The following is a 70,342-nucleotide window of genomic DNA, read 5'->3' as shown; positions in this document are numbered from 1 at the left end:
GAGACAATAATTTAATTCGTGGAAGATCCTATGTAAATACTTTGCATTTTATATATGATATTGAGCAAAGGACCAGGCTTAAATAATGATCAACAGGCAGAATGAAAGATCATCCCACAACATGGGACATCTAGCATTCTCTATACTTCTTGCTAAATGTCAGTAGGAGCTCCCTTTTCCAATAATTATGATGATAAAAGATACCCTATAAATTTCTAGACTGCTCTAGGAATAAGCACCATGATGTGGGCTTTATGAAACAAAGGAAGGAGTTTGGATTTTATTCCAAATTCCATGGAAAATCACAGAAAGATTTTCTTTTGGAAATAACAAACTATTTTGCATTTTTAATTTTGCCATGTACAAATTTATTGTAGTAGTGTTGAGTATGGTGGCAGGGACATTGCAAGCAGCTACATTGATCCCTACACAGCAAAAGAGACTTCCAAAGAGTTAGAACAATAAGGTCACTCACTCTACCTCCCACATACACATCCACAGATATCAATTGGATCATCTAAGCCAAATGTGTATTGCTAATTATGCACATCTTTACATTTTGTACAGTGGTTAATATTCCATTGACAATATTATATATATATAATATATCCATATATATATGATATATCCATATCATATATATATATATATATATATATATATATATATATAATACATGATGAAACACTGGTTCACAAAGCGTTATAGCAATATCTTGTGAAATATGAAGGAACATCAGTTGAGTCTAAGGACATCTGTTTGAAGTAGTGCTTAAGTGGGAAGCATCTATAAATATTCTGTGATACACCAGAAAATTATTTCTGAAAGCATCAGAAATATTTTAATGTAGGTGATCAGTCTAAATCAGAAGAGCTTTTTTGAGGAGTCATGGGGAAAATATTTATAAAAACAGCAAACAAAAATACAAACAATTCAAATTCTATTAAAAACTCCAGTTTTTGTGTATGAGAAAAAAATTTGGAACTAATTATACTCATTTATCAAAGCATTAACATGTACTTCTTTATGAGTTTAGAATAATTTCCCATTGCAGAATAAAGATATAATAATCTTACAATGCAAATGTAGTAATTAATGTTTGGATTAAGAGCAGACTACATAAGGGAGTTCTTGGGCTCATGTTCTCAATAAAAATGATAGATCATTTCATTAATCAATTTTTATTGGTCACCTACAGCATAGGCACTTATATTTTTGTTTAGAAATTATTTTCATGTTTTCTAAGGTAATTTGATAGAATTTATTTTTTAAATTAAAAAATCAGGCTTACTGAAGGATATTTTTTAGACTCTACATCTTCTAATATTTTTAAATTTGAAGGGGTTTAGACTCTACATCTTCTAATATTTTTAAATTTGAAGGGGTTTACAGTGAATTTTCAAATATATATATACATACATATATGTATATGTAAGGACTCAAATTGTCCAGGGAGAAGGTACAGGAGGTAGGATTTGAACATAGGTCCCTTAGACCCAAAGCTGTTTCTCTCTCCCTAAATCGAGTGTTTCAAGTGATAGAAACTGACATCTAGAATAAATGTGGAATGCTTCCACCATTCTAAAGCTAGATCCATGTCACAACTCATCAGTATTAGAGTCTTGCTAATGCAAGCATTACAATGTTTATTGTCATATGAGGATGGGCTTCAAAGAAATATCTTAGTGGTGTTACATTTATTGCCTTATGCTTAAGTAGAATCACACATATTACAAATGTTAAATTGGCTTATCTTGTCTCCTTCCTCTGAAAAGGACCTGTGCTAATTTAAGTTTCTAAATATATTTAGGCAAGTGAGGGAATAGGGTAGGAAAATTGCTAGGGAAGTGAGTTAATGGATTTTATTTGATATCAGTGATTTATTAAAACATGGTGACTATGGGGGGCAGAATGTTCTGTGTATTTAGACAGAGGCCCAGGGCAAAGTGGCTGCCAGTTCACCCAGTTACAGAAGCATGCACTTCCAGAAGTAGCATAGACTTCCACATCCTGACCAACTGAGATTAAAGAACACCTCACAAATAAATCCTTGCCTACAAAGGAATAAACAGGAATGTGGGATGGGGAATGACACAGAAAGGGAAGGATGTGGGATGGTGAAGGATATCCTGGCTGCAAATTTCCAGTGGGTTGACAGGATTACCTGCATTCAGCAGATGATATGGAAAGTGGGTGACAGAACTGAAGAGCAGCTTGAATCCTGGGAGTTGTGGGTGTGAGACCAGGTGTGGCATTCAAGGTAGAACAACCCAGGACCAAACCAGGAATAAAGAAATGACTTTAGGGTTTTCTTTGTCTTTCTTTGTGTGTGTTTATGGAGCCAGGGGTGGAACTCTGGGCCTTGTACATGCCAGGAAACTGCCACATCACTGAGGTCCACCCTGAACCAAGAAATGATTTTAATATTGGAAACTACAAAGGTAAGAGATGTCCTAACAAGCCACTGGTCTATAAGTTAGGGGTGCTGTAGGATGTAGTGTAAATAAAAATCAGTGTTTATTAGTACCCTGAAAGTATACTTATTTAACAAAGAACTGCCTGTTCCCTCCCTCCACAATAACACTTTTTACTACTGTTGCAATTTAGAAAGTTCTATTGGGGGTGTTTAGGGAGCTGTATTCCATGTCCCACAGATACTGAGAACCCAGCACCTCCCTGTACTGAGTGCTCACTAGGCATCTAGGTCATTGTCACCACTGCAGCCAAACCAATATTGAGCGCACATCATGTGGCTCAGGACCAGGTATTTGATGTGCCTAACACCAGTCTAGTAGCACAATGGCCTATGGGAGGGTGACTATTATTTTTCCATTTTACAGATGAGGCTGAAACACAGGCATTAATTCATTTGCCTGAGATGGTGCAGTTAGAAAGGGATAGTACTGGCATTAAAAAGCTAGTGTGTGTAATTGAAGTTCCTGCTGTGAATCATCACATCTACAACATAATTATAAATTTGTGGGCTGGGGTGGAAGCCCGGTATAAACACATATTCTTCAGTCTCTATCTGACCCAAGACCAAGGGAAAGATTAAATATCCTCATCATGGATAGCTCTAGAATGACAAGAAGCTTCAATGTAACTTCTTTTTTTTCTTTTTGATTCCCTTCCTTTTCCATTTTTGAAACTTAGTCTATGGGAATAAAGAGAGTGATGGCGCTTTATCTTTTGGATCAAGATTTTTTTTTTTTGTACTGGGCATTGAACTCAGTGGTACTCCACTGCTGAGCCACATCCCCAGCCCTTTTTTGTATTTTATCTAGAGACAGGGTCTCACTGAGTTGCTTAGCTCCTTATCTCTGGTGAGGCTGACTTTGAACTTGAGATCCTCCTGCCTCAGCCTCCTGAGCCACTCAGGATCACAGGCATGCACCACCACATCCAGTAAGGTTTTTTTCTTTTGCTTTTCCTTTCTTTTTTTCCTTTCCCCACTCTATTTTTATCTCTACCTCTCTTTCTTTCTTTCTTTCTTTTTGATTTTTACTGATTGTCAGCTTTTCACAAAGTATTCCTTAAAAGCATCACTTCCAAGCCTTTAAACGTAACAGGCCCCTGTCTTTTAATTATCATATGACACCTAGGCAGAATGGATTATGGTCATTTGTATTCTGTTGTTAACACTGAGCTTTCAGATCTCCAAAGATATTCTTCAGTTTCAGGGCTTGGAAACTGTAGGTCACAGTTTTCCTTTTGGCAACAGCAGCCTTCAAAGTGACTCAAGAATTACAAAACTGTACCTGATACACATTTATCAGATTCAGTAAAAATAATCTTTACAGAAAAATGCCTACAGTTTATACAATCCCAGTTGTCCCAGAAGAAAAAGAGGTGGAAATGCAACAAAGATCATTGCCTCTATGGTGGGCAGCCCTTCCTCTGTGCTCTGTGACAGGGTGTTGTAATGTGACCCTAATGTAGTAAATTTGCAAGGCACTTGGCAAATTACTTGTTTACTAAGTCCTGCTATTAAAATAAAATGCAGGTAATAAATTAAATAGTATTTTAGGAAATATCTATAGTTCTAAGGGACTCTACTGTGTTATACCACCCAAGAAACACCAAATATTTCAAGTCCATGGTCCCTGGAACTGGCAATGCTTTTCAGAGATCTAAGGTTCTTTCAACTGCTGCTAGAAACCCAGTGAGTTTTGGAGGATCAGGGGTCTGTCCTTGCACCCCGGAGCTATCGAGCCAAAGAACTCTTGTCTGTTCTCATCGTCTGTCTCTCCTGCTATTTTCCTGGAAGCTGTTACTGTCTCCCATTCATCTTTCTTGCTCAGTGTGTCTTTATTTGGGGTATTATTATGGACATGCTAATATATCTGGAGAAGCAACTAAGGAGGGCTTTTGGTTTGCTTTGTTGTGAGGTGCTGGGAGGAAACACAGGGCCTCACGTGAGTGTTCTACCACTGAGCTACATTCTTTGCTTCAGTCTGAACAGCATGGAATTCTTTTTTTTTTTTTTTTTTATCATAAATGGACACAATACCTTTTATTTTTTATTTATTTTTATGTGTTGCTTAGGATTGAACCCAGTGCTTTACACATGCCAGGTGAGTGCTCCACCACTGAATCCCAACCCCAGCCCCACCCTGGAAATTCTTCATCAGGGTGCTTCATACAACTCATTTTCTGTCCCTCCACCTGCTTCCTTTCTCTTGACTTCCTTTCATTTAACAGTATTACAGCCTCACTTAATTGAAATAGAATTTCTTCCTAAATCATTCCAAATCCTAAGGTATAGAGAATTTTTAAAAGACACAGATGATAGAAGATCAATGAAGAAATTTCCATTGCCCTCTGTCCAATCCCAGGGTGAATTGATGACTGTTACTGGTTCTCCCTGACTTTCTTTACCATTCATCTTCTTTTTCAGACCCAAGTTCTTCTGGATTATTGGGTGGTTTAATTTTTGTCTCTTCACTACTGTGGTGCTGTCCCTCCCTTACCTCAATTCTTCCAAAACCTTTGCAATTTCTTCTATATTGACCTAAATGGCTTCAGTGTCCATTAGGCTACACCAGATCATTCATTCATTCTGCACCAAGTTCCTGGCACCATTGAGAGGTGCAGAGATGAACATCAACACTTTACCCCTCCCAGCTGTCCTCTTGGTTCCTTGAGTTTTCTCTCCTCCAGTGACTTTCACAACTCTGCTACATATCAGCAGCCCTTGTGAAGGTTTGGCATGCAGTCAATTATCTTCAAGGTTCTTGCATCCCAGATATCTCTGAGGGAAAATTGCAGTGGATGGCTGTGGCTGCTCACAGTGAATGTGTCCTTTGCTCTCATCCTTTCTGCCTTGGAGACCCTACTTTGACTCTTAGCCTGGACAATGGGCAACCATTGAAATTATGGGCATTTGTCTGACTGTTTCCCTAGGAATACCTTTTCCATCCTTAACCCTAGGGACTGATCACATTTTCCTCTTGTCTGATCCCCAGTTCCAACCTATATAACTCTGGGGAATGGATCCAATTCAATGCCCATCACCCGATCTCAGCTGCATTCACAGATACTGGGCTTTGCTTTGACTTGTTACCAGCAGGCTACAGGGGTATTCACAGCTCCTGATTCTAACACAGTTTTCCTTCTACACACATCTCTTCAAGTCACCATGGAGCATCCTCCATCTCTTTCTCACCAATAAACTTCTATACCAAATCACTGTACTTCCATTTCTTTCAGTCCAGACTTTCAAACCCTTGCCATTTGCCTTTGGAAAATCCATAAAAATTTTTAAAAGTCCTTAAAATATTCCTAGTTACTAAGTTGAAACCTTTTCTAGATTCTCATTCTTCTCTATCCTGTGCTGGTCATGCTGCTGATGAAAACTTCTATTTGAAACTATTCCCTTGGCTTCTGCTATGACTCTTTCTTGCTCTGTCAGATCCTTCCTGCTTCTTCTGTGATGGCTTCACCACAGGTTCTCCTGGGCCCTAGCTGGTTTAGTCTCAACCATCTAGGAGCTAAAATCATATGGGAAAATAAAAAATTACATTCCTTAGTATAACATACCTGAGATCCCCAATGACCTGGCTTCATCCCCACTGCCCTCCACTCCAGCTACACTCATTACTCAACTGTACCCAGGTCTCCTGGTTGGGCCTTTGCATTTTCTGCCTGGTAGACATTTCTCCCACATGTCCTTGGCCTGCATGATACCCAGTGAGCTCTTTAGCCAGTTGCTCTTCTCGACTGGGTTGTGCACCCTCTGTGGTCCTGGTTATTATGGCATTGTGACATCATTCTCTTGCCTGTTTCCCATCAGAGTGCAGACTGCCTGACTGCACGATGGAGGAAGTGTTCCCTTTTATCTCCTTTTACCATGGAGGCTTACAGGATCGGTACTTAATGAAGGGAGCAATCACCATCTCTGTGCTAATGAGATGATAGGAACTTGTACACCTGCATTTCCCACAACACAGGCAACTTTTAGTGCTTTCTTTTTGTTAATCTGGTACTTCAAAAAATTTTAGGGAACAAGTATTGGTTTAGTTAAAAGAAAATGATCTATTTAAAAGAATCTATTTTGAAAAAAAGTCAAATATTTTCATACTTCATTACTTAAAACTCATTTGCTTACAGATATAAAAAACCTAAATCAAATTGCATTAAGGAAGATGGGATTCTCAATAAAGATTCTGGTGTGTATGCATAGTGAAAACAGACACATGGGAATGCCCTTTTGAATCCTAGACCTAGGAACCTGGTTACCCTAAAACTCCTGTCTCTTCTTCCTTCTGCCCAGGCATAAAAAGAGGTGGCAGGGGACACTTCCCACATTTTATTTTATCATCAGTCATGCAGAGACAAAACTTCCTCCCTCCTTTTCAATCCCAATTTCCAAAGAGTCAGCTCCTTCTTTGACCACCCAAAAAAGGGACATCATATTACATGGTAAGATAAATTTCAGATTGGAGACCTGTTTTTAGAAATATGGGTGGAGATACTGAGATGTAACAGACAATAACAAACAAAACACTTTCTGAGAAAAAGCAAACACTTTTATTCAGATCCATCTCCTGCCCAGAAATTACTCCCATTATCAAAATGTTTCCTATCCTTCAAAGCTTAGCCATATGACTCTTTCTCTGTAAAACTTACTGATCTCCACTTACCCAAGTCAAGACTATTTCTTCTTTGTTCTTTATTCTGTCTTATTTTGTAATTTTTATGGCTGCACATTAATAAAAGTAGGATATATAATTAACCCTGGATTTAAAAGTCAAATTCTACAGATATTCTCATTCCCACATGATAAGTTTGGACAAATTATTCACCTTCTGAGTTGGTTTTATAAAAAAAAAATAGGCTTGGTTACAGTTTGGACCATAACTGTCCCCTGAAGTTCTATTGTGATGAAAGATGTGATCCCCAGGTGAAGCTTTCATGGGGGGTGGGATCTTAGAGGTGGGACCTCATGAATGTATGTCACTGGTGGTGGTGTGCACTGGAAGGGAACAGTGGGATACCTATCACTGCTGCCTGACCATAAATTGAGTGGTTTTCCTGCACCACACTCATATGTTCTTCCATGATGCATGCCCTTCCCCTCACCGGGGACCCCCAAAGCAGAGAGTCTGCCTGATCTTGGATTGCAACCTCCATAATTGTGAGCCAAAAGGCATGTTTCCTCTTTATAAACTGATCATCTCAGTATTTGTTGCAGTAATATAAAGTTGATTAATAGGAAAGGCGTCAGAGTAGTATCTCATGGGCTCCTATGAGCGTGAGAGATAGAGCTTGCCAACCCCTTGTCCTGCCTGCAGCCCAGCAGGCATTCAGCAATACCTTGTTTACTTCCTTTCATAAGCTTCTGGGGGCCAAGATTTCCCACTGTATTCATCAAATACTTTAAAGGGGCCTTCATAAAATGTCTATTGAACCAAAGTCCTTTGTGTTCTTTCCAGCCAGATATTTTTATTTTTTAAATATTTCTTTAGATGTTGATGGGCCTTTTTTATTCATTTATGTGGTGCTGATAATCAAACCCAGTGCTTCACACATGCTAGGCAAGTGCTCTACCATGGAGCCACAACCCCAGTTGCCCCAGCCAGATTTAATGAGCTGTACACTAATTTGCTGAGGGGTTCTAATTGTTTTTCATTGATGAATGCAATCTCCATTACATAGGCTTTTTGCTTCCTTTGCACAACTGAGGAAACAGGTGCAGAAAGATTGAGTAACTTGCTGGAGATCAAATTCTATTAAAAAAAAACAGATTGAGACTGTAGTTGTAGGGCCCTCCAATTATTATTATTTCTTTTGGTGCCAGGGAATTGAACCCAGTGGTGTTTAGCCACTGAGTTACATCACCAACCCTTTTAACTTAATTTTATTTTCAGACAGGATCTCACTAAGTTGCCCAAGCTGTCCTTGAAATTTTGATCCTCCTGCCTCAGTCTCCCAAGATACTGGGATTACAGGTGTGTAACCACTATGCCTGCCTGACAGTTATATTTCTAAGATGCTTTTATACATATTTTTATCTAAATGATCCTCACCTCAATTTTGTGATAAGGACATGACTACATTATCTCTGCTTAATGAGTGATGAAAAACTCCATAGATGTGCCTAGGCAAAGATGGGCATGAGTTTGTTGAAACCCAGGTCTTCAGGCCAGGGCTTCCTCCCACTGTACTGTGATGATTTGGGAGGCAAAAGTAAGTACAAACTTTTGTTTGGTCACAGTGGGATTTTGCATTTTCAGGGATGGGGAAGGTGCATTTTTTTTTTCTTTTAAGCTGACTTTAAAATGGAAAGTGAAAGAACACTTACAATTTTAGATCTGGTACATCTCCAGGAAAGAAAGAAAATTTGAAGAAGAAAGAGTGGCATCTACCTGGCCAGGAAGGAGTGTAAGAGTCTCAAATCTGTGTCCCTCATGGACAAAATAATTCTCTTTTTCCTTTGGGAGGGAGTTGAAATCATCCCAAACACAGGAGAATGCAAAAGTGGTAGTTTCCTCTTGTTGCTGTGAGTTATCAGCACCTTTCCCCACCCCACCCTCCATAACAGCCTAATCACCCTTAGCTTCATCTGAGGTTGGAAACAGGTTCCTTCTATTGATCAAATGGCACCAACCAATAACTGTCCCTTCTGGCTTTCTGCACATTGAGAGATGTGTACATTTAGATTCTGCTAGTTTTCTCTCAATTTTTTGAGTTCTACCTGTCTTGTCTTTTCTGACTTCAAGGATCTTTGCTCTTTACACAATTCCTCTTTATTAGTAATTTAGTTGATTTGTTTTAATTAGCAGAGAATATCTGAGAAAAAAATAACCTTTCAAAAGAATAGAAAACCTTACCCTAAAATCTAATATGTAAAGAATGGAAATCACCATTTTTTTAATCAAACAAAGCAATAATGACAGGTTTATTTAAAATTTCCATTAGAGAAAAACCCACTAGTTTTGGAATAAATGTACTCAATGTATGAAATCATAAGTGAATAAAAAATATAACAGAAGAAAACAAAACCATAGTACAAAAAAATTTAAAAAGTTTGAAATGGATTTAAACAGGGATGTTCTTTAAAATCCTCCAAATATTTAACAGTTACTAGGTTTGACAATTTGTTTGAAAATGAAAGCCTATTTCTGTACTGTAAACTCCATAAAACTGCCTGCTAAATTCAAACACTCAACAACTGGTATTGAAATACATAGGCTGTCAATTTCAGAGTATCAGGAATTACTCATTTGCTCTCACAGATATATGGATTAATCAGCTGCATTATGCTTTTCGGGGAGATGATGGAATGCATAAAGAAATAAAAAGCATAAAATCTCTAAAAAATCAAAACAGTCAAACATAGACATCAGTTTTTCTAAGGCAATAAACTGAATTTTACAGTATATGCTAGATTTACCATTGTCATTTCCCTTTTCCTCCCCACCTCAAATACTCCTGAACTCACTAGTATAATCAACTCTTCACTTTCAAATATTCTGTACAAATATATTTAGCAAAGAGTATATACCTAACATCATTCTGACAGCAGTGTGGTAAGCATACAATTTTAGAAAGATTGCTACATATATCATAAAGATTTATCTTTACTTAAAAACAAACAAAACCCATAACCAAACAAATAGATTTAAATTTATGAAAATCCATGAAAGAAGATTCAACATGGACTCTAACCCTGATAAAAACACACTTCAGAAAGACCAACCGTTAATGTTAAATTTCTGCCAAATGATGACCCTAAAGTGCCAAACACAAAACAAACTCTTAGGACCACTCTTTTCTGATAATCTGTCCCTCACTTGGCCATGTCATCTTTATACACAGAGTCCTACTAAAAGTCTGCATTTTAGTTATTTTACAAGAGAATGTTACAATATAAAGTGGACAGGTTCTTGATATCAACAGCACGTCATCAAGGGTTTTTGAATTTTTTAATCCAACAGTTTGTCACAGAGATCAAGTATTATTGAGGCTCCTTTGTCAGCTCTCCATCGGGTCTGACTCATCCATCCTTCAAGGACATGCAAAGCTCAATGGTTTGCAGAGGTAGAAGCCTTGGGTCACTTAAGACACTGATGAAATAGGACTATTAGGTGAACCCATCTGGGTTAGAACTTGATCCAGCCAATGTAGGGGACCATGCAAATGTATCTCAATCCAGCAGGGTGTGCTAGTGACATCCCAGTGCTGGTATTCTTCTCCCAAGTCCTGAAAAAAACACAGCAGGGTCATTTAGCTTGATTTACTCAGTGTTCAACTTATGAACTAAAAGGAGTTCACCTAATCAGGGACTGACTGAAGTGACAAACCATTCCCACAAGAATAATGCACAAATGCACACATCATCTGGCAGGTGAACTGTGGTAAATGGTGCTGGTCAACTGAAGTCCATCCATGAACTCCAGATTAAGAATCACTTGTCTTGGGGAATGAAAGTTTTAAAAGACATTATAAAAGCCCAAGAAAAAGAAGAACACAACCACCAAAAGTAAAGAAAGAAAAAGAAGAAAAAGAACATACCACCAAAAATAGAAGACAGGAAATAATTAAAAGACATTATAAAGTTGTCTTAATAATGATACTTTCTAACTTTCATTTTCATTTCCCTTCCATTCTGATAGTAAGGTAATAGCATTTTGGGGAGTGGGTGGTACTGGGGATTGAACTGAGGGGCACCCAACCATGGAGCCACATCCCCAGCCTTATTATGTATTTTATTTAGAGAAAGTGTCTCACTGAGTTGCTTAGCACCTCACTTTTGCTGAGGCTGGCTTTGAACTCTCAATCTTCCTGCCTTGACTTCCCAAGTCTCTAGGGTTACAGGGATTCATCACTGCACCCAGCAACCAAGGCTATTATTAAATTCTCACTTTATCATCAATAAAATAAGGAAAAGCCTTCCTCACACAATGACACAATTTCTTCCCTGTTCGATCACTTAAGGTTCACCTATCAACACAGACTTATTGATCTTTCAATCTCTAAGCAAATGGGCAGGAATGCTTGTAAGTATCCCCAAAGTTGTGACTGACACCTAGCCACTAAACAAAATTATTCATTTGTATAAGAAGGCAGCTTGCCAGACAGCTTCAAAATCACTGAATCAGGGCCCTAAAGTTCATAGAAGTTAAAGAGAAAAGTAATACTGCCACTTTAGAGCTCAAAAACATGTTGGCATTTGTGGACAATAGGGTTTGAAGTTCTGATAGACCCCTGTTTCCTTCAGGTTATCAGAGGAGACTGGGTTCTCCTCTGCTACCTGCCTACTTCTCTAGTTTTATGAAGTACTGCTGAGTGTGAGGACTTTTGGGAGCAGTGATAAAATGTGAACTCTATCTGCTATGTGTACACAGACACATGAACTTGAACCTACATGAAAATACACTAAAATGAAATGTGTTGGTTTGTTTTCATCAGACAGTAACTTCTGAGAGGGCAGAGACAGTATCCACCACAGTCAGTGGCAATGCAGAAGCTCTATAAATTCACACTCAACTGAATGGATCTGGATTTTTCAGATATGGGAGAGTTTAAGGTGAAAATAATTTACAAAATATATGCTTTATATTACCATCCTAAAATGGTCAACTTAAAAATGGTGCAAGACTGGCAATTAATGTTGATTATATTAATGTCCAGAGCATTTCTTCAAGATGCTAAGTGGAAGAGGGTGAAGTATCCAGTTACTGTGATAATAAGGAACAATCACAATAAAATGATGCTGTGAAAACAATCTGCAGTGTTTTTGTTGCAATATTGAGGATCCCTTGCAATTTCAGGAAGAGCTTTCAGTAAGAAAACTCAACTCTCTAAATCCAGCTTTTGAGCTATGTCCATCTCATGGTGTAAGCCCTTTGGTTCTAGTGCACAGTGCATGTTGTTTTAATAAAATGTGTGAGCCCACAGGCATCCTGAAGGTAGAGACTATAAGTTGTTTTCATCTGTGTATTCCTTCTATGGAATAATGCAAGAATTTTGGCTGAAAGAATAAAATCTGACAAGTTTAGAATATATATCTGTGCATTATCAGTAAATTCTATTAGTGTAAAAGGTTTTTTCTTGTGTAAAAGTACATTATTAAAATTGTAAAAATGAAATAGTTAAAACTGATTGAGTGATTAATATGAAATGAATCAGAAGATGCAACTAATTGGAGTATTAGATTTGTAAATTCTTCCAGAGTGTTCCTTCAATAATAATAGACTCTTGAGGGATCTGTAGAATAATTACCACAGTCCTGGATCCATCCACCCTCATTTTACATATAAGGAAAATGAGGCCCAGAGAAGAGTTCCTGCACCTTTCCCACACAGTTAAAATGGCAGCTAGAGGGTGGCACACAACTGTAATCCCATGACTTGGGAGGCTGAGGCAGGAGGATCACAGGTTTATAGCCAGCCTTGGCAACTTAGTGAGATCCTATCTCAAAAATTTTTAAAAAGCAAAGACAGTGAGAAGGAGAACCTATATCTCTTCACTTGAATGCTGTTCTTTGCTCCAAAGTAATAAAAAGAAGCAAACCAAAAACACTTAAGGCAAGTCATTGTCCTTATTCTAAAAATCACCTGACCCAAAACACCAAGTCAAAAATTAAACACTGAGCATGAAAAATGAATGAAAAAGGTCTTTGTAGTCTCATATGTACATGGCAAATAGGTCATTCTCTGAAAGGGGCAAAACAAAACAAAACAAAACTTTCCTTTATTGTTAAAGAGGTATCAGACTCAGTTGCAAAGAACCACTGAACTGTATTTTGAGGAAAGAAAGAGTAAGAAAGCATATTGAAAATATGCTAAGATGACTCAAAATAGGAAAAAATGGTATTTGGGCAAAAACATGTTTGATCTAAAGGATGATGAACAAAGTAAGTTTCCAGAATCATCTGCAGTGATAAGTACATTACAAAACTGGTTTAACAACTATCTAGGTGAGGTTCTGAAGAGAGAACTCTGAGGGTGACTGCTTCACCCCAATCTGCAATTAGTTTTGTTTCTAAGAAGCACATGGGATGGAAATTTATCTTTGAGAATTCAGAGGTAAGTCAGTTTCTAGAATAACCCATGGACTCATGAAACTCAATCAGAAATTAATTTTTTTAACATTTAAATGGCATTGTAAAAACTTTCATTTCTTAGAGGCAGAAGAAGAGACAGCAGAGCAACCAGTTACTACAAGCATGTCTTTAAACTTCTCCTCAAACTTACAATACACACTTACAGCTAAGATACCTATCTTTGAGCAAGGGCCTTAATAAATTTTGAACTATATGAAAAGTACAAGATATATTAGAACCACTACAACAACAAAAACCTGACTTATCAAAAATAATTTCCACTGTGATGAACCCTTATTTTTACAAAAAGATCATGCAGTTATCATTGAACCAAAAGTAACAAGTGTTACAAGCAAAAAAGTACTAGAATAATCATAAAAAGTAATAAAAAGAAAAGAGTGGATATATTTACTCAAATGCTCTTATAGTATAAACATTTAAATCATATGATTAAATACATAATATATTCTAATGGTATTACAATAGCTAAAATAGTGCTATCTGCCTAAGGAAGAGGCTATTGAAGGTTACTACTATTGACATTTAACACAAGTACTCCTATGTTCCAATAAAATTTTCTTAGAAATTTACATTCTGGTTAAGGTTTAAAAATTCCTAGATCAGTAAGTCTGCTATTACAGACACGTAAAAAAGAGGGAGGACATAGACATCATGATGTACTCTAACAAGGCACACCAAAATGCACTAAATCCAACCTAGTCATTTGCAGCTCACTCACCTTCACAAAGCTCATGCATATAAGACATACTTTTGTGAGCTCATAGACAGTCTTAAAACCATGGTCCACAGACTGTGCCAATAACTGAGCAAATTCTTCTTTGTTAGAAATTTTCAAGCTGTACACACTAGAGATCTTGCAGACAGTTGTGGGGTGAAATCTGTGATGGTAGTTGCAGTTCTGAGTGCATGAATATACTACTGTCACTGAGGCATTTAGTATACACCTCCCCTCCAACATAGTAAAGATGCACTCCTGTGGGAAGACAGAACACTTAGTTACTGCCATCTTTTTACAGCTGAAAGGCACCTGTGAAACTTGAACATAAAATATACTTTTATATGGATTTCAACTTTGTCAGCATAGGTAGATTTTCTCTAAGTCCTGCAAAACTGATAAAATCTTTGTTAATATAATATCCACATGTCAATAAGAACAGTGAAGAGGTTTCTATAATGTAAAAGAACAAGTATAAAAACATAACAAAGTATATAATTCCATTTTGAGTTTTTTTGGGGGTACTGGGGGTTGAACCCAAGTATGCCTTATCATTGAGCCACATCCTCTGCCCCTCAACTTTTCAAATTTTGAGACAGGGTCTTGGTAAGTGGCATAGGGCCTTGCTAAGTTGCTGAAGCTGGCCTTGAACTTGCAGCCTTTGTGCTTCAGTCACTGAAGCAAGTCACTCCCAAGTCACTGGGGTAATAGGCAGGTGACTCTGAACACAGTTTATTTTGATAAGTCATTAATGACCTACTTAGCCATAGCTGAACATGTATTCTCACTCTAAAAATATTGTACAATAACACTTGGACTTTGTGGTAATAACTTCTATGTACTCAAAATATGTCTCTTGCATTTTTTTTTGCAGCAGAATATAGAGAAGGGAGACCAAAAAAAGTAGAACTAGAAAACTAGAGGTAGAAGAAACACTGCTGAGAACTGATATAGAAGGGCTAGTAAAATTTTTTTAAACTAAAAAGTGGCATGCTGTTTAAAATGATAGCTCACCAAACTACCACCTACTGCAAACTTCTTCCTCTGAGACCCAGAGTACTACAAGTGTAGGAAATTGACACAATGCAGATTTAAAAGAAGAAAGAGGGGGAAAAGCTCCCCCCCCCAACAAAGTCTCATGCCACTTAGAGAGATTACACATGCCCCCAGCAGTCACAGCTTGTGTGGCTTTAAACAAATCATCTTTCAGGTAGCTGCATGGCTTAGACACTGTACTGTGACTGTCCCATCTGAAATACTAAGTGTTGTGTTTACATGTACACTCAAGGCAGAAGACGTCTGTAACAAACAACTGCTGAGGTAGAAACTCATCTATTACCTGATGTAGTAGAAACATAAGAGAAAGACATTCAGTCCCAATAAGAAAAATGATAAATTTCATCTTATAAAATTTAGAAGGTAATCAAAAATATAAATAAGCAGAAAATGTTACTCCATTAGTGACATGGAGAAAATGATTTTTAATAGTCTAAAACACCATATTCAGTTTTGGGTATCATTTGGGTATTTATGCATGGATATGGATCTTACTATTTATTTTACAGTTCTCCCATGAGCAGACTATTGTGTTCATGCTGATTTTCTGCTGCTATAACAATGTCATGATAAATGTCTCTGGACAATTTGTAATAACATCCTTACTAGAGAATCCTGGATGTTAAAGCACTAAATCAAAGGCTTTGAATAACTTTGCCAAATGACTTTCCAGAATGATTGGATCAATTTTCACCCTCACCAACAGTGTGTAAGTGCCTTCCTTGTTTGACCCAGGCAGGAACTGAATCTGAGCTTCAACAAAAGTCAAAGTTTTCTAATGGACTGCTGAAACATTGTGTAACTGTTTTAATCTGTAGGAGGTTGCATATATGGACTTCTGCACTTCTCCCCTAAACTCACTGTCCATGTTCTTACCTATTTATCCTACCATGGCTCTAGCTTTCTTATTATTTTTTAAAGAGCTGTGCAAATAGAAGTAGAAAATTAATAATTTATATCTTTTTTCCATGTTAATTTTTTGTATTTTAATTTGGTTTATATTATATTTTTTACCCTGAGGAAGTTTGAAATACTTTTCAAATATACTATGCTGCTTCTTTATGCTTAGAAAAAAATTTTTACCTCTTTGATCAAATACATTTTCTTCTTGCCTTTTAATTGTTTGCCTTTGAAAAATACTCAGTAACCATTTGCATATATGGTACAGGGTCAGGATCCTCCAGTTTCCAACAGCTGACTGTGTTACTGAGAACTGTCAGAAGACTCTTGATTTGATATGCTTCTCAACAACCTTAAATTTTTTATGCAGTCTGAGTTTATTCTGTTTTGCTTATGATTTACTCATTATTTTGTAACATTTTACTAACCCTGGTGTCAACAATTTCTTTATATTCCATTAAATCTTTTAGCTACCTACCCTCATTTTTTATTCTTCCAGGTAATACTCAAAACATATTATTCAAATCTCAGAAAACATCACATTGTTGTTTAATTTGCTTTAAACTACAAATTAATTTATGAAAAGCAAATACCCTAAAATGCTTTCACAATATTAAGCCTTTCCTTTAAGAAACACAGACTGCCTGTTTATTTGAATTTTCTTTCTCTCTTGGTAAAGCTTTACTATCTTTATATAATATGAAGTACAGTTTACATTATTTTCAAGAAATTTATTTTTTTCTCTTGCTAGCAGGACTGGGACTTTACCCTCGCTTATACATTTTAATTAGATATTGCCAGATTAAGGGAATCTAACAATTAAAAAAAATAGGTTCTCCATGGGCTTCTAGGTAAACAGTTTCCTGTGAAAAGGCACAGTGCTCATTCATGATATGGGCACAGGTGAAAAAGAAGACTGGTGTGCTTTTGGCAGGACTTTGAATTATTACAGGCTTTCTGGAAATCATTTGACAAAACATATCAAGAGCTTTTGGCCTACTAATTTCACTTCCAGTATGTATCTCATGAAATTATTTAAATCAATCATATCATCTGCAAGTCATGATAATCTTGGATGACTTCCAGCATCTGAAATTCTGAGCACATTATTCAGGTCTTCTGGAACAACTTTAAGTAATGGCATTCCCAGATTTCTTATTTTCTTCCTAATTTTCTAAGAGGAAATTGTACTATGGCTTTTTACTACTTTGGGGGGATAGTCACCTTAGAATTTAATGAAAAGTAAGTCCTTCCATCCCAAATACAGAATGTGTTTAAAAATAATCATAAGGTTGACAGACCATACAAAGTTAACTATACATGTTATAAACCTAACTTCTAGCATTTCATAATTAAAAGTGTTTGGGGATTTTTCCCCCATTTTAGTCATCTTATGGAAATATATATCAGTTCCTATTTAAGGATTGCTTGGTTCCCCTGCCTCTAGAAAGTCTCAAATGCCTTTTAAATATCCATTAAATAATCTTTCTATCTGGTCCACTGTTTTATATTTCACAGATTATTCTTTGTAAACATTTAGCTCTGAAAACAATTTTAAATTTATAGAAATGTCTGAAAAATATCAAAGAAAAAAATAAAGCAACTGTATAACCATCACCCAGAGTAATCCATTGTGACACTCTGCTCCCTTTTCTTTATTGTTGGCACTTCCCTCCCCACCACACACTGACACAGAATTACTTCAGCTACAGATGGAGAGATGGCAGGTATCCTCATATGTGCATATTGTCTTTCTGAAATATTGTGTCATGGTCCTTTACACTTAAGTACTTAAATACATACTTCCCAACCAATACAGCTTCACATAATTGTTAGCAATGCCAGTGAATTTGACATTGATATGATACTTTCACGTACCCTTCTTATTTCAGTTTTGTCTGCTGCTTTAAATACTGTCATTTTAAACAATTTCCCACTGTTTAGCACAGGATGTCTACTAACAAATATTATATACAGCTGTCATGTCTTTTAAGTACTTTTAATTTGGAACATTTCTACAAATTTCTTGTTGTTATTTTTCCACAAATATTTTGGGAGAATAAGACTTTATTCTCCTTACTACTTTAAATATAGAGTGCGCATCACTGTGGGTTTCCCTGATGTTCCTGCAGAATGGGCCCATGTTTGCATTATCAGCTGGCCTTGCCTACTGCTATGGCCTTGTCAGGGAATCAAATCTAGAGGTATATGGTATTTCTTGTCTTTACTGCTGATGACAATTTTGATCCCCCAGCCAAGACGGGTGATTGATTATGTTATTACAAATACAAATTACTATTTTTCCACTGTGCGATCACTGCCTTCTACTGTCTTTGAGACTAGTAGGAAGTTTGTGGGGAGACACTTGGAAGACCATGCAAATATCCTATTTCTCATAAAAATTTCCCTTTATATTTAGACTTCATTGAGGATTCTTGCTTGACTCACAATAGGATGCTTGTCAACTGCTGTTTCTCCAACTCTAGTTCTCACTCTACACCAACCAGCCTTCTAAGTCACTAGCTCATCTATTTATTATTGGCAAGGACATATGTCAGTATTGTTTTTGAGTGGTTTAAAATTCACTTGTGCATCTCATTATATTTGCCCTAGGTATCTGTAGGTTCTGAATTCACAGATAGAAATAAAAAAAAAACTGCCTATACTGAACATATACAGACTTTCCTTTCTTGTCACGATTTCTTGAGCAGCCCAGCATACTATCTACTTACACAGCATTAAGCTGCATTTGATTGAAAGTATACAGGAGGACAGTGCATGTTATTAACAAACACTACACCAAGAGAATTGAGTGTCCATGGGTTTTAGTACATTTGAGGATCCTGAACAAGATATGACAAGGGATGACCAGGTTTTGTGCTCACACCGAGAGTTGTGTGGTAGAAGCCTCTTCAAGTTGACTACTGTGACTTGTCCCACAAGTGTTCTTTAGTTTCTGCTATAATCAAGATGTTTCAGGCTGGAAGCTGGCCATTTCTACAAGGAGCCCCAGTTCTTTGGGGAATGGCACTGGAGGTTACAGTTGGGGTCAGAGATGCACGGTTGCTACTTGATGTCTGTTTCTTGGCCATTCCAGCCTCATACATCAGAAACCACATGTGTGTAGACACATATCTATAGATTTCCATATGAATTAGAACATAAACACATGTGTGCATTTCCATGTATGTATTATTAAGGCTATGAAACATACTGATGCCACCACCTAGTTCATGAGTTTTCTCTTGCCCTCCTTCATGTTTCTGTGTGTTTCCCTCATTCCACAGTAAAAACCAGGCCCCCATAACAGCTGCACACTCAGTCACTCACTTAATCTTATCATATGTGTAAAAGTTACAGAACTGTCTCACTCATATCACCACTAAATAATTTAATATATTAAAAAGACATCTTATTCTTTAGCAAAACAAGAGAGCATAGTACCCTGAAGTGGCAAGTCATGGTTCTGGCTAATTCATATCAACAGAATGGCAGTCAGGAGACCACATACTCTTTAAATGGAAGAACTTCCAGATCATACAAATTTTAGGAATATTTTCAAAATGCAGCAACTGAATATGATCTGGTGTTTGATACCTCAAAAAATGACCAAGTCTCCTCTGGGAGAACTGTGATATGAAAGGTACACATCTGAAGGGTTCAAGCGAAGACTGACCTTTTCCAATGTGCCACCTCATCTTTTCAATAGTGGAATTCTGTTTAACACTGGAGAACTGCCCAAGGCAGAAATGGTTCTCACTGTGGGGAGGATCAGTGAAACCATCCACCAACACACTTGTTGAGGAGGCATAGAATGCTTCACCCACATGATGTTGAGCTCATAGTAGACAATGGAACACCAGTGTTTTGGTTCCTCATAAGCCACTGCCTGAACATCTGTAAAATAGAAAAGTTTCCATCAACCAAAGTTTGTGCCTCGGGCTCTCAAATACTGAAACTGCATCAGAAAACTGGCTCGGGATCATGGAAAAGCGACTGTGCTCATAGGTAAGTAGGTTTTCTCTGAGGTTTAAAGCAGCTACTTCTTACTAAATGAGACATCCTCCTTTGAAAGGAAAACAAATTTCCTCCAATAGCCACCAGAAAGAAAGAGTAGCAACAGCATTTGCTGAATACTAACAATAAGCTACTTCCTTTTTAGCATGCAGTAAAGTTTTATTTACAAATAGGAGCAGATTCAATGGGATGTGGGCAAAAGTCTGCTGACTTATGCTCTAGGAAACCCACCAAAGAGGCCAACAAGAAAAGACAAATATCCCTTACTTGTGAAAATATTAGCTGATTGTAGCCTTCCTCCATTGAGGAAAAATTTTAAAGTTTAAAATTCTTAAAGGAACATTCTTAAATCTGTGTCTACTTCCTGAAATTACCCACAATGGGCACAGGGACCACAGGATCCTATTAGTGTGCACTGCTGTGTCCATTCTCTCCTTCCATCCTATTCTCCAAATTCCAAAACTGTGTGAGGTTTGTGATTAACAAATCAGAGTTTTTATATGTTTGATAAAATGTCCTAGAGTGTCGGGGTTTCGGCCGGACCCCTGGCCCTAGGTGTGGCAAGGCTAAGATGGCACCTGGCAGGCTGCCAGTGCGGTTGGCTTTGGCATAAACAACTGACATTATTTTGAGGAAGTTCCAGGGATTGGCTGAGCTCCCTGATGGACAGTACATGTCCACTGTATGCCTGCCTTTGCTGCCAGTATCTGTGAATGCTCTCCCCTCGTGCAATAATGCTGATTGGTTACAGTACTGTAGATATTGGAGTGTAAGTTCCTCAAAAAGAGAGAACAAAGAAAGAACTATGAGGAAGTAAGCGCGCAAAATAAGGAGTTCAAAAGAACCAGGTTTGCGTCTTGTTTCTCTGCGGGCAGGGAGCGCGACAAGTGGTGCTGGAATCCCGGGAATCAAAGAACAATAATTTTTCACAGACAAGGGTAAGTTAAGTGGTAAGTAATAAAGTAATAAAATAATAAAGCAATAAAGTAATAAAGTAAGTAAGGCTAGTAAGCCCGGTAACAGAAAAAGATTCATAGGCTTTAAGCCCGGTAACAGAAAAAGATTCATAGGCTTTAAGCCCGGTAACAGAAAAAGATTCATAGGCTTTAAGCCCGGTAACAGAAAAAGATTAATAGGCTTTAAGCCCGGTAACAGAAAAAGATTAATAGGCTTTAAGCCCGGTAAAAGTTCACAGAAGGCAGACTCGTTGCCCGGTAAAATTAGTTAGTTTCAATTTATGAAGTGGTACCAAACTGTGTGTGTGGTGTGTTATTTTTGTGTTTGTTGTGTGGCTTGTTTGTGTGCTTGGAGCTCTTACTACTGTAAGATTTAATCATGGGAACAGAACTCTCCAAAACTAGGATGCAGCAGCCTCTTAGGGAATTGCTAAAAAATCACGGAACCCCTTTAAAGGCAAAAACAGCACGCACATTTCTCGATACTTTAGAAAGAGTTTCTCCGTGGTTCTTGGATGAAGGATTGTTAATTATTCCACAATGGGAACATCTAGGAGAGGATTTACGGATAGCGGACAGGCAACAGCCTTTACCAGTGGGTACACTGGCCATTTGGTCTCTTATTAAGTCCTGCTTACAAAAACAGACTGAAACTAAACCTTTTAAGAACCCAAACGGCCCCTTAGAAGAGGGAAGGCAGGTCTTGGAGGAAATTAAAGAGGAACGTTCTCGTCAGTCAGAGAGGAAGTCAGACTCAGAAGAGGAACTATCTGGTGAAGAGTTAGAACAAAGAGTTGAGAGATTAAATATAAGGGAGGAGCGCCCTCTAGTGCCTTTAACGCCAAGTGCACCGACTATAACTACGGTTCCCAAGCCTTTTAAAAACAGACATCATGGATGGGGCTCTGTACAAGGACCCTCCATCTATCCGGTCTTTGAGGATGCACAGCAACAACGCTATCATCAGCCATTAGATTTTAAAATTATAAAACAATTAAAGGAAGCTGTTAGTACTTATGGTCCACAGTCAGCCTTCACGGTGTCATTAGTGGAAACGCTGATGCCAATGAATTTGCTGCTGGTAGATTGGACTAATTTAACTAGGGCCACTCTGTCAGGAGGACAATACTTTATGTGGAAAACCTCTTGGCAAGAATTGTCCATGGATATTGCTAGACGTAATGCAGCGTCGGGCAATCCACAAATAACTACTGAGATGCTCATGGGAACAGGACAATATGAAGGGGTTCAGGCACAGCTTAATTACCACCCAGGGGTATACGCTCAAGTAGCAGGGGCTGCCACCAGAGCATGGAAAACCTTACAAGGGGCTGGGGATTTACATGGACAATTATCTAAGGTAACTCAGGGAAGTAATGAACCTTATGCAGACTTTGTAGATAGGTTAATTCAAACAGCCTCTCGCATTTTTGGAGATGCTGAGAGTGCCATGCCTTTGATAAAACAGCTAGCCTATGAGCAAGCTAATAAATGGTGCAAGGAGGCAATAAGACCATGGAAAAATAAGGATCTAACTGCTTATTTGAGAGTGTGCAAGGATATCAGTGAGTCCACAGGACAAAGTGCTGCATTTGTAGCTGCTCTAGACAGACAGACCCAGGTGAATGCTGCTGCTCTAGACAGACAAACCAAGGTATTAACTGCAGCATTGGCTATGAGAGGACAGAGAGGGCTCAGACAAAGCAAAGGACCCCCTGGTTCCTGCTTTGTTTGTGGACAGATGGGCCATCTGAAGGCTACCTGTCCCTTAAACAACAAACAAGCAGAGCAAAGACAGGGACAGGAGCTCGGCACCTGTCCTAGGTGTCAAAGAGGAAAACATTGGTTTACTGAGTGCCGCTCAGTGAGAGATAGACAAGGCAACCCTTTGCCACCTAATCCTAAGATGACAAAAAACGGGGTAAGGGGCCCACCCCGGGGCCCACAACAAATATATGGGGTGATTCAACAAGTGCCCAGACAGTGGTACCCACCCACAGAGGAGGGAATGCAACACAAGAAAGAAAAGCCACCTCAGGGAGTGCAGGACTGGACACCTGTGCCACCTCCAGACTTATATTAACGCCTGATATGGGTGTTCAGATGATAGATACAGACTGGAAAGGTGATATTCCTGCAGACTCGGTAGGATTGCTTCTAGGTAGAAGTTCTTCTACCTTGAGAGGTCTTATAGTCCATCCAGGAGTTATTGATCCGGATTTTCAAGGACAAGTTAAAGCCATGGTTTCATCACCTAAAGGAATTACAGTCATTTCTCCAGGAGATAGAATAGCACAGATGTTAATTTTACCTAGCCAACATTCCTTATGGCCTAGTAAAAAGAATATCAGAGGAGATAAAGGATTTGGATCTACAGGGGGATCATGGGCTAATTTTACTATGGACCTCCAAGAAAGGCCCATTATACAACTAATAGTGGGGCATAAGCCTTTTATAGGATTACTAGATACAGGGGCTGACAAAAGTATAATAAGTGAGGCAGTATGGCCCAAAGGCTGGCCAGTAGTTACGGCCAATCAAAATCTACAGGGTTTAGGTACAGCCCAGTCTCCTAATCAGAGTGCTGCTTCATTATCTTGGAGAGATGAAGAAGGTCATTCTGGAGTCTTTCAACCTTATGTTTGTAAAATACCAATTTCCTTGTGGGGAAGAGATGTCCTTACTCAGATGAATGCCAAACTGACAACTAATATTAGTTCAAAACCTGTTGCACATATGATGAAAAAGATGCAATATACTGAAGGTCAAGGGCTAGAGTGTAAACAACAAGGATTGATACACCCATTACCCTTGCCTCCTCCAAAAAATGATCTTCAGGGTTTGGGTTTTTCCTAGGGGCCACTGTGCAGTCACCTATTCCTATAGTTTGGAAAAATGATGAGCCACAATGGATATCTCAGTGGCCTCTTACCAAAGAAAAGTTACTAGCGGCTCAAGAATTAGTCAAAGAACAAATACAGGCAGGACATCTACAACCCTCCACTTCTCCTTGGAATACCCCTATCTTTGTCATAAAAAAGAAATCTGGCCAATGGAGATTATTACATGACTTAAGAGCTATTAATGCACAAATGTACCCTATGGGTCCCATACAAAGAGGATTACCTTTAGTTACAGCTTTACCCAAATACTGACCTACTATTGTTTTAGACTTAAAGGATTGCTTTTTTTCTATCCCATTACATGAAAGAGACTGTTGGAGGTTTGCTTTCACCTTGCCTTCACTCAATCACACACAACCTGATCAACGGTTTGAGTGGACTGTGTTACCACAAGGCATGGCTAATAGTCCCACTTTATGTCAAATTTATGTAGATAAAGCTTTAGAACCAGCGAAAACTAAGTTCCCAAAGTTGTTGATTTATCATTATATGGATGATATCCTAATATGCCATAAAGACAAAAACCTCCTAGAGGAAGCCTTACAGTTCTTAATATCCACGTTACAAGTACATGGATTATTTATTTCTCCAGAAAAATTACAAATGGGAGAAGTTCAAGAATATTTAGGTACAAAACTGACAGCTACTATGGTAAAACCTCTTAAAATAACCATTAGAACCAGTGAACTTAAAACTTTAAATGATTTTCAAAAACTCCTTGGAGATATAAATTGGATTAGGCCATATCTGAAGATTACCACGGGGGAGTTAAAGCCTTTGTTTGATATACTTAAAGGAGATCCTGAGTTAAATTCCCCAAGGGTACTCACTCCGGAAGGCCGTAAAGCACTTGCTTTGGTAGAAAAAAGATTACAACTAGATCACACAGATAGATGTGATCCATCCCAACCCCTCATGTTAATCATCATTCCAGAACAACATAGTCCCTATGGAATCATATGGCAAGGAGGACCTTTACAAAGTGTTAATCTCCCAGCATCGCCTACAAAACAGTTACAAACATTTCCGAAGGCGACAGCTCAGTTAATATATAAGGGGCTAGAGGCCTGTGTTACTACATTTGGAAGCCACCCTAAGATTATTATTGTCCCCTATACCAAACTTCAAATACAGTGGTTAGTTCAACATGATGACGATTGGGCTGTTTTACACTGTTCAACTACAGCAACTTTTGATAATCATTATCCTAAACATCCTTGGATACAATTTTGTAAAAACACTCCTGTTATATTCCCTAAAATTACCAGAACACAGCCTTTGCCAAATTGCCAAACGGTCTTTACTGATGGTTCAAAAAATGGAGTTGGAGCTGTAATAATTGGAAATAAAACAGAAACTATCATTCTCCCTCCTTCATCTGCACAAGTGGTGGAACTTGCTGCAGTAGTCTTAGCTTTCAATATCATGATAAATCAACCTTTTAATCTGTTATCTGACAGTCATTATGTGGTACAATCAGTGCCTTGTTTAGAAAATGTGCCTTATATTCCTGATGGATCCACAGTTGCTCCTTATTTTCGAACCTTGCGTGCCTTAATTTTAGATCGCAAATACCCTTTCTATGTAGGACATATTAGAGCTCATTCTGGACTGCCTGGTCCACTTGCCAGAGCTAATGCTGAAGCTGATAGGGCAACAAAAACTGTTTTTGCTTTTACTATGTTAGAACAAGCTAAAATGTTCCATACCCAATTTCATGTTAATTCCACCACCCTTAAAAGAAAGTTTAATATATCTAAAGATGCTGCCAGACAAATTGTTAAGACATGTCGACATTGTGCTCCACTATTGCCAGTACAGTCTGTGGGGGTAAATCCCAAAGGACTGCTGCCCAATCATATTTGGCAAATGGATGTTACTCACTTTCCTGAATTTGGAAATCTTAGATATACTCATGTGTCAGTTGACACTGCCTCAGGAGTGATCATGGCCTCTGCTCACACGGGTGAAAAGGTTAAAGATGTCATACAACATTGTTTACAGGCCTTTGCAGCCTGGGGCACTCCTAAAATTATTAAAACTGACAATGGGCCGGCTTACACATCCAAAAGTTTCTTACAATTTACACAAACTTTTAATATACAACTTATCACAGGAATTCCTTATAACCCTCAAGGACAAGGCATAGTGGAACGCACTCATTTAATGTTAAAAAATTGTTTAATAAAACAAAAAGGGGGAATAGGTGCTGACTTTAGAGCACCTAAAGATAAACTAAATTTAGTACTTTTTATCTTAAATTTTTAAAATGTGGATAAGAATGGGAGCACAGCTGCAGAGCGACATGCTAATCCCACAAGTACTCAAGTGTGGGTTAAATGGAAAGACATTCTCACAGGAGTATGGAAAGGTCCAGATCCAGTTCTGCGGTGGGTCCGAGGGTCTGTTTGTGTCTTCCCACAGGATCAGCAAACACCGATCTGGATACCTGAAAGGTTGACTAGACTGGTGCATCAAAACAATGATGAAGAACATCATGCTGATAAGCATCCTATTGATGATGACAATGACACCGGTGAAGACTTGAGACCTGTGGGCAATAGTTAAAGCTTGGCCATATCCTTTACCGCTAACTAACACCTCCTCTACCCTCCCACCTTTGTTTTCTACAGGACCTAGGACTGGATTGCCGACTGTCATCATGGATCCCAAGGAAGAACCTTATAATTTTTCTACCCTTTCTCTGCCAGGTACCCTTTGCCTTGATATCTCTACCAATAACAAAATTGTTAATGACACTTCTCTTAGGCCTTGCATTCAATTACAGCGTGAAGTACAAGTGTTATTTTTAAGACAGCCTACTAAAGGGATTGATTTCCAAGAATGTATGACTATAACCCAGGGTAAAGTTACAGGGACAAGTAAGATTACTATTTCAGGGCAAGTTGTCTTTCTTGAAGGTTTAATCCCAAAGTGACTGAAACTGCCATCTACTGGATTTCATACACCTCGTGTTTTCCCTCCTTGTGACCCCAAATTTTCTAGTCCTCCCATTTGGACAGGTTGTCAACATGCTAAAGGAGCAGCTCCTATTCAACATGGATTTTATTTCACCCCAAACTTTACATACCAGCAATCTGTGAACAATTTTATCCAAAACCTCGTCTACCTTGGCTTTTGTCAAGATATAAATCCTTTTGATAATTGGTTCCTATTTACCTCCCAAGCAGGATATACTAATCTTCAGCCTTTGTTTGCTCTACAAGGAGGTTCGTTTAAGGCCTGTTATTGGAATCACACTTCAGATCATACTGGCACGGGCCCTTTCCAGGCCAGTAAGATAGCTTGTAACAATACTATAACATTGTATTCCACTCCTGTGTGTGTCTATCCTCCTTTTATGTTCCTATTAACTAATGTTTCTAATGGCATGACCCTCAACTGCTCTGGAACTAACTGCTATCTTTCTCAGTGTTGGAATGCAACAAAATATTCCCGAGCCGTCATTATGCGTATTCCTACTTTCTTGCCCATACCAGTCTCTGTTACAGATGATGAATTGCCAGTATTGCTTTCCAGAAATAGGAGAGATTTTGGAATCACCGCAGCAGTCATTACCGCCATAGTTGCATCAGCGGCAGCAGCCACTGCGACAGCTGTAGCCTTAACTACGTCTGTACAATCTGCAGCCACAATCAATAAGGTGGTTCAACAAACTGCTACTGCCTTATCTACTCAGCAGACAGTGGATCAACACTTAAAAGCAGGGATTCTTTTAGTAAACCAGCGAGTGGACTTACTTCAAGAACAAATGGACATTTTACAGGAACTGTTAAACGTGGGATGTATTTATCGTCTGACGGGACTGTGCGTTACACCTGTAGCTTACCATAACCTTAGCTATGCAACAAACTTGTCTAGAATATTGTCTGCTCAGCTACAAACAAATTGGTCTTATACATTTGATAATCTTACTGCTATTCTTAGATCTCAAATTGTTAGTCTCAATGCTACTAGAGTTAATGTAGCCCCTATGTCCGAAGTGCTAAGTTGGCTATCCTCTTCTTTCAGTTTTGTAAAACAATGGGCAGGTATGGGAGCCTTTTGTATGTTCATGGTTGTTGCTGTTGTCTTCCTCACACCCTGGATCATGCGTATGCGCCAAGAGCAGGCTAGGGATAGAGTCATCTTCCATCAGGCCATGGCTGCCCTAGAGGTCGGCAGTTCTCCACAAGTATGGCTCACGATGCTGGACCGCTAGCCAGACGGGTAAGGAAGGAGGTGACCCCGTACCGACCTAAGACAGGAGCTGTAGCATGCTCTGCAGTTATCCGATGACGGGTAAGGACGGTGGTTGACCACTCCGCCTAAGACAGGCACGGTCCCGAGCTTTCCTTTTCTTTTTAAAAGAGAAAAGGGGGAACTGTCAGGGTTTCGGCCGGACCCCTGGCCCTAGGTGTGGCAAGGCTAAGATGGCGCCTGGCAGGCTGCCAGTGCGGTTGGCTTTGGCATAAACAACTGACATTATTTTGAGGAAGTTCCAGGGATTGGCTGAGCTCCCTGATAGACAGTACAGGTCCACTGTATGCCTGCCTTTGCTGCCTGTATCTGTGAATGCTCTCCCCTCGTGCAATAATGCTGATTGGTTACAGTACTGTAGATATTGGAGTGTAAGTTCCTCAAAAAGAGAGAACAAAGAAAGAACTATGAGGAAGTAAGCGCGCAAAATAAAGAGCTCAAAAGAACCAGGTTTGCGTCTTGTTTCTCTGCGGGCAGGGAGCGCGACACTAGAGAGGATCATGTATCATAAAACACAGAATAAGTAAAAAAAAGATCCTAAAAAATTTACTGCTTAAAAGTTTTACATCCCAATTTATTACACTGTACATTTAAGGTTCACAGAAAATTTCAATGCAAGGTCCAGAGATTTTCTGTATATCCCTGAACCTACGCATTCCTTCTCATGCTATCCTTGGCCCCACACTGAGGGGTATATTTGTTATAGCCTATCAATCTACATTAACACATAATTATCACCCAAACCCCAGAGTTAATATTTATATGAGGTGTGTGTGGTACTGGAGATGGAACCCAGAGACCTGAGCAATCTTGACAAGTGCTCTACCATTTAGCTACACCCCTAACTCTTAAAGTTCACTCTTGGTATTGTTCCTTGTATGGGTCTGGCCAAATGTACAGCAACACACAGCTGTCATCATAGTATTACATAGATATCATCAAACTTTAAGTTCTTAAAAAATACATGCAACTCTGACAAAGTCTGAGGCATATCTTATTTTAATGAAAAAAGTGCTAATGAAATAAGCAATTAGTTGAATTTTGACTTCAATTAAAATCTAGAAATCAAGTTGCACTTTAACTTCAATTTGCATAAATGTTATACAGATTGAACAACCTGTGCATGTGGGAGTGTGTGGGTGTGCCAATGAAGCCCTCCAGGAGAGAACCCTGGGGAAGGGTTCTTATATCCAGAAGTGTGGCTGTGGCTTCTGACAGATGCTCAGGGTCCTCCCACACTTATTTACCTGAGCTCTGCTCTCTTAAGTCTACTCAGCTTGCCACTGTCAACCTGGAAGAAGTACGGCATCATCCCCTCAGTAACTGCCATGAATAATACAGAGCTGGAAGTAGAGACTTACCCTTCACCAAGGAAGGAAAGAAATGTCCAGTTCCACTTAAGTTTTTCAGAGTGAGAAGAGGAAAAATGTGTGCCTCAATTTCTTTTGGTTAAAAAGTTAACAATAAATTCAGCAAGAAAGAAGCAAATGCTATTAGTTTTAGTTTCAGTGAGTCATAAATAAGGTCTAGAAAAGAGATGGGGTTTATGAATCTAGATTCTAACCACAAAATAAATCTTTTGGGAGGCAAATTATGTGAACTCTCCATTTTGAACACCAACTGTAGAACTCTGCTGGTGCTGTGCCCGTTGTGGCTCAGCTCCCCTCTGTCCATGTAATAGCATATCACCACCAGTTCTAAATGATAAAGCACTGGAGAGCTGAAGAGATGAGTGAAGAGTCACTCTCAGGCCTCTGTTAGTTAAACAGTCAGTGTCCACTCATTAAATAAGAGGTACATGTGTTATCCACAGAATGCTTTCCATCAGGCTTCTCTCCCTGTGCTCTACCTTTCTCTAGCAGTTAACTTTTTAAAGATTAATACAATTTGCGAGAGAAAGCAATGTTTGCACATATTGAATTTAGACTCTACAAGGGGAGTAAGCAGCAACTCAGTTTCCTTCCTCTGTTGATTTCTGAACACAGTGAAGGTGCTCTCATATTTGTGTCCATTTTTTGAGAGTCATCCTCGGTTACAGGGTCTTCACAAGGCAAGTAAGCAACAAAATTTAAAAGAAATTACATGCTTAAAACACATATTTTATTCTGTGTCAAGACTAAGATTTCAAGTTGCCAATTAACCTTCACATCAAAAGACTAGATACAACAGACACCAGTCTTGATGTACAATTTCTGAAGATTATTAGCACCTGAGAAACTCCTCAGTTTTTAATGACAGTTCAGTAGGAAGAGAAACATCCACTACATACCTATAACAGGAGTTGTCAGCCCATCCAGGACCACATCATTCATTGATTCATTCATTCATACATTCCTTAATTTCTTCCTTCATTTATCATATGTGATTCAACATTATATGTAGTTTCTTGTTAACATTTGGAAGTTTCACCCACGTTTTTAGCATTAATTATACAGAAGTCTTTTTAAATTTTTTTTTAGTTGTAGGTGAAAATGATACCTTTACTTAATGTATTTTTATGTGGTGTCAAGGATCAAACCTAGTACCTCTCACATGCTAGGCAAGCATTCTGCCACTGAGTCACAGCCCCAACCCCCAGAAGTCTTAATAATTAAAAGTCTTATGGAACATGCTTTCCATTACTAATATCTGCTGCAGCCATTTCTGAGAACCTTAGTGACTTCAGTGTCCTTAAAGTTCACAACATGGCATTACTACTGGCAGCTTTTTCTAAATTTCTGTAGAAACACATCCAGGTGAGCAGAGTCACAAGGTGGCTTGGACCACGCCATTTTAAAAAACAATTATAATGGCACTTCATCCCACTCCCATACTGTCCCCCTGAAGAGGACCTGTGCATTTCAGTTTCAACTACTGGATGGAAAAAATCTGAAAGCTACAAGGAAATGATTAAGAAGGGAGGTTTGAGAATCTTTTGCATTAAACCTAAGGGCTTTTAGGAATTTGCCAGACAACTATCATTAAAGTCTAAGGATTTAAAAATGTTAATTTTCCATCACTTTGAGCAACCTGTTAACTTCTCCCTACTATTTAAATAAGCACTAGTTTTAAAATGCCTAAAACAATAATTGAAAATAAATCAGTTTATCACAGTTTTAATTCTAAAATCTTCTGTTTCAGAATCTACATATGTACTCTCCTGAAGAGCTCACCACTAGCTGGCAAACCAGGGCAACAATGTGATTTCTGAAACTACAATACTAGTCCAAGTCTGGTGTTTCCTTACTTTAAAATAAAGGGCACTATGGCTTCCCACCAACAGCACTTTGTGGTCACTGGCTCTGGGGAGCCCACCACCTAGCACCATGACAGAGCCTTGGGAACAAACTTAGATCTGAGGGAATCTCACATGCTGGGAAAAGTCCTTGGGCAACTGTTTAATAGGAATAACCATCACCTCTCCTCCAGGGGTTCTCAGGGATGCTAAGTGATGCTCCAGCTCAATCAGCCCAATGCTTCCACCATCCAGTGGCTGAAAAGCAGTGACTCAGTGTCCCAAGACAGGGTTACAGGGGTTGCATCTGGATGCCTTTCCCCATTTCTCCTTCTGCTTTACATTTAGCTTCTTCCCTGTAGCTCTATGGCTGACTGTTTTACCTCAAGTCAGGAATCAAGGCAGCCTCTTCTGAGCCTAAATCCCATGGATTTCCATTGTAAAGTTGGGGACAATTTCATTGGCCCCCTACAGCATCAGCATGGCTAAGAGGGAGAAGCTCATTACAGCTGGTGGTCTAGGATTCTTTCTTTCTTTTTCCTGTTTTTCCTCTACTTGGTCTGTGTCTTATCCCTGACAGCCAAGGACAAAGTATAAACTCAGTCAATAATCTTCAGGTTTTTCTTTCAGGTTCAACCCAGTTGCCACTGCTCTAAAGTGCACTGAAATGTATCTCCTTACCACCAACCTGCGCACCAAGTCCAACATGTTTTCAAGGGAGTTATGTGGACAGGGAATCACCAGATGATAATACTTTGATCTTTAAACTAATATACCACCTTCATCCCAACAATTTTGGATTGAAAAACCACAATACAAAATAAACAGGCTTACAAAATAGGGGAGTAACAAGGCCTGGGGTTGTGGCTCAGTGGTAAAGCACTTGTCTTGCACACATGAAGTCCTGGGTTCCATCCTCAGCACCACATAAAAATAAAATGATTGTACTGTGTCCACCTACAACTAAAATAAATATATATGTATATATATAATAAAACTTTATATGTATTTATACAAATTGTATTTAATTTATATATAAAAACAAATATATATTTATTTATATATATTAAAAATAGGGGAGTAAAAACTACATAAAATGGAAGCAATATAAAGTATGAAACACTTTCCTTTTTATTCAGTACTGGGGATTGAAAGTAGGGACACTTTGCCATGAAGCTACATCCCCAGATCTTTTTATTTTGCTAAGTTGTAGAGGCTGTCTTTGAAATTGTGATTCTCCTCTCTCAGACACCCAAGTAGCTGGAATTCTGGATGTGTGCCACCCACTGGTTCACTTTTCAATTTTTAAAGGTCCAGGACTGATGCTGAATTTAAATTTACTTAAAAACACTCTAAGTGGCCCAAAAAACATGTTTACCTCTTTTCCCTTTCCAAAATGTTAATGAACTTCAAGTCCATCTTTGATTCTCCTCAAGGTCTTCTGGCAAGAAATTTGGTACTCTTTGTTTTCTGAGATTCTTATTTATTAATTTATAATTTGAAAAATACAATGTCCTAATTTATCATTTATTTTGATAACCATTACACCATCAGTTATTGTCTAAGAGGAAAATAATTGTTTTTTGCCTGTGCTAAGTTAAAGAAGCAGATGGTTCCTGCACTTCCACTGAAGTTCCTTTGTTGCTAAAGTATGTTTCTTGGGATTACATCACCACTTAAATGAATTTAATTAAATGGTGGGGTGTGATCCCTTAGGGAATATCTCTCTGTGGGGGAACTGGCAAAAGGGTTTTTCCATGTCTGAAACGTGAAGTTAATCAAGGCTGCTTTTTGTAATGGCAATATGTGTAATGCACTATTTCTTTTTTTTAAAACCAATAACAAAGAGTATAATAATGCCACTCACAGAAGGATGCAGCTGTTTCCAAATTTATTTTCAAACAAGTGAAAAACAGTTTATTTCAGCATCTGTTCCTGACAAATGAAGCAAGACATTTGCTTCCTTGGTTGGAGCCTCCTTCCTCTGTGAGTGGCACAGGAAGCACTCAAGCTTGGACCCAGATGCTGGGTGAAGCCTCTTCTCTGCCAGGTGGCCCATCTCCCTGGGGCCACTCCATCCTACCTGGCATTTGATAAAGGCCACCTGGGTCTGAGGTGGTTGGAGAGTGATAGGTGCTGCTGCTGCTTCCAGGAGAATCTGGGTAAATGCTGTTGGGAGAATGCAGGAATGGGTGGCTGGTAGTCTGCTGGAAAGAATCTGGAAAGGTGGCTTTGAGTGGCATGTGAAGCTCCTCCTGTTCCAAGTTCCAGAACTGAACTAGGAGGCTGTGCTGAGGACTGTATTCACTGTGTCTCAGAACCAGCACTGGAGGAAGAACTGGAAATGGAGAGGAAAATAAGAGAAATAAAGTTGAGAATAGCAAAGATCGATGAGTCCCTCACTAGAAAGCTGTAACATTATCTGTAAGTGACAAAAAATGATCTGAACCCATCCCTCCTGCCAACTCAAAAGCACCATTCAAATGAAAATCCATTTTATACTTAGGAACAAATACAGTCTCTTTAGACACACAGATGACATGCCTGAGATCTGCAGAATGGACAAAATGCCCAAGGAAATTTTACAAAATACTTTCTTTTAGGTTAAAAATTGTTAAGATTCTCATTCCTAATTTTTCCACCCACTAAAAAAAAAATCAAGCACAATTAAGAATGTCACCACTGTTAAGTCCACTTCACAGCCCAGCTGATAAGATTTTAGTGTTTATTTAATGATATGCATTATTCACCATGAATGTTTTAAATGACACATAAATTTGCTTTAAAATGTAAAGCAGAGTAAATAAAGCTGAGGAAGTAGACATAGTGAGCAAGAAAACATCCAGAGGCTGGTGGAGACATTGATCACACAGGGGTGATGCTCTGTGGGGCAGAACTCACACTGTCCTGTCCCAGTGGCAGCCCTCCATGAACACCTCTTTTCTGAGGTGCTTAGTGAATTTACCAACATTCCTTGGCACCCCCTGATAGACCAAGGAGGACACTGGATGAAAACTATATTCTGCTAACTAAAAACTCAAGACATTAAGGCCCAAATTGCAGGCACCTGAGAGAAGAAAGGGCAAGTACTCTCCCTCCTAAAAGTTCCATATAACACTAGGAACATGACTAGCTGAAAATCAGCATGCTTATCAAATTCTAGAAACCTCCAGGCAAAGACACCATCAATATAGCCATTCTAGAAGGGAAGGGTGGGGAAATGGTCAGTTACAGAGCCCTGACCAGGCTCCACCCCAAGTTTCCCACCAGGGTCCCCAGATGGCTTCTCCAAGGGGAAAGGCCTTTGAAGCCCTCCTGCTCTTGTAGCCTCAGTGGAGAGGAGAAAAACCAATTTTCAAACTGCAGGAGTGAAGAGATAAGATTTAAAATCTATTATTGTTAGTAGTTAAAACTCAATGCATTTCCTTAAAGAAATAATATTTTGTGGCATTAGGAATCAGGTTTACTTCTGAGGAGTTTCCAGGAAATCTCATGATTTATTTTGTTTTGGGGGAAAATAAGCTCTTAATACTTAGATTATCACATATTTATGAGCTGAAAAATATTAAGTATTAAATTTCTCATGCTGTATCTTATGTTCCTATATAATGCTGTAGCAGATTTGTTGAATTCCCTATTAACTGGCCCTACAAAAATAAAGCTTTTGAGCATATTGCTTTAGTTTTTTTCAGCACTATGATGGAATCTGCCCAAACCAAGCCATTAAGAAACTGATTCTTTTATCCTTCTAGCTTTCAATATCACCTGAAGCGCAAACTATTATATCTTGTCCAAAAAATTACTGATAAAGGGTTCTGAAATGCCAATAGAAACCTTACAAGATGTAAAAAATCCAATGACTTTAAATTAAATTATCATCTAGCTACAGTTTGTTACAATTTTCACTCCAAATCACCCTAAACCCCTAAACCACCTTCCACAAATGCAGAAACAGGTGGAAACCTGAGTCAATCTCCATCTCCTCTACCTTTCAGAGGATATCCACTGGCAGGCTATTTTAGCAGCTCTTGTTTTGCTCAGGAGTCTTTGAGAACTTCCTGTTCCTACTGCCTGAAGGCAGGTGTCTGGGAACATATTCCAATTGCTGTGCACAGACTTATAATTTATATGGGTCGATCCACTGAATGTACCACCACAAGCCATATAGAAAAAGATAGTATTTATTAAGACATACAAAGTATATACAAAAGGATAACCATCCCAGGTAGCATACAAACTCAGGAGAGACATCATGGGCATTTTGCAACATACATAACCAAAGAAAGCAGTCTTGTCACCTTTGAGTTCTTCTCATCCCTCTTAAATACAGTGGAGTAAACATAAAAAGTTATTGTCTGGAGCCACTGGGCTCAGTGTCATCAGTACGTTTGGTCTTCAGACCTGGATCTGGCCAGGAGGCAGGCCTTGAGAGCAGAAATGTCTTTAAGTTTTTTTGTTTTGTTCTCAGGCTGAGAGCTTATCTGTTCTTGAATGGGGGCACTGCCAGACCACTAAGTTTCTCATGCAATTTGTTTACTCCTTGCCCTGATTTCACTTTTTGAAAGCACTCTTAAACAAGACTCCAATTTTCTCTACAGCAGGGCAGCCAGGCATGAAGAATTAACCTTTGCCACAGCAAAGGAGAATGTATTTCTGCCCCTGCAGTAACCTGATGTGTGGTGATCTGCTCAGCCATAGATGAGCTCAATCAGCTTTTGAAGATTTTGAAGTGAGCCACCAAGGACAGCAAAGCAGCATGCTGCAGATGAACTTGACAAGGAAAGTAACTTTTCTCCTCACCTGTTTTCTTTTGGTGTGGTGCTGAGGAATGGACCCAGGGCCTTGGACATGATAAGCACATGCTTGGCCACTGAACTCCACTCCCATGTCCTCACCTCTGATTTTTAGATGATTTTGTCATTGTTGGTGGAGGCACCTTTTAATAAACTCTGAATACTGAATTACTAGATATCTATAGTGAGATGCACGGATCTTCACATAAACAGAACACACAACCCTCCACTGTCTTCTTTGCCCATGAGATCCATCTAAGGTTATGTTCCATTTTCTCACATGTATGTATTGCAATTTATTTGATGATACAATGTTATCTTCTGCCAATTAATTGTTTCCAGTTTGGAGTAATTATAATGAAGCTACTAGGATGGTTCCTTTATTTAACTTGTTTTGAAATAATTTCAAATTAACAGAAAAGTCACAGGAATGGTGTAAAGAACTCTTATAGATTCCTTTGGATCCTCAACAATTTCTAACATCAGCTACTCTACCCACCTCCCCTCTCCCCATTCACATGCACAGGCACATCCACTCTCCTCCTGAATCATCTCAGAGCAGGTAGCCCAGATTCCCTCCATTTCTAAAAAAAGAAATAAAATTGAACTTCCACATGTAAGGTTAAGAAAATAGCTATTTTCAACTTGATTCTGCTGACATTTGAGTTGTTTTATAGACTGTCTCTCCATTTGGGTTTCCGCTGTATTTCCTGATGACTAAACTCTCAGGTTTTTGCCTGAAGGGAGGTGACATTCCTCTCTCCTGAGGATCAACCTCCTGAAGTCCACTGCCTCTGCATGTGACCAATACTGTTAATATCTCCACTTGGTTAACATGTTGTCCAACTCATCCACTTTCTAGAGTTACAATTCCTCCTTTTGTAATTAATAAAAATCAGTGGAAATTACCTTAAAACTATGTGAATACCATTTCTCATCAAACTTTACCCCATGTGAAGCATCCATTTTTGCTTGAATCAATTTTTGATACAAAGATGGCAAAACAGTGATATTTTAATTCTGTTATCCCTTGTCAGAATTCTAACATAAGCACTTTCCCTTCTCCTACATTTATCTGCCCACTTATGACAGTCAATCATCCATATGGAGTCATGGATTCTTAGTAAATGGGCTATACTATCACTGTTCTTATCTATTTTGATGTTCATTTGGTCTGAGAGTTGGCCATCAGGGGCCCACTTGAGAAGGTTCCTATGAACTTTTAATGTGCCATAACTTTTTGAGTGTTTATTTCCTTTCTGGAACAAGATATTCCACACTTAACTCTTGTCATCTCTCTAGCTCTGGAATTCCCAGTCCCTTTCAGTTAGGAATGAGATTTAGAAACCAAAATCTGGGCTCTGTGTTCTGTAGGTTTATTGAAGGCACACATATTCTAGGGGGGTGTTTCTTATAAATCCCAAGTTTATCCTGTTAGCTCCAAGTCCAATTCAACCACATGGGGATTTTATTTGTCCTTCCTTAGTTCATATCAGCAGACATACTTCATTTGCAAGACCCAGGACCACCAATGTCATTGAGGGACATCTTCCTCAATTCTAAAATATACTTGAAAAGTTTTCATATCCATTATATTTATACTATTTATTTTTTTTTATTTTTGGCAGTGCTGGGGATTGAACCCAGGGCCTTATGTTTGTGAGGCAAACACTCTACCAACTGAGCTACATCCCCAATCCTGCCCCCATTATATTTATACTATCTTTTAAATAACCCAAAGATGAACTTAGGGCTTATTTTCTTAATTGTTTTAATACATACAATTCATTCACAGTGTACTCCCCCACTCCCAGTGTTATTTTATTAAATTGAATATTCTTCCTCTTCTTTTGATAAGTTTATTTATTTGAATATGTTTTTTGCTGTTTTAGGAGTTTTACTCTACAATATAGATTCAATTTTAGTTTTCAAATACAAACAATGTTAACACAATTCTGAAAGTCAAAATAATATATTTGCTAGCCTGTATCTTACTCAGTCCTCCATTCTAACCTCCTCATAGGATTGTCAACATTTTTTTCAGGTTTTTCTTTCCTGTGTTTCTTCTGGGAGTAGATGGAGCAGATAAATGTTTGATTTTTTATTTCCTCTTTAATAATAACAAAGAAAGGTAGCCTATTCTTTATTCTGCACTTAACTTCTTCTACACCCTAGTAATGACTTCATGTTATAGAGCTCTTACTCATTTGTTTCTGAAATCAGCAACATCAGTTGACTGAAGCTGTCCATGTCCTGGTGTTGAAGTAGTTCATGTTATCTTACCATTACCTGTATGGCTGCACTGACTGTGCATATGTACATGCTGCTGCATTCCCAAGATACGGGTGCTGGGTGAAGGGTAAATGCACATGTGCTGTGACTGCTGAGCACCCCTTACAGGGGCTGTCACATCCCACTGCCACCAGTAATGCATGAGCACCCTTCCCCACCATTCTTCAGAGACTTTGTCAACCTTTGGATGTTTTTGAAAATCTAGTGAGTGAAAAATGTTTTCAAGGAGCAATTTTAATTTACTTTTCCTATTGTAAATAATTATCATCTATTCATGTATTTGAGTGTGTTAATATCTTCTGTCAAGTGTCTCCTTATACTTTTTTGCCTGTTTTGATTTTTTTACCCTTCATTTAAAAACATGTATCCATGCACTAGAGAGTGCCATATTAGCTAGTATCATATGTTCTAGGAATTTCATATGCCTGTCACAGGTCTCTTGACTTTTCTTATATGCCAATGTTAATTTTTGCTAGCCACATATGGACACTGCATTGCATGTGGACATCTGCATCATACATAGTCATGTATACCCATACTTCAGGGAGGAATCCATCTACGCATTCTTCAGTACACATAAAGCTTCAGGCATTTATTTATTTTCTGGTGTGTATGGAGTTTGGTTTTATTTATGAAGAATCTAATTTTACCTTTTTATAAATCATTAGCCAACACCATTTATCAAGGGTTCATCTTTGTTGTACTAATTGGAGACACCACATTTCTCATAATCTCCACATGTTTGGGTCCATCTAAAGACACTTCCTTCTGCTTCATTTTTTGTCTGCACCCAGTACCACTATCTCAATTAAAGCAGTTCTGGTCTCTGACAGGGGTGGCTCTCTCATGGTTCCAGCCAGTGATTTATTTGTATGCTGATTTTTTCACATCACTTTCATTATCACCTTGTATACTTCCTGAAAATAAGGTCATTGTATACTTTTACTGGGATCACATCATGTTCATAATTTGGCGGTAAACATCAACATCTTGAGGATAGTAAAGGTCTATTCAAGACCGAGGAAGGTCTGTTGGAGTCTACTGCTGTGCCTTTTGTGTTCTATAGGTACCATCTCTATTAGTTTGCTAAGGCTGCTGTCACAAAAACACCACAGTCTGGAATCTTCAACAACAAACTTATTTTCTCACTGTTCTGGAGACTGAAAGCCTAAGATGAAGGTGTTGGCATGATGGTCTCACCTGAGGTCTCTCTGCTTGGCTTACTGATGGGCATATTCTCAGCGTATACACAAAGGCCCTTTTTCCTAGTATTTCTCTGTGTGTCCTAACCGTCCATCTTATAAGGAGACTAGATTGCATTACAGCTTTCTCCTCATGTCCTCAATTTTTCTTAATATTCCTTAAAGACCCTATCTCTAGAAAGAGTCACCTTACATGGCACTTGGGATATGGACTTCAGCATGGATTCTGGAGGACTAAACAATTCAGTACATCATGCCACACACAGGATGTGTTCACTCCTTGTTAAATTCACTAAGCATTTTATATATTCTGCTATTTTTCAAAATGTTTCTCCATTATATGTTGTAACTAGTAATTACACATACAAAGGTTACTGACATTTTCATGTTACTTTTATAGTCTACTCTCTGCCTGGATTATGTTGCTGAGTTTCTTTTATCTTTGACATTTATAGAGTTGTTCGGGTATATATTCACATCACTGTCACTGGACAGCTAATTTTTTTTCCTTTCCACTGTTTGCTCTTGTGTAATTGCATTGGCTAATCATGAGAGGAGAATGTTAAGAAAGAGTAAAAAGCAAATTTCCCTGACTTGTCTTGATGCTGTAGTGTTTCACCCTTAAAAATGAAGCTGACTTTAGGATGAAGGTATACCTACCCATTCCATAGTTGGGTATTTTTACAGCGTGGGGTTGGGTGGGTGTTGGCACCCTAGTATGAACGTGATTGAATGTCACATACTATTCTAACAAAGAATTTCTCAGAAAAGTCAGAGTTAAAATATAAAACCATACCCTACAAACCAGGAGAGCTATTTAGCAGTGAGAAGACAATGTACCGACTTGGTGTTCAGGGGATGACCAAGTACCACAAGGGCCACACTGATGTTGGAGCCACCACAAGTATTACCTACCAGCCCAAAGTACACTGAACACAGGACACCATGCCACAGACTGGGGTGCTCAGAGGGCTGACTTCCTCCTAATGTCACACAGGAAGTTCAGGCCAAGCTTCAGGGGAAGGAAATGTGTGTTTATCAGGAGTCTCCAGGAGACCCAGGAGACTAAGACAAGGACCTTGTGCTAGGTTCTCAGCACTGCTATATTATTTGTGGTCTGTTTAAATCACAGATGAACAGAATAAATTCCAGAATGTTTCTGGACAAATAAAAGTTAAGGCCACTCTTTTGAAGGAAAAAGTCCAGTCTAGTTTAATAAGTTCCATGATGACAAGTACCTATCTCCCTGATGCTGCAAAATACATGAATCATTATAGAAATGATTTGTGCCATCTGAAGACATTTTTAAATAGGATGTTTTTCTGGAGCAGTCCTACTCTGTACCTGTTATCTGGTTTCACTAGTAATAGGGGACCACTGTCAATCCCAAAAGTGCCCCAGCTTGGTCAATAAATAATATGGTCATCCTTAATATTAGCAATGATGAATGAAATTCAGGAAAGAGATGGGTCTGGAAGAGCTGCCAGCCTGGGAAGAAGTAAAAGTGTGCTAGAGAAGGACACATGGATTCAAGGCCTACTGGGCTAACAGGCCAGACACCTCTTCCAGCTGTAATCCTAAAGGGTAATGCTGCAGCTCACCTGGGTGACCATCACCCCATGCTGCTCCTATCATTTTGGCAATATATCTGTTTTCTATGGTGGGGAAGGAAAAGAAGAAGCACCCAGACTACACAGGCTGAAGCACTTTCTGTGTGCAATTCTTAGTTCCTGGGTGAGAGATTAACTAACCTAACGAACCAGGCTTTGCCAACTTGGCCTGACTCAGATCAGACCTAGGAAGGAAGAGAGGGTGTGGGACACCTTCCTCATACTAATTCTTTCTGCTTTGAGGCTCTTCCTCTCTTATGGGAAACAGGCATATGAGGATGATGACTTTTCTGGAATCATCTCCAACTTCTTAGAGCACTATTATATCAGTGCCATGAGGTCACTCATACCTGGTAACTTTGAAGAATGAGGCTTCCCTTTTAGGAAAAGCTGAATCACTGGTTAATTTAAATTTTAAGAATCCCCTTTAAAAAAAGGAATGGAGTGTCAAAACACCCTACTACTAAAGGAAAATAAATATCTCCTTTTACTGGCCTCAAGTGTCCTGAATTTCTTTAAGAACTTTATTCTATATTCACAGCTGGCAATCAGCCCTCTACACACAAACTCCCCCACTGATTTACATCAGCAGGGTCCTTGGATTCCTGTTCCAGTTGCTACTAGTGATCTACTCTATCCTTAATTATTCTGTTGATCAAACCATCTCAGATTTGACCAGGGACCTCTCCTTCAAGCTGGTCTCAAGGACTGCCCCATCATCTGCCTCTTAATACCTCACTTTAAAATTAGTTGTTCTTTTTCCTAGTTCATAGTCACAGGGTTTACATTCCAAACGCATTTATCCCCAGTCATTTACTAACTTGACTATCTTAAATTAAAAATCAATCCACTATACCACCGTCCACTGGGGAAAGTTTCAAGTGTTCACAGAAAAAACATCACTGACTGCTACAACTGGCTGTCTACATATATGACCTGTTTCAGTCACTTGGTGTTTCAAGAAGGCATTAGTATACATGACACACACACGTGCACACACACACACACACACACAAACACACACAGGTATCAATGATGAGACTGAAACAGGACATGTGTGTATGGATGTATATGTGTGTGTGTACACAGTCACACACACACGTATATATATATATATATATATATATATATATATATATATATATGATATCAATATGGAGCTTTTTTGTGATTTTCAAAATTTCTCTTTTTCTTTAGCCATATTTTTAATCTTTAGTATTTGCTAGCTGGCTGGTGGATTCAGTCCTATGAACACCTATGAACAAAATATGGGAGACAATTAACTTACAAAAGGAAAGGGTTTTTTTGGCCCATGGATTTCCTCTGGAGTTACAGTCCCTGGTTGGTAGGCCCATCAGGCCTTTGTTGAGGTGGAAGTGCAGGGAAGAAAAGAGCCCACCTGAGGATCCAGGGGTCAGAGTGAGTGAGGAGAAAGCCATACCAGATGTCCTCCAAGGGCATGGAAGGGGAATAACCTGAATGACCTGAAGTCATCCCACTAGGCCCACCTCTTAAAGGCTCTAGCACCTCCCAAGAAGAGTGACATGGGGACCTAGTCTTTAATATATGGGACTTTAGTGTCAGTCAGCATCCCAAACATAGTGTACCATCAGGGCAGGCACAGCTATTGTTTGCAAAATTTTTCAATCAGCAGTCAATGCAGAGAGTCAAGTACACATAAGAATCTATAGTAGCCCATTAACTGTAAGGAGCCCAAATCTTCCCACTTTCCTTAGTCAAAATTATTATTTCCATTTGTTTTCCCTGGTCAACTTCATTAATAACACTTTCCTACCTTCTAGCTCTACCTATAAACTGATTTAAAGTCTTGGTACAGCAAAATATATACACACAAACACCACCATATAGGCTGGAACACAAGTTCAGCTGTGTGAGAATGAAGAGTTTTGTAGGTGCCCTCAGGCTTATAAGTGAGGTGCACCTTTGTTATTCAACTAAGCACACTGCTGGAGACACATGCCAGGCTTTCTTAAGCAGGCACAGTTCCTGCAGCATCATCTGTATGGTATGAATGTCTGAATAAAGAGAAATTGTGATATATGTAAACACATACCTCATTTTAATTTTTACAGTTAATGCTAATTAATCCCAAATTTTCAAAATTGTTGTAATGAACACAGGTTGCAATCTCATTTACAATATCAATGATCAGACCCTGAGCTGGCAGTACTCAAGCTTTATGGAAAACTCAATATTTTCTCCCTACCCTCCAAATGCACACAGAGCCCATCAACCCTTTGGTGTGGAAATGCATTTAGTATCCTACCTAACCTAACCTAAAATCCTAGCTCAGCAACACAGACCCTGCAGAGTTTTAGAGTGTCTCCCACATGACCATGTGGCTGACCGGGAGCTGAGGCTCTATGCCCTGCCTAGCACCAGGAATGTATCCTACTGCACATCACCAGCAAAGTAAAATATCAAAACCAAAAATTAGAAGTAATTTTGCTGAATGTGTTCTGCCTTTGCACCAACATAAAGGTACAACCTGTCATAATGAAAAGCCCAGGTGGCTGAGCTGTGAGTTGAACTAGCTACCTTTTCATGTAACACCATCATTTTAAATTGAGTAACCAGACTCACATGCCATTTCGAGAAGGAAGAAATTCAGTTCACCTTTACACTACAATCTGAATAGTGCTACTGAAACAAGGAAGGCCTCCCTCAGCCCATCCATTTCAGCCACACCTACTTCCTTCTCCTACTCTGGCCAACAACCAATCTATTCTCCATTTCTATAATTTCAAGACTTTGTCTTCAAGATAAAATTTGCCAAGTGATGAATTACAGGGTGACTGAAGAATCAAAATCAACACCTGCATTTAGTCAACAGGTGAGGAGACTGTCAGGTATAGAGCAATTTTAAACAGCTGGCAGCTATCATGTTAAAAAGAAAGGCACCTGGAAGTCAATTCCAGAGTGTCACTATAAAGATGAAAACTGAAATTACAGAATGTTAAGCTCAGGCTTAGTATAGTGTTTTCAGCTGATTAAATTCAAAGTGCAAATGACAATGGTCAAGAACCATGTGGAAAACATTAAAAAAGGCCAATGCTAGGAAGTCTCCATTAAGGTAATTTAGTAGCAGCAGATAGCAACAGAATGGTCTTCTCAATACAACAGTCAGATGATTGACTTCACCACCACTGGCATTTACTTTGTTAAATAAAAAGAAAAACCTCCATTTAATTCAACCACTAATAAGTAGCCTTGGTCCCCAAAGCTAGTTTAAGCCCAGGAGAATGGTCACTTGCCACATCACAGTAGGATCAGTGTCTTCAGATGCTCCTGGAACATTCTGTGTCCTCCAAGTGTCCAAACACATGGTAAACAAAATTCCTAACATTTTCTACTTTCCCAAAGCTGTATTTGTCAGTGATGGTCAAAGAGGTGCCTTTCCACCACACCACTCCTCACACTCCACCATTGTTACTAACAGTCATGAATCTAAGCCTCTGCAAAGTGTTTTCATAACTCAGTTTCCCCACATGATTATTTTACACTATTTTATTTGTAACAAAATAAATGGCATAAGTTGAGGAAAAACTACAATTGCTTAAAACAATATAAAAAATTTTGGTCAAAGAAACTGAGGGCGAAAATATGTAAAAAACAATGGCAAAATTTGCATTTGAGACAAATTTAAAAAAACATGTTTGTCTTTCTCCCCCACTTTCCTACCCACCTGAAGATGCTTTATAACATCAGCACACTAATCTTAATGAATACTGGCAGAAGGAAAAATCTGGAAAGAGCAAGTCAATTTTATATTTGTCTCCAAACACAAAATTCAAAATGCTGCATGACCAACTCTACAGTATCTCTTTTCAGTACTGGACAACCTCACCCAGGCATCTGGGTCTGACACCTTGCCTGGACACTCAGCAAGGGCACATCAGAGTCACAGCAAAGCATGACTGTACTGCATGATCCACCTGTGGAATCTTAGAAAGTTGAAGGTAAGGAGGGAGAAAGCAGTGGAGGGTACCAAAGGCTGAAGAGGGGACAAGTGAAAAAGACAGTTTCCTTAACAGGAAGAACAGTTCTGTGATATCCTGCACAGCATAGCAACCACAGTTAATAATGTACATTTCAAAATCAATAATGAAGTGGATTTTAATTCTCACTACAAAAAATGACAATGATAGGAAATGATGGGCATGCTAATTAGGGCTTGATTTTTCCACAAGGTACACATGTATGGAAATATCACACATCACATTGTCTAAAAAGATCTATAATTAATATTTATTTATTTAAAAATTTGCACTTTAACACATTCTGAGATGATGATACTGCCATCAGTAGCAGACCACAATTTGAAAATTACTACTCTAAACTTTCCAGATACTCAAGACTTCTGTTGTTTTTTTCTGAATAGTTGCTGGGAACTCTCCAGAAAACAAGTTTGAGAGACTAATAAGCTAAGTATCTTATGCTTAAATTGCTATATTCATGTTCAAAATAGGTTTTAAAGTAATTTCATTGTAGAGTAATGCATTTACAGATTAGAATTGCATACTCCCTTTTTCCTGTTTTACAGAAACAATAACCAGGTGTGCTCCAGGAGAGGAAGGGGTGTATTTGGCCTGGCTTCTAACCACCAGGTACAGGGGCTACTTTAGAGCAGTCTCTGGGTAAAAAAAACATCTGTTCCAAGTTTTACATCAGGGACTAATATGACAAAGTAAAATCTTGATATGTTCAAATTAAATAGATCTTAGCCTCAGTCTCAAAACTTCTCTAGACCTGTTTTGTGCATGGCTCCCAAATCTTTTAGGTAAAGAGAAGTTGAAATGACATTTGCAGAATTGCAAAATGCCTATTTTAGTAAGTTTCCCACCTCCTCCTTATCAAACATTTTATCATACCATGTAAATTACTAAGAGTAACAAAATTACCTCAGTATCAGTTTTACTTGTAATCTTCATCAGCACTGAAATGATCAAATAAGGGCAGTGGATGGTAAGACAATATATATGAACAGTAAATTCATCTCTAAAAAGATGGGCAAATGACCATACAGACAAGTCAGAACCAGCATTTTTATTTTACAGTAAACATCAATTGAACAATGCAAGTCACTGAAAATAGAGATGTTCTCATGGCCTCCACCCCCATGAGGCTTTAATCATGGTCTTACAGAGAAGCCCAAGGGTGATCCCAGAAGTGAAAATCACCAGGAGGAAACCCAGGCTGCTGTGACACAGGCATGACCTATCTGGACTACACAGAAGGTATTAAGAGGCTGCCCAAGTAACTGACATCCATTAAGGTCAGATGCCAAGGACAGAGTGAGCTGAACAGAAAGGGAGGACAGAGGTATGAAGGTAGAGGAAAAGAGCACCAGGTGTCCCCACAGAACACACAATACACAGACTTGAATAGCAAGAAAGGAAGCTGGGAGGGAAGGCAGGACACACTGTGCAGAGCTCCAGCAAGACTGGGGAGCAGAAGGGCAACTGGATCCTACAGCACAAAGAACCCAAGGGTGATGAGCAGGAGGAAGGCAATGACCTCCTGTAGTGCTCGCTGAAAACTGAGGCTGGGACCAGGTAGTGGGTAGGGCACACACACAGTACTTTAGTACAGTAGTGGATCCTGTCTTCAGAACACTTTTCAGGTCAAAACAGCTCTCTTTTCCACATGTCTGACACACAGGTCACTTAATCCATGAGAGTCTTAGTTTCATTGCATATTCATGACTAAAATCTTCCCTCTGTACCTGGAAAGTCACCATAGGAATCAAAACACCATTGACCTAAATATTTGCACATCTTACTTAGACCCTGCTTTTCATTCTCTCAAACACTTAGCTCCATTTTAACTCCTAACTAAAGAGGACTATGTGATCCTATGTTAATCTTTGTGTTTTTTTTTTTAAAAATTCCAGCATATCTGGCATAACAAGCAGTAAAGAACTTCTATATTTGAACTAATAGGGAGAATATGGCAAGGTTGTTTGGATAAAAGCAACTGCCTTCTTAGCATAGAACAACTGTAACAATACAACTTTCAAAGATATGATAAAAATGGCTACCTAGAAATACATCTATGAGAAGATGTGAAGAAAACTTAAAGAATATTAAATAACAATATGCTCCAGAGCATAATTATGTCAATCCTCCTCAGATGGTATAAATGCAATTTCAATAAATACTCAGAGGGTTCTTCATAGAATTAGACAAATGGAAAATGGATCATCTAGAATCACAAAAATATAATGTTGAATGAATGTAATAAGTTTGTTGCAAAAGGAAATGCTAATATTATATAGCATTCTAAAGCATACAACATAATAGTTTGTGTTGTCATGGATATATACATACATCATAACAGTATAAAATATGCACAAAATTATAAACATCAAATTCAGAGTAGTGGTCAGAAAACAAGGACAAAGGTTTCAGTTGTGTGTAGTGTGTCATCAAACACGGTGGTGAATACAAAGGAGTTTATAAATTATTCCCTAGTCTTTAAATACTCTTTATATACCTTTTTTAAAAACAATATTTTTGAAAACATTTTACTTGAAAACCACGTTATTACATGATTTGGCTCAGTAGTTTCCAAACACCAATCCAATGACAATTCCAGCAATACCTGAAGTACTTGTTAAAACAGATTACTAACTATCCCAAGGTCAGGAATTCCAGAAGGGGAACCCTGTGATTCTACTGCACATTCACCTTTAGAAAACCTTCCTGACCATTAACTATTAACATCCATTCCCTCAACAAAATTGACCTCAATCTGACAATGAGATACTTAAATGCTTCAATATCAAATCTTTCAATTGACCCAATTGTCTAGGACATGAATTCTAACTTGAGGGCAAAACTAATATTTAAAAAGATAGAGCTTCTTCAGGACCCTGCCCACCCACACCACATGCAGACTCTGCACCTATTTACAATGCATTCGGAAACTGGTACAGCCAACTTGGATTATCCCCAAAGCATAAGCCACCATCTTTAGATGGGGAAGCTCCCATCCTGAGACACCTGCTGGAAACTACAAGCTCACTGTCAGGTGAGTTATTGAAAATTGCAGGGTCACCATAAGCCTATAGGGGGGAATCTGCAATACCTAAGATCTGAAGTGCTAGGGGGGAAGGTACTTGAACAACATGAAGAAACAAAGAAGAAAGTGCCTCAAACAAACCAAGATGCTATATTAATAGAATCCAAAGATAGAATGGTAGAAGAAATGTCAGAAAAAGGATTTCAGAATGCACATAATTAATATGATCTGCAAAGCAAGGGATGGTAAGAGAGAAAATGCAGGCTCCAATAAACAGTTAAAAAAGCAAATGCATGAAGCAAAAGATCATTTCAACAAAAGAGATTCAGAAGAAAAAAACCTTAAAATGAAGAAAACAATAAATCAAACTAAAACCTCAATAGAAAGCATCACCAACAGACTAGATCACTTGGAAGAAAAAACCTCAGACAATGAAGACAAAATATTTAATCTTGAAAATAAATTTGCCCAAACAGAGACAATGCAAAGAAATCATGAATGGAACCTCCAAGAAGTATGGAATATCATGAAAAGCCCAAATTTAACAATTTTTGGAATTGAGGAAGGCACGAAATACAAACCAAAGGAATTAACAACCTATTCATTAAAATAATATCAGAACATTTAACAAATCTGAATAATGAAAGGAAAAATCATATAAGAGAGGCTTACAGAACACCTAATGTACAAAATTACAACAGATTCATACCAAGGGACATAATAATGAAAATGCCTAACATCCAAAATAAAGATAGAATTTAAAAGACTGCAAGAGAAATGCACCAGTTTGCATATAGGGGAAAACCAATACAGATATCAGCAGATTGTTCAGCCAAGACCCTAAAAGTTAGAAGGGCCCAGAAACAACATATTTCAAGGTCTGAAGGAATGTGGCTGCCAACCAAGAACCATTTACCCAGAAAAACTAAACTTCATATTTGATGACAGAATAAAATCATTCATGATAGAAGTTAAAAGAATTTATGAATACAAAGCATGCATTCAGAACATTCTCAGCAAGATATTCCATGAGATGGAAATGAAGAACAACAATGTAAGTCAGCAAAGGGAGGAACTACCCTAAAGGAAAAGCTAATCAAAGGATAAATCAAGTTGAGTTCAAAATGAAAAATAAGCCAAAATGACCAGGAATACAAATCATATCTCAATAATAACCCTGAATATTAATGACCTAAACTCAATAATCAAAAGACATAGACTGGAAGATTGGATTAAAAAAAAAAAGACTTGATAATATGCCACCTTCAAGAGACTCACATCAGAGAAAAAGACATCCATAGACAAAAGATGAAAAAGGATGGGGAAAAACATACCATGCACATGGAATCAGTAAAAAAGTGAACGTGTCTATCCTTGTATCACATAAGGCAGACTTCAAGCCAAAGTTAGTCAGAGGGATAAAGAAGAACATTTCTTACTGCTTAAGGGAAACATGAACCTGCAAGACATAACAATCGTAAATATTTATTCCCCAAGCAATGGAGTATCAATGTATGTCCAACAAATCCTTCTCAATTCCAGGAACCAAATAGATCACAGCACAATAATACTAGGTGACTTTAACACATCAGTCTAACCACTTGATATATCTTCCAAAGATTGGCCAAAGAAACCATAGAACTCAACACAATCAATAATTTAGGCTTAGCAGTCATATATGGAATATTCCATCCATCAATGAGCAAAAGCACTTTCTTCTCAGCAGCACATGGATCCTTTTCTAAAACAGGCCATATGTTATGCTACAAAGCATAATAAATGCAAAATAACAGAGATACTACCTTGTATTCTATCAGATCATAATCAAAAGAAATTAGAAATCAATGATATAATGAAATAACTGGAGTATAAATAATACGCTACTGAATGAAGCATGGATAACAGAAGACATCAGGGAGGAGATAAAAAATTCTTAGAGATAAATGAGAACAACAGTATAACATATAAAAAATTCTGGGACACTATGAAACCTTTACTAATCAGAAAATTCATTGCATGGAGCACATTCAGTAAAAGAATAAAAGTCAACAAATAAATGACCTAACATTACATCTCAAAACCCTAGAAAAAGAAAACAACAACATCGAAAATAGTATAAGACAGGAAATAATTAAAATCAGAGCTGAAATCAATAAAACTGAAATGTTGGGGGCTGTGTCATGCGGATGGTGCTAGAATGGTGCCTGATCACATCGGCAGTGAGGAAGTTAATTGACATAAGCACACTCAGGTGATTTATCGTCCATGTACACAATGCATGCGCATGTGTTCTCCAGCACTCCTAATCATGCCTGCTCGGACATCTAGCTTCTTGCCTAATCTTTGCATAAGAGGCGTGGCCCTACTCTCCGCCTCCTGGAGGTGTTATAAGCAGGCCATAGGCAGAGGGCAGAGCACGACAGTAAGGACAGCAGCAAGCAGAGAAGAGCAGCAAGCAGAGAGAGAAGCAGCGAGTAGGGGCAGTGGCAAGCAGAGAGAAGCAACGCACCTTTAGCACATACTACTAGCATGCACCTTTAGTTCACTGGATGCAGGATGCACCTTTAAGAAGAAGCTGCAGAAGCCTAAGAAGAAATAGATCTCTGATAAGTGTAGAAGCCTTTATTTCTCTATGTTTCTCTCAGTCTCTCTCCCCTCAAAGATTCTTTTCTATGCAAAGTCTCTCTCTCTCTCTCTCCCTAAGAAAAGCCTTTCTTCCTCTATAGCCCAGGGAACAAGCAAATAAGCGAGAAAGCAGCCCAATAAAGAAAGATAATAAAGGTAGTTCATTTCCAGTCCACCACCCATAAAGACCCACGCAAATTGTTGCTGCAGGTGGTGACAAATACCCGTGGATTTGGTACCACAAAGAGCCAGTGACAAATGATGGCCCGAATGGGGAGGAAAATAAGCAACATCCTTAGGGGGAAAAAGAAAATCAGCATGGTGGGGAAAGTAAACTGAAGAAGTATGCCTCCGGGAATAGGTACAACAGGGAAAGTAAGAAACTTGCAGGAGTTTCTGGCCAGAGCAGTTTAAGGGCAAGGGATAATAGGTAAATATCACAAAGGGCATAACAGTGAAGTGCAAGAAAGTGTGTATTTTGTGTTACTTGTGTGTTCATAACAGAAGGTTTAATGGAAGGTTCCCCTAGTGAGGGAGTGCAATGAAAAAGTTCCCCTAGTGAGGGAGCGTAATGGAAAATTCCCCTAGTGAGGGAATGGTAATAGAAGATTCCCCTAGAGAGGGATTATAATGGAAGATTCCCCTAGTGAAGGAATGTTAATGGAAGATTCCCCTAGTGAGGGAATGTACGTCCTATAGTAATGTGTATTTTGTATCATTTGTGTGTTTGTGCTACTGTTAGTGTGACCTTTGTATCACATATTCAAACTCTAACAGATATAAGCCCAGGTTCTATAGAAGAAAAGCTGCTCAGTGTGCCACAGGGGGATCTTCTTAAACAGGATCTAATAGCAACAGAAAAGAACTCTTAAAGAGAACAAAGTGAGGAAAAATTGAGTGGTAGTAACCTAGAAAACAATTACTCAGAAAATTTCAGAGCAAGGGAAAAAGGAGAGAGCTAAATCTAATACAAAGAATCCCCAAAAGGAATAACCAAGTGGTAGTGAAAGTTTAAGAACAAGGGGAAAAGGTAGGAGAGAGCTAAAACTAATACAAAGAGCTTCAAAATTTATAGAACCTGCCCATATTAAAGGACCAAAATAGAGAGACTATCAACCATTAGGAAAAACTTTAAAGAGGCAGTTAAGACTGGAAACATGTATGCAGAGCAGTGCTATCTGGAGGACAATGTCTAATTGGAGAGCTTAGGGGCAAGAAATAGCTGTAGAAACTGCTTCCAGAAATGTAGTAGCAAGGTTCCTGGTAGAAATATTGACATGGTGAAAGAAGGCCAATGTGCTTTAATAGATACTCAGAAGCAATATGATCCTGGAGTGTATGCACAGATACATACAGCAGCAAGGACACAATGCTGTAACAAAGGATAAGAGATAGCTATAGTAAAATCTGTTACACCTTGTGCCCCAGGTCTTTGCCCAAAGTGCAGAAGGGGAAAACATTGGGTTAACAAGTACAAATTAGTTACTATTGTTGAGGGAAAGATGTTGCCAAATCATTTAAGAAACAGGGCACAGAAATCTTCAACTCAAGGCCCACAAAATGGAAGCAGCTGTCATAGCCCTTGTAGAGTTTAAGGAGTAACAGATCTTTTTGCTGATAGTGATTGCATCACTCAGGCAATTCCCAAATTGAAATTGGCAGAACACATAGCCCCTCATAAGGTGATTTAACCACTCAGATATTTTCTTCTTTTTCTCAGTAAAGCAAGCTGCTTATTTTCATCCTGCGTAACTCACTTCTAATTCCTCATGTTGATACCTTACCTTTAAAGAGGGCTTATATGTAAAAGGAAGTGCACTGACCAGAAGATTAATGGAGTTAATATTGAAAAATGTAGAGAGGGTGAAATGATTGTTTTTTCAGCACAGTTTGGCACCATTTTGGGGATTCTTAGGTTTCACACTAATAAGCTTGGGTATGATTGTGTTAATTCTATTCTACAATTACAAACGCCTCAAAGCCAGTCAACAGGCTCATAATGTGATCATAAAACAGGCCATGTCTGCCCTTGAAGCAAAACAATCTCCCAGTATATGGCTTAGTATGCTGGATTGGTAGTCAAAGACGGGTAACATTCATGGGGAGCTCATACCAAACTAAGACAGGAAATGAGGGCTAGAGCCTCATTGTCCAATGACGGGTAAGGATGTTGCTCTGCCATGGACAACCTAAGACAGACATGAACCCTGCCAGCTTTCTTTTCATTTTATATAAATAAGGGGGAATTGTTGGGGGCTGTGCCATGCGGGCGATGCTAGAACGGCACCTGATCACATCTGCAGTGAGGAGGTTAATTGACATAAGCACACTCAGGTGATTTATCATCCATGTACACAATGCATGTGCATGTGTTCTCGAGCACTCCTAATCGTGCCTGCTCGGACATCTAGCTTCTTGCCTAATCTTTGCATAAGAGGCGTGGCCCTACTCTCCGCCTCCTGGAGGTGATATAAGCAGGCCATAGGCGGAGGGCGGAGCATGACAGTAAGGAGCAGCAGCAAGCAGAGAAAAGCGGAAAGCAGAGAGAGAAGCAGCGAGTAGGGGCAGTGGCAAGCAGAGAGAAGCAACGCACCTTTAGCACATACTACTAGCATGCACCTTTAGTTCACTGGATGCAGGATGCACCTTTAAGAAGAAGTTGCAGAAGCCTAAGAAGAAATAGATCTCTGATAAGTGTAGAAGCCTTTCTTTCTCTGTTTCTCTCAGTCTCTTATGAATCTTCAGATTCTTATGCAAAGTCTCTCTCTCTCTCTCCCTAAGAAAAGTCTTTCTTCCTCTATAGCCTAGGGAACAAGCAAATAAGCGAGAAAGCAGCCCAATAAAGATAGTAAAAGTAGTTCATTTCCAGTCCACCACCCATAAAGACCCACGCAAATTGTTGCTTAGGCTGTGACAAATACCCGCGGATTTGGTACCACAAAGAGCCAGCAACACTGAAACAAAAAAACAATTCAAAAAATTGACAAAACCAAAAGTAGTTTCTTTGAAAAAGTAAACAAAATTGATATAAATCCTTAGCCACACAAATGAGGAGAAACTCAAATTACTAAAATTCAAGATGAAAAAGAAAATATGACAGACACCACTGAAATGCATCACAGAATTAGAAGTTATTTTGAAAATATATACTCCAACAAAATAGAAAATCTCAAAGACATCAACAAATTTCTAGAGACATATGATCCTCCCAATTATGTATGTCAATCAAGAGGACATACATAATATAAGTGGATCAATTTCAAGCAATGCAATAGTAGAAGCCACAAAATTCTACAAGGCAAGAAAAGCCTGGGGCCAGAGGGAATCTCAGCCGAGTTTTACAAGAACTTCAAAGGAGAAATAATATCAAAATTCCTCAAAGTATTCCATGGAATAGAAAAGGAGGGAACCCTTACAAATTCATTCTATGAAGCTAGTGTCACACTGATACCAAAACCAGAAAAAGACCCATCAAGGAAAGAAAACTTCAGAACAATATCCCTGATGAACATAGATGCAAAACCCCTTAAAAAAATTCTGTCAAATCTCATATGAAAACATATTAAGAAGATAATGCACCATGACCAACTAGGGTTCATCCAGGGATGCAAGGTTGGTTCAAGAACCAGAAATCAATAAATGTAATTCATTACATCAGTAGACTTAAAATTAAGAATCATATGATTATTTCAATAGGTGCAGAAAAAGTGTTTGGTAAAATACAGCACCCCTTCATGAATAGAATACTAGAAGAAATAAGGATAATAGAATATACCTCAACAATGTTAAGGCTATGCTAAGCCTATCATTATAAGTGGAGAAAAACTAAAAGTATTCCCTCTAAAAACTGGAACATGGCAGGGATGTCCTGTTTCGCCATTTCTATTCAACACTGTCCTTGAAACACTAGCCAGAGCAATTAGATCAAAGAAATTAAAAGAATACAAATAGGAAAATAAGAATTCAAGCTATCACTATTTCTTGATGACATGATTCTATATTTAGAGGACCAAAAATACCCTACCAGGAAACTTCTAGAACTAATGAATTCAGCAAAGTAGAAGGATATAAAATCAACTTGCATAAATCTTATGCATTTCTATTCAAAAGTGATGAATCCTCTGAAAGAGAAATTAGGAAAACTACTCCATTCACAATAACCTTAAATAAAATGAAATAATTCAAAATCAATCTAACAAAAGAGGTGAGAAAACTCTATTAAAAATTACAGAACACTAAAGAAAAAAATTAAAGAAAACCTTAAAAGATGGAAAGATCTCCCATGTTATTGGATAGGCAGAATTAATGTTGTCAAAATGGCCATACTACCAAAGGTGCTATGCAGATTCATTGCAATTCCAATTAAAATCCCAAGGATGTACCTCATAGAAAAAGATAAAGCAATCATAAAATTCATCTGAAGAAATAAGAGACCTGGAATAACCAAAGCAATCCTCAGCAGGAAGAGTGATGCAGGAGGCATCACAACACCTGACCTTAAAATGTACTATAGACCAATAGTAACAAAAATGGCATGGTATTGGCACCAAAACAGATGGGCAGATCAGTGATACAGAATAGAAGACACAGAGACAAACCCACATAAATACAATTATCTCATACTAGATAAAGATGCCAAAAACTTACAATTAAAGAAAGATAAACTCTTCAACAAATGGTGCAGAAATCCCTATGCAGTAAAATGAAAATTAAAACCCTATCTCTCACCCTGCACAAGATTCAGCTCAAAATGGATCAAGGACCTGGGCATTAGTCTGGAGACCCTTCACCAAATAGAAGAAAAGGAGGCCCAAATCTTCATGTTTGCTTAGAACAGACTTCCTTAACAAGACCCCCATAGTGCAAGAAATGAAAACAAGAGTCAATAAATGGGATAGATTCAAATGAAAAAAACTTTTTCTAAGCAAAGGAAACAATTAATGTGAATAGAGGAAATCTTTTGCCATGTACACTTCATACAGGGCACTAATCTCCAAAATTTATAAAGAACTTAAAAAGTGTTATACCAAAAATACAAAGAACCTAATCACTAAATGGGCTAAAGACAAGGGCAGAAATTTGACAGTAGAAGATACACAAGTGGTCAACAAATATATGAAAAAGTGTCCAACCTCTCTAGTAATTAGATAAATGCAAATCAAAAACACCCTAACAGTTCATCTCATTTCAATTAGAATGGCTATTTCCAAGAACATAAGCAGTGATAGATGTTGGTGTGGTTGTGGGGAAAAAGGCACACTCATCCATGCTGATGGAGTTGCAAGTGGGTGCAGCAATTCTGAAAAGCAGTATGGCAATCCCTCAGAAAACCTGGAATGGATCCACCATTTGACCCAGTTTTCCCACCCTTAGGTTAATACCCAAAGTACTTAAAATCAGCATACTATAGTAATGCAGTAATGCTATAAACACTGATGTAGCCACATCAATGTTTATAGCAGCTCAATTCACAATAGCTAGCTGGAACCAATCTAGATTTCTTCAGGGGATGAATGGATAAAGAAACTGTGGTGTATATATATATATATATATATATATATATATAATGGAATATTACTCAGCCATAAAGAATAGTAAAATTATGGCAGGCAAATGGATGAAATTGGAGAATATCATGCTAAGTGAGATAAGCCAATCTCAAAAAAACCAAAGGATGAATGATCTCACTGATAAGCAGATGAAGACACATAATGGGGGGTGAGAGAGGGGCAAGAATGGAGGAGAGAGGGACTGTATAGATGGAAAAGAGAGGTGGGAGGGGTGGGGGAGAAGGAAAAAATAACAGAATGAGTCAAAAACTATTACCCTAGGTAAATGTATGATTACACAAATGGTATGTCTCTATTTCATGTACAAACAGAGAAACAAGATGCATCCCATTTGTTTACAATAAAAATAAATTTAAAAAAAGAAATGTATATATACACAAAGGAATATCACTAAGCCAAAGAATAAAATTATGGCATTTTCTGGTAAATAAATGGAGCTGGAGTATATCATACTAAGTGAAATAAGCCAATCCCAAAAAACTAAAGGCCAAATACTTTTTCTGATAAGTGCATGATGTATATAATGGGGTTTGGGGTAGGATGTGGGGTTAGAGAAGAATGGAGAAACTGGATTGTGTAGAGCAAAATGAGAGTAGGGAAGGGGATGGGAAAAGGAAAGATAGTAGAGAGAGACAAACCATGTTACCCTCTGTATACGTATGATTACCTGAATGGTGTGAACCTATATTGTGTACCAGAGAAATGAAAAATTTGTACCCCATTAGTGTTCAAATAATAAAAATAAAGTCTATAAAAATTTGAAAAAATTAAAAAATAAAAACAAAAACCCTAGTCATCTATCCAAGGGAGACTGGTGCCAGGACTCTCCTCGGATTCTATAATCTGTGGATGCTCAATTCCTTTATATAAAATGGTGTAGGATTTAGATATAACTTACATAGATACTCCTCCACACTGTAAATCATCTCTGATTACTTACAAAACCTATACAATGCAAGTGCTACATAGACAGTTGTTATACTCTATTGTTTAGAGAATAATGGAAATAAAATTATCTATACATGTTCAGTAGAGATGTATTTTTTATGAATATTTTAAATCCCCAGTTTGTTCTACATATGAATGCAGAATCCACAGGTATGGAAGGTCAGATGGATATTCTTTACCTACAAAAAGGGACACATATATTGTGGGGGTTTCCGGGACCCCCAGCCTTAGGCATGGTCAAGATGGCGCCTGATGCTGAGCCAAAAGCGGCCAGCTATACAGTAAACAACCAGCGAATTCCAATGATTGGCTAGTTAACAATGTGACTAGAGCATGCCCCCCTCGTGTACCCATCCTATGCCTGCAGCTGTCCGCGTTTATCTCGTGTACTCTCCCTGATTGGTTGAAGTGTATATAAGCCTGGTGGGTGGGAGAGTAGGGGGGAGAAGCTGAGGAAGAGGCAGAAGCAGCGGGGATGGCAGAAGTGGAAGAAGCTGGGGGATGGAAGAAGCGGCGAAGGCGGAGGCGGAGGTTGAAGCCAAGCTGGAAGCAGGGAGTACGTGGGAGCTGGAAGAAGCTGGGAGAAGGGAAGCTGGGAGTGCGCGGAAGCTAGGGGTAAGAGAAGCGTAGGAGAGGAACTGTGCACAATAAACTTCCAAAGCTTCAGACATTTGTCGTGTCTCTCTCTGCAGCCAGAGGGGACGCGATAACTGGTGCCGAAACCCGGGAAGATGAAGGCCTTATAAAAGAAAACAAGGTAAGATATTTGAAAAAATTTTTTTTTGTATACAAGTTGAACCGGTTATAAAAAAGTTAAAGGGTGTCAGGATGCGCCATTGGCGGTCCTGGGGACACACGGAGTGCGGTCCGGTTGAAAGGTATCGGGATCCTGACGCGTAGAACGCGGGTATCGGGACACGCCATCAGCGGTCCTGACACGTGGAACGCGGTCTAATTAAAGTGAAAGTAGAAACAGGCTTGGAGCAGTCCAATTAGGTAGTACGTGAAAAGCCGCTATAAAATTTTTAATGCGCACTTGATAGTTTTCCTTTCAGTAATCTCGTTGCTCCTGGCAGCTAGGCCACTGTTTGTTATTGTAATTACCATAACTAAAGCTATTCAAATTAGTAACAATGGGGTCTGAAACGTCTAAATTCAGAATGCAGCAACCCCTTAGGGAGTTATTGAAAAACCATGGGACGCCATTGAAGGAAAAAACAGCTAAAGTATTTCTTGATACTGTGAAAGGATTTCCCCTTGGTTTTTGGATGAGGGCCTTTTGAATACCCTACAGTGGGAACAGCTGGGGAAAGACCTTCGTATAGCAGATAGGCAAAATCCTTTACCAGTAGGCACTATGGCTATTTGGTCTCTTATTAAATCCTGTCTGCAAGATAAAAACAAAAAACCTTCACTCATCGAACCTTTAGCTGAGGGAAGACAGGTTTTGGAAGAAATAAAAGAGGAACGTTCATATCTTTCTCAAAATTCAGAAAAAGGAACTAACTCAGATGAGGAATTATCGGAAGGGGAATTATCGGGAGAGGAATTGGAAAAAAGAGTACAAAGATTAAGACTAGATAAAAAGCCCCCTCTAGTGTCCATGTTGCCTAGTGCACCTCCCATAAATAGGGAACTCCCTCATGAAGCGTCCGGCTTCGGGTTACGCTCAGAATGGAGTCATCTTGGATCTGTAGCGTATCCTGTTTTTGAGGATGCTCAAAATCAAAGATTCCACCAACCCTTAGACTTTAAAATAGTGAAACAGTTAAAAGAAGCAGTTAGCACATATGGTCCTCAGTCAGCTTTTACTATAGCCTTGGTAGATACTTTGACATCATTAAACTTGGTGCCTCAGGACTGGACTAATCTTGCTAGGGCCGCTCTGTCTGGGGGACAGTACCTTATGTGGAAAACATCATGGCAAGAAATATCTGCGGACACCGCCCGCCGAAATGCAGCAGCGGGGAATCCCCAAATCGATAGGGACATGCCTATGGGCGTAGGACCTTATGAAACCCTTCAGGCACAGCTTAATTATCATCCAGCAGTCTATGCGCAAATTGCCGTGGCTGCAACCAAGGCCTGGAAAACATTACAAGGAGCAGGAGATTTGCAGGGCCAGTTGTCAAAGGTAACTCAAGGGAATAATGAGCCCTATGTGGATTTTGTCGATAGGCTAATTCAGACAGCATCACGCATCTTTGGAGATGCAGAGCAAGCCATGCCCCTAGTGAAACAGTTGGCTTACGAACAAGCTAACAGGTGGTGTAGGGAGGCCATAAGACCATGGAGAAACAAAGACTTGTCCGCCTACTTAAAAGTGTGTAGAGATGTAAATGATACTTCGGAGCAGAGCAGTGCCTTTGTAGCAGCCATAGACAGACAAACCACCTTGCTGTCTGCTGCACTTGCACAAGCCCAGGGGAGGTTCCCTTCAAGAACTAATAAAGAGTCTTTAGGATCATGTTTTGTGTGTGGACAGAAGGGACATCTAAAAGCCACTTGTCCAAACAAAAGGCCACCTTTTGCCCGGGATGGGAACATCTATACAAAGAATAACCTGGGAACCGGACCTGGGCTATGTCCAAGATGCAGAAGAGGAAGTCATCGGAATAGTGCCTGTCAGCCTATTAGAGATAGGGAGGATAATTTCCTAGGGTCGAATCCTGAACTTCAAAAAAAACGGGAGACAGGGCCCTCCCCGGGGCCCGCAACAAATATACGGGGTAATTCAACAAGTTCCCCGACGGTGGTATCCTCCCACAGAGAAGGGGAGCGCAAAGCCACCTCAGGAAGTGCCGGATTGGACATCTGTGCCACCTCCAGACTCATACTAACTCCAGATATGGGGGTGCAGATGATTGATACTGATTGGCATGAAAAAATCCCACAGAACAGTGTAGGACTATTACTAGGTAGAGGTTCCTCAACACTAAAAGGACTTATAGTACACCCAGGGGTTATCGATCCTGATTTCACTGGACAAATAAAAGCCTTGGTCTCTTCACCAAAAGGAATTACGGTCATCTCTCCAGGGGATCGCATTGCACAAATGCTTATATTGCCCAGTCGACATTCTTTGTGGCCCAGTAAAAATACAAATAAAAGACAAGGAGGTTTTGGATCAACAGGAACCACTTTAATAAGCCTTGCTGTGGATATGGGACAGAGGCCCCTCCTAGAATTAAGGGTGGGAAATATGGAATTTGCGGGTTTGTTGGATGCGGGAGCAGACAAGAGTATTGTTGGCACAGTGGTCTGGCCAGGGCACTGGCCATTGATCGCAGCAGCTCAGAGTTTGAGAGGCTTAGGAGTAGCAGAAAGCCCCAATCAAAGTGCTTCCTCATTATCGTGGAAAGATACAGAGGGACACACAGGGATATTTCAGCCATATGTCTGTAATGTTCCTATTAGCCTATGGGGACGAGACGTCCTGCAGCAAATGGATATGAAACTCACCACTGACCAGATTTACCAAGGGACTCCTGTAAGAAATATGTTACAAAATATGAACTATGATGTTAAAAAAGGATTAGGAAGACATAGTCAAGGATCTACCCAACCACTGCCTTTACTTCCACCAAAAAATGATTCTCATGGATTGGGTTTTTCCTAGGGGCCACTGATAAACCATCAATCCCTATAATATGGAAAGATGATAAGCCTCGCTGGATTCCACAGTGGCCCCTAACAAAAGAGAAGCTAGAGGCAGCTCATAAGTTAGTACAAGAGCAGGTACAAGCAGGTCATTTACAACATTCTACCTCTCCTTGGAATACTCCAATATTCTTAACAAAGAAAAAATCAGGAAAATGGAGGTTATTACATGATTTAAGAGCCATAAATGAACAAATGTACCCTATGGGACCCATCCAATGTGGACTCCCTCTTGTTACTGCACTACCAAAAAATTGGCCTACTATTATTCTGGATTTAGAGGATTGCTTTTTCTCTATACCCTTACACAAAAATGATTGTTGGAGATTTGCCTTTACTTTGCCCTCTCTTTATCACACTCAGCCTGACCAGAGATTCGAATGGACCGTGTTGCCTCAAGGTATGGCTAACAGTCCTACTATATGTCAAATATACGTAGATAAAGTGTTAACAACTACTAGACAAAAGTTTAAGAGATTGTTGATTTATCATTATATGGATGACATACTTATTTGCCATCCAGAAAAAGAAGTTTTGTTAGAAGCATTACAATTTATAACTCAAGCATTAGAAAAGAGAGGACTAACGATAGCTCCTGAAAAATTACAATTAGAGGAGATCCAAGAATATCTGGGTACAAGGCTCACTGCTACTACAGTCAGACCAACAAGGTTGACCATCAGGACAGATCAATTGAATACCTTGAACGATTTTCAGAAACTCTTAGGTGACATTAACTGGATCAGATCCTATTTAAAATTATCCACAGGGGAATTAAAACCTTTATTCGATATATTAAAAGGTAATCCTGACTTGAATTCCCCTAGGAAACTTACTCCCGAAGCACGGATATCCTTAGAGCTAGTAGAGAATAGACTTCAGCAGTGTTATGTTGATCATTGTGATCCTACTCAACCATTAAGTTTAATCATAATCTCAGAGAAGCATACCCCTTTTGGCATAGTTTGCCAAGGAGGACCTTTGCAAAGTATAAATCTCCCTAGCTCTCCGGCTAAAACATTGCAATCATATCCCCAAGCTATTGCTCAGGTAATATTCAAGGGAATGGAATCTTGCATTACTGTTTTTGGAATCCATCCGTCTATTATTATAACTCCTTATTCCACTCAGCAAATTAAATGGCTAATTAATAGTGATGATGATTGGTCAGTATTATATTGTTCCACTTCAGCTCAGTTCGATAACCATTATCCCCAACATCCCTGGATTCAATTCTGTAAAAATACTCCCATAGTTTTTCCAAAAGTGACTAGTGTCCAGCCTCTTAAAGACTGTGTAACCATTTTTACTGATGGCTCCAAAAATGGAGTAGGTGCAGTACTTATCAGTAAGCAACTTCACACCATAATAGTTCCACCCAACTCCGCACAGGTTACTGAACTTGCAGCTGTAATATTAGCCTTTAAATTAGCAGATAATCAGCCATTCAATCTTCTATCTGATAGCTTATATATCGTTAACGCTTTACAGGTTCTTGAAACGGTACCCCATATTTCTTCCATGTCCACGGTAGCTTCTTACTTTACTACGCTACAAAACCTTATCCTACAGCGTAAACATCTATTCTATGTAGGACATATTAGAGCTCATCCTAATTTACCAGGACCTTTGGCCAATGCTAATGACTTGGTAGATATGGCCACCAAATCAATTTTTGTTTTTTCCATAGAGGAACAGGCAAAACTCTTTCATGAAAAATTTCATGTAAATTCCACTACTTTGAGCAGAAAATTTCCTATATCTAAATGTATGGCTCGACAAATAGTAAAAAATTGTCAACATTGTGCTCCTTTAATTCCAGTACAATCCTTTGGAGTTAACCCCAGGGGACTGCTGCCTGGTCATATTTGGCAGATGGATGTAACCCATATTTCTGAATTTGGTACTGTTAAGTATGTACATGTGTCAGTAGACACTGCTTCAGGGGTCATTATGGCTTCCACTCATTCTGGAGAAAAGGTAAAAGATGTCATTCAACACTGCCTACAAGCATTTGCTGGCTGGGGCATACCTAAAGTTATTAAAACAGATAATGGTCCTGCTTATACTTCCAAAAGCTTCCGGTTGTTTTTACAAACATTTAACATCCAATCAGTCACTGGCATCCCCTATAATCCTCAGGGACAGGGCATTGTGGAAAGAGCACATCTTACTTTAAAAAATTGTCTAAATAAACAAAAAGGGGGAATAGGAGCCTCCTACAAGTCTCCTAAAGATAAACTTAATTTAGTTCTTTTCATTCTAAATTTCTTAACTCTGGATAGGGATGGCCATTCTGCAGCTGATCGACATTATAATCCCCATAATACTCCTCAAGTATGGGCAAAATGGAAAGATATCCTGACAGGTTGTTGGAAAGGACCGGATCCAGTCCTTCGTTGGGTCCGAGGGTCTGTTTGTATTTTCCCACAGGATCAACAGACTCCAGTCTGGATTCCAGAAAGGCTAATCAGAGTTTTACAGCATGCAAGTGATGCTGCTCCTCCTCACAATGGTGAGTCTGAGCCTTCCTCCAATAACAAAAACTCAGACGGAAAGGCAAACCCGGAACCTATGGGCCATTGTTAGCCTGGCCATATTTTTCACTTCTAATTAACACATTTTTTATCCTTCCTTTTCTTGTTTTTCACCAATTCCTCTACAAGCCTGTCAATTCTACTGATGATTTTTCAGGTCATGCTGCTTTCGGAGATAAGGATATTTCTAGCCTTTCTTTGCTTTAACAGGAGGAATTTCTGCACTTTGCCGTTGGAATCATACTACAAATCAGACCCAGAGTAGAGCAACTCATTCTGCTGACCCTAGCTATGATGTTGCTTTTCCTCCCACGTCAGCTTGTGTATTTCCTCTCTTTTATGTTTCTACCAACTAACATTTCTAATAACACCTCTTAACTGTTCACTAACCGTATGCTATCTCTCACAATGCTGGAATGGTTCTTTTGCCACCTGTGCAATTTGCACATTTCTATCTTCCTACCAGCCCTAGTTTCTGTTGCAGATATAGAATTGCCAGTGCTATTATCAAGAAACAGAAGAGGCTTTGACATTGCAACAGCTGTGATCATTGCCACCACAGTCCTTGCAGTAGCAGCATTGACACAACCACAACAACGATCATTTGGCTGAAAATGCAGCTGCAGCCTTGCAGACCATAGAGACTCTATCAGAGAATGGACTCATTATAAGAACAAGTGGATACCTTGCAAGAACTTTTGGGACTGGGATGCGTTTATTCCCTGAGAGCTGTTTTGTGTTGCCCATATTGTAACTCCATTGGGATGTATATTGTTTCTGTATTTAATATGGCTATATGGTTTTTCTTCTGTTTATAGATTTGTCAAACAGCGGGCAGGCTTAGGAGCTATAGTGGTACTCCTCTGCCCTGGCCTCCTTCTCTTCATTCGTTTTGGCATGCATCTGCAAGCTAGCCAATAGAGAGATCAAATTATCTTTCATCAGGCCATGACCGCCCTAAAGGCCGACAGCCCCCCATTAGTATGGCTCTTGATGCTGGATCGGTAGTCAAAGACGGGTAATGAAGGAGGTGGCTGTGTACCGACCTAAGACAGGAGCTGCAGCATGCTCTGCAGGCTCTGATGACGGGTAAGGACATATGCTGACCACTCAGCCTAAGACAGACACCGTCCCGAGCCTTAGTTTAATATTAAAGAAGGGGGATCTGTGGGGGTTTCCGGGACCCCCAGCCTTAGGCATGGTCAAGATGGCGCCTGACGCTGAGCCAAATGCGGCCAGCTATACAGTAAACAACCAGCGAATTCCAATGATTGGCTAGTTAACGATGTGACTAGAGCATGCCCCCTTCGTGTACCCATCCTATGCCTGCAGCTGTCCGCGTTTATCTCGTGTACTCTCCCCTGATTGGTTGAAGTGTATATAAGCCTGGTGGGTGGGAGAGTAGGGGGGAGAAGCTGAGGAAGAGGCAGAAGCGGCGGGGACGGCAGAAGCAGAAGAAGCTGGGGGACGGAAGAAGCGGCGAAGGCGGAGGCGGAGGTTGAAGCCAAGCTGGAAGCAGGGAGTACGCGGGAGCTGGAAGAAGCTGGGAGAAGGGAAGCTGGGAGTGCGCGGAAGTTGGGGTAAGAGAAGCGTAGGAGAGGAACTGTGCACAATAAACTTCCAAAGCTTCAGACATTTGTCGTGTCTCTCTCTGCGGCCAGAGGGGACGCGATAATATATAAAAACTTGGAATACCTTATAATAGTAACAAATGATGTCACAGTCCAATTCCTTCATATCCTCCACTAGAGATGATGATAAGTGCTGTTCTCATGGACAAAGTGGTAAGTCCCAACTGCTACCATGATGTACTTCCCCCCATGTACATCGATGCCAAGCAACAGCATGTTACTTTCTAATTTTCTCCTCTTGTGATATATTTCAGCTAGGTTTGTCTACAGAAATGCGTAGAACCAAAGTGAAACAAAAAATAAATCCAGAAATGCAACATTTACTAAAAACTAGTGTTACTAGTACTGCAGTGATGATTTTCACAGCCTGTTTCCAACAGAGCTGATTAAAGAGTTCTAAGCTGTTAAAATGTATGGAACAGCATGGGCTGCTACGGTTTGGATTGGGAATGTACCCCAAAGGCCATGTGTTAAAGGCTGTTCACCAGGGTGGCATTATTGGCAGGTGGTGGGACCTTTTAAAAGGTGGGCCTACTGAAGGTCTTCCAGTCCTTGAGGGCATGCCCTTGAGGGGCAGAGTGGAATCCCAGCTTTCATACTCAAGAGGAGCATTGATCTGCCACGCATGCCAGGCCATGGTGTGCTGCCTTACCACAGGCCCAAAAGCAAGGAATCCAACTGATTGTGAACTGAATCCCCTCAAATTGTGGCCAAAACAGACCTTCTCTCCTTACGAGTTGATTATGTCAGGTGTTTGCTACAGTGAGAGGCTAGTGCACTAACACATGGGCTCATGTTGTCTTTCTCTCACACAAAGACATGCACACAAGTTGGCCTGATACTTTGGAATTACAACCAAAGACAGAAATTCTGTTGTTTCTAAGACTATGAATCTGTTGCTTGACACATTAAGCAAACACAGAAAGCACACTCACCAGGGCTTTCTATGGAGTAGGGATTGATGCAGACTTCTTCTGCTTGAAGCCAAAAGGAAACTTACAGCACTCCAGGGGCTTTAGCTCATGGTGGCTCTGAAGATCCAGCCAGCACCACATGCAGCAGCAAATGATGTGAGGCAGTGCCTTCTAGTTGGAGACCTGCAGCCTGCTGTCCAGCAGGTGGGAGATGGTGACACAGTGATGGGGTTGCCTGGGGCAGCTCAGGGCCTTCTCCTGCTCCTCCATGGTTCCCTTCTTCTTCTTCAGTTTTTTCACCACAACAGCAACAGCCTTTTCTGACCATTTTTCTTCTTCATCACACTGTTTCCACCCAAGAAGTGTCTTTGCAGCTGGACTTGTGAAGGAAAACAAACTCGAAACACTCATAATGATGGTGCTGGATATACACTCCTGGATGTGGTGAAACACAGGAGTCTCCCCATGTAAATGGGTAGCAAAGGAGATCACAGTTTATTTACATAGGATTCTCTGTAGCTTCTTAGTTAGCAGTCCTGACAGGGAGAAATCACTATTCCTTCTGTTCTAAAACATAATCCAAAGTCAGTACCTAGAAAAGAAAAAAAGGGGAAAATGTTTAGAATCACACAACCATAATTAATTTAATTACTATGTGACAGGTAGCTATTTTACATAGTTTTATGTACAGAAAGTTCCCGGCTTACAGTGATTCAACTTTACAACTTTTCTACTATGCAATGGTTTTACTGGGATGGAGCCCCGTTCTAAGTCAGGGATCATCTGTCCCAGTTTGCCAAGGACTGAATGACATTCCCCTTAAATTCACATACTGAATCTCCAGCCCCTGGTGGGACTCTGGATGTGGGCCTCTAAGGAACTATTTAGGGGCAAATAAAGTCATAAGGGTGGCACCATACTCAACAGGATCGATGGTCTTATAAGAGGAAGAAGAAGATCCCCAACACCTGTGCCCAAGAATTGCAGAAGGGCTTTGTTAGCAAAGAGCAAGTCAGGTATACGGCTCTCACCAGAAGACTGTCCAGACCCTCCATCCAGAACCTTCCAGGCTCCAGAAATAAGAGCAAATAAATTTCTGTTTTAAATCACCCAGTTTAAATTTAAATTTGTTTTAAACCACCCAGAGACCAAAGCAGAACTATACACAATATTTAACCCTTTTAACAATCCTTTGAGATAGGTGATGTAACTGCTTCCACTTTACAGATGAGTAAATTAAGGCAGTTTAAAAGTAGTGTGTAAGCATTGGGATAGAAACAAATAACACCTAAGTGTAATAAGTCCAAAATCTCAACTGATACCCTGATGTCTCTATTGAGATTCATTTATAACCCCTAAAAATATACATATCTCAATCAGTAAAAACTGAACTCAGTAGAAATCAGTAAAAATACTTCAATCTTAACACCTCTGATTAGTTTCTTAATCTAAGCAAGAAGGTAATTATGCTTCTGCTATATAAACTCAGCCTGTTAGGCTGTTTTCAGTAAACAAGTCTCTGTCTACAGGCAACAGGGAAATTGATGTAGGAAATTAATCCTTCCTTTCACATTGACATGAAATGACACTGCCTTGAAAAAGAATGAAGCACATGCTGACATGCTATGCCAAAGTCGTCAAATTGTCTCACTGAACTTTCCATCTAAGCTGCTCCAGATGAAGACAGAAGAGTTAAGGTAGGTTAAGAGACTCACTTTGCCCAAGATGGGGTAGCATCTAGTACCAGACTTGCCTTTTCCCAAAACACCACCAAATCAGAAAACAAAATGTCCAGCTTTTTAAAGGCATCACGGAGCAACTAAGAAAAAATTTAAAAGTTAAGGATTTTTTAAAAATTTAAAGAGCTAAGATCCTAGAAAGAAGGAATAAGAAAAGAAGTGAGCTGAATACCTTCTCTACTTTTCCTCTCCAGGCATTTGCCAAAGCCAGTTAGAGAGCTAGCAAGGGAAGCAGAAAGCATCTACAAACAAGCTAAGAAACTAAGCAGGGCCCCCAAGAGCCCAGTAATGCTGAGAAGATTAAAAAACCTGTGGGTGAGTGTCCACCAGAAAAGAGGAGTCCTGGCGAATACTCTGGCTTCCAGTCAAGACTCCTGCAGGTGAAGTCTCAGTGCAAAGCAAAAACTGAATAGGAGCAGTCTGCACAGAACCAGAAGCCCAGAATGATCCTCATCTCTGACCGGATCAAGGTGATGAAAGTCACCCTCTAACAGTTGGACAAAAAATGCAATACACCCTCCTGAGGGAGAAATGCAATACACCCTCCTGAGGTTTTTGGCACAAGGTATAGCATCAACCAAAAATTACCTAGTCATATAGAAGGCAGGAACAAATTATCAAAACAAAACAGAAAAGAAAGTGACCTGAGACACCAACAAAAAAAATTCAGACAGTGGAACTGCCAAATACAGACTCTAAAATACCAACAATTATTGCCAAAGAAATGGAAGACAAGAATGAGGATTTAAAAAGAGAACTTCAATTCATAAAAAATAAATCACTTAAAAATTCTAGAACAGAAAAATAACCAGTGAAGGCTTTAAACAGGAAGATTTAAGATTAGATTTATCAAAGAAAAAAGAATTAGTGATCTGAGAGATCAATAAAAAATGACTTGAGTTTAAGAGGGAAAATAAGAAAATAAAGAGACATAATAGATGCAGTAAAAAGGTCTAGCACTCCAAGGCTTTTCCAAAATAGATAGGTGACTCTAGTCATAGATGCATGAAACAAAAATACAATTCCATATGTTTTAAAGTGTCATCTCACAGTAAAATACCTACAAATCTAAGATAAAACTCTTTAAAAAGACATTATGTTTCAAATAAGGTTGACAGCTATCATTTCAACAGAAACAATGGAAACAAGAAAACAATGAAAAGACATATTTAGCATGGCAAATGTGAATAAATAGTAGGTGACGTAAAACTGGCTTCCAGCAGACTAGATCTAAAAGAAACACAGAAGTTCTTTTGGCAGAAGGAAAAACAATTCAGAAAGAAGTAAGGAACTGCTGAAAAGAATGAAGAGCTCCAGAAGGGTAAATAAAAGTGAAGTCTAAAGGAATAATAATTTCACACAACAATAATATATTTTGTTATTTAAAATATATGTGGAATTAAAATGCAAAAAAGCAAAAGAAACAAGAAAGCAAAATGAATTAAGTAAAGTCAATGCTCTAAGCTTCTTGTATTATCTAGACCATAGTAAAGCATTATTTTTTACTGCCACTAAAAGTTATAAATTGATGTCATAATATAGCAACAACTAAAAAGAATAACCTAAAACACAAGGTAACAGTAGAAACAAGACCACAATTTTTTTAAATACTGATTGCTGGATATGCTGGTGCAAAACTCTAATTCCACCAACTAATGAGGTTGAGGAAGAATCACAGATTAGAGGCCAGCTTCAGGAACTTAACATGGCACTAAGCAACTTATATCCTGCCTCAAAGACTAAGAAGGGCAAGATACTTCAGTGATGCAACCATATCCATTTTTATAGCAGCTCGATTCACAATAGGTAAGCTATGGAGACAACACAGGTGCCCTCCAATAGATGAATGGATACAGAAAATGTGATATATATATATATATATACATATGTGTATATATATATGTATATATATGTTATACACACACACACACACAATGGAGTATTACTCAGTCACTAGGAAGAATGTCTTTATGACATTTGTCAGATAAGGATCTGGAAGCTATTGAAGTCCCCTTCTGGAAGGAGGCCTATGAGACAGACAAGTCAAACAGGCCACTTGGGGACTAGGGCTCTGCCCTGCCCCCTGGAAGGAGATCAACATGGCATGCACCTTTCAGACCACTTGGGGTCTTGGGTCGCATCACCCTTTTCCTGTGTTTTGTGAACACAATGTTCTTCTGTGGGCT

General features: G+C 39.1%; 2 non-coding genes and 1 pseudogene across 2 annotated transcripts; all 3 read right to left on the bottom strand.

The window, feature by feature from the left end:
- Positions 1–10,560: 10,560 nt before the first annotated feature.
- Positions 10,561–66,828, bottom strand: LOC124975266 (mothers against decapentaplegic homolog 1-like; annotated as a pseudogene).
- Positions 31,007–31,136, bottom strand: LOC124975269 (small nucleolar RNA SNORA33). Its single transcript, XR_007106881.1, has one exon. It is a non-coding gene; the product is annotated as a small nucleolar RNA SNORA33 (small nucleolar RNA).
- Positions 38,007–38,079, bottom strand: Trnav-cac (transfer RNA valine (anticodon CAC)). Its single transcript has one exon. It is a non-coding gene; the product is annotated as a tRNA-Val (tRNA).
- Positions 66,829–70,342: the final 3,514 nt, after the last annotated feature.

This window comes from Sciurus carolinensis, unplaced genomic scaffold (assembly GCF_902686445.1).
Source record: "Sciurus carolinensis unplaced genomic scaffold, mSciCar1.2, whole genome shotgun sequence".
In the NCBI taxonomy this organism is placed as follows: Eukaryota; Metazoa; Chordata; class Mammalia; order Rodentia; family Sciuridae; genus Sciurus; species Sciurus carolinensis.
This window is presented reverse-complemented; position numbering and strand designations above follow the sequence as displayed.